At 41.0% G+C, this 64,476-nt stretch overlaps 1 protein-coding gene across 2 annotated transcripts; it reads right to left on the bottom strand.

Moving 5' to 3' along the window:
• Positions 1 to 3,872: 3,872 nt before the first annotated feature.
• Positions 3,873 to 46,533, bottom strand: LOC115468054 (short stature homeobox protein). Of its 2 annotated transcripts, XM_030199572.1 has the most exons (7): positions 46,248 to 46,533; positions 42,773 to 42,981; positions 36,401 to 36,458; positions 36,110 to 36,198; positions 29,393 to 29,412; positions 17,712 to 17,727; positions 3,873 to 4,118 (listed from the first exon to the last, which is right to left on the bottom strand). In XM_030199572.1, exons 1-7 carry the CDS (start codon positions 46,531 to 46,533, stop codon positions 3,873 to 3,875), a joined length of 924 nt encoding a protein of 307 aa, XP_030055432.1. The 2 variants fall into 2 exon arrangements, with proteins under 2 accessions (XP_030055432.1, XP_030055431.1); XM_030199571.1 differs by lacking the exons at positions 17,712 to 17,727; positions 29,393 to 29,412.
• Positions 46,534 to 64,476: the final 17,943 nt, after the last annotated feature.

Genomic DNA, 64,476 nt, shown 5'->3' with positions numbered 1-64,476 from the left:
GTGGGCCAGTGCATGTAAATCTATACTTAGGGATTTACACCAGCTTTTCATTGGCGTAAATGGTCTTGTGTAAATTTAGTTACATCAACTACACCTGTGTATTCTAAGTACCGTGTGTAGAGTTACATGCCGTATTTAGAATACGTTTAGGCATAATTGCCTAATGTGCATTACTTTAGGCGCCATATATATAGAATCAGGCCTATGTACTAACACATGCTTAACATGGAAAAGGATTAACACAAAATGCATTAAAGTGTTTGCAGTTTGCCTGTCAGAGCAAGCTAATTGCGTGCTACTGAATTTTTTTGTAATTGGGGAGAGGGATGTTTATGGGAGGGAAATGGGTGTGGAAGTGCTATCTAGCTAGTGTGTTCATATTGGTGCAAATTATTGGAAATGGTTTCTTAGGGGTCCTTTTACCAAGCCAGTCTAAAAAGAGGCCAGCACTGGTGTCAGCATGTGGGTTTTCCATGTTCTCAGGCCATTTTTAGTGCAGCAGTAAAAAAATGAGGCAGCCCAACCATTAGGCCACCTGAGGCTGGGGCCTCAGGTGGCACTCATCAGGAGCTGCACCTTGGAGGGGTGGCATCTCCCCCTTCATAGTGTTTTACCTCACGGTGATGTTCCAAACCCGGCAGCGGCAGCGATTCCTATATGCTGCCCTGCCGCCGCCAGCACCTGCCTCTTCCCTTTACTGCAGTGCCTCTCTGATGTAACTTCCTGTTTCATCAGAGGCTCAAGCAGCCACAGTAAAGGGAAGAGGTGGGTGCTGGCGGCAGCAGGGCAGCGTATGGGAATCTCTGCTGCTGCCAGATTTGGAACATCACAGTGAGGTAAAACGCCACGAAGGGGGGGGGGGCGGTATCTTGGCCCAGGAGGGGGGCAGCATATTATCTTCACCTCAGGTGGCATCTTGCCTTGGGCTGGCACTGAGTAAAATGGCTGCCTTGCCATATTTTTTTGTAATGGCCATGTGCTAATTTCCTCATTAGCACATGGCCATTACCATGGGAGCTCTTACCACCTCTTAAATAGGTGGCAGTAAGGGCTCCCATGCTACTCCCATACTAATCAGGAAGCACACAGTAATGTGCCCGCACTACCTGATTAGCACAGGCATGCCTACTCTTTGCCCATGGGCACACCTCCCACTCTGGAAAACTAAAAAATATATATTTTCCAGCATGAGATTAGTACGCACTGAGCAGGAAACTACGTGGGACATCTCAGTGCATCCTGTAGAGGTGTCTTTTAGTGTGCAGTAAACCAGTAGGCCTACCACACTTTGGTAAAAGGGCCCGTTAATGCAGAAGCATTTGGCACCTCTTACATAGGAAGTGGTAAGTGTTCCCATGTTAATTATTTTGCAAGTCCTGCAGGGTAATGGAAAATTAGCATGGGACTTGCAAAAAATATATTTTAAATGGCCTCAGTGCTGTCAGATTAAAAATGGGCTTAGCACACAAGAAAGTTCCATGTTAGCATGTCCAGATTTTGATGCGGCTTAGGAAAAAGGCCCCTTAGAGCCTCCAATTCAAGAGACAAAAGTGATGGTTAACATACGATAAGTACACAACTGTGTTCAGCAGTCCATGCCCATTTTGGACTAGATTCTATATATCACGCCTAAAAAATTAGCGCCAAAACAAAACATGCTTGGGTGTATTCTATAAAGTATACTGAAATTTAGAAAGATAGAATAAGCCTAAATTTCTGTATGGTATATAGAATACGTCGAGCACCCATCTGTGTGACTAAATTTAGCTGCAGATAGGTACCTCAAGAAAACTTGATATAAATGCTGATGCGTAAAGTGCACATGGGTACAGATTCAGGTTGAATAAATTGAATGCAACTGTAAAATGTTGATGAAAGGGTTTTTGCCAATGATAGATTGAGGTCTAGTATGAACAGCCCCGATAGAGCCTCTATTGAGCACTGAAGGAGCGTTCTACAGACCGGGACACTAGGATGCTGTGTTACCACGGATCGCTGAGGCTTTTCTCCTTCTTTTCATATTAGTTTTTGAAAGTGGAGTTTGGTATCAATTTGATTATCCACTCAGGGTTGATGGTAAATTACACATGGACCAGGTATATTCTATAACAACGCCCATAGATTTTAGAAACACCCATGACCCGCTGGCCAAGTCCCCTTTTCAACTATGCAACTTAGAATTTACACGCAAGTTATAGAATATGCTTAGACAGTTCTGTGTAAATTCTAATTAATACCAATTAGTATCAATAATTGCTTGTGAAGTGGCAATTATTGGCGCTGATTGGATTGTTGTTAAGTAATTAAGTTGCGCACGCAAATTCAGAATATGACTGGATTTGTGCATGCAATTTAAGCCACGCTATATAGAATCCAGGGGTTTATGCCCATGTTCACCCTAGTTCCCACCCCTAACAAATATGGAGTTAATGTACAAATTGTTGCATGCTAACTGCCATGCCACCACAGTAACGGTTGGCACATTTGTGCGGAAGCAGTTAAAATGCGTTTATTTGAATGTTAACTACTTAGCACACTTTATTAAAAGGGACCCTCAGGCTGTCATTTGGCAATGAACTATGACACACCCGGTCAAGCACTAAAGACTTGGCACAGGGGCTCAAAAGGTTGGTTGTTAACAAAGAAGAATGTACACTTTCTTCTCATTTCTTTTTGTTTTTTTTTTTGTTAATCTCTAGTATTTACAATATTGCACTTTGCTGCACTTTAGTTGCATCTCACTAAATTAATGCTGCATTAGTATTATATCTCAATACCATATGACCTTCTTCTTCACATTCTTTCAGACAATGAGGTTTCTGAGATTTAACATCTAGACATTTTTGAGGCTGCTGAAGTCAAGTTGTTTCTATGGCACGGTGCATCTCCATTTTTATATGCTTGCAAATATCAGCTAGTCCCTGGCATTGTATATATAATCCTGTTGTTCTCACACTTCCTTTTATTTCGAGCCACTATTATCAGTCACACTATCTCGAGCTATTCCAATTATTATTGTTCTTCCTTATTTCCTTTCCAAAATTACAGATGTATATTATTGCTGCATATTCTTTTTTTTTTGGCGGGGTGTAATAGTGCAGGACTGACACATTCCTCAGATCTTTCACATCTGAATCCAAGCTAGTTTTGCAGCAATACTTTAGTGATGGAAGATTTTTATGGCAGTGAAATAATACTGTTGGCAACATAGAAATATCATTTTTAATGGAGACCAGCCCCAAGATCAAGCTTCTTTATATATAATATATATATATATATATATAATATATATATATATATATATATAAAGAGTTCGATATAGAGTTAGATATTTATATATTTACGATCATCAAAATGTGTTCAGTTAGACACATGCACAGAGTAGCAAAACCGACAACAGCAGATGCTGACGTCTGAAGTGCTTCATCAAGGACCAACAAAATCCATTAAATTCTCAGGTCACAGTTAGGTATCAGAAGAATGTTTTCCATCTACTCCCAGCATCAATACTCTCCTCTGAATTTCTCAGGCAGATTTTTGTTTTGCTTTGTTTTGTTTTGTTTTTTGCATCAGCTCAGGCCACTATCCTTATTCACTGCATGTCATTAGTCAATGTTTGCGGAATGGCATAGAGTACCTGAAGTGAGGAGCAGTGTGCCAGTTTTCACCATAGGTGTAACCCAATTTTATAAGTGCCATTGACCAGGCAAGCTGTAGACATTGTCTTTTCCTAACCATCTTGCAGGTCTTAAGCTTTTTGTCCTTTTGCCAACTCATATTCTCAGTGAGTCTGGTGCAACAAGAGTCAAGTGGGAGTGGTAAAGAGGAGAAGAACTGGCTTCAGTTTCTCTTGTCACCAGCAGCTGAAAGTGTCAGAGGCCCAAAGCTTCAGCATGTTTCCTGGCCTTCAGTCGTAAATCTGCAATGCTGGAATTTTTACTGTTGCTCTTAGCGGCAGCAGCCACAACCGCAGCAGCGGATGCAGATTCGGCCAGAGATGCAATAGGAAGTCCAAAAGGTGGAGGCGGAAACATAAGATAGGGAGCATGAGCAGCCAAGTGAGGGTGTAAATGGGGATGTGCATGGGCCACTCCTTCAAGCTGCAACTGAGCTTGTACCTAGAAACAAAGGGAAAAGGTTAACAAAGTCTGTGTGTAACGGAACATATCTTCAACATCATGTACAAGTGATCAAGATTTATGTTACTTAATAAGAGAAATCAGAAAGAAAAAAAACAGGTAAGAAAATGATAGGATCATGCTGTTTATCAATGTTATGCAAGGTGTAATGAGACGTCAACAGTAATCCTGTCTCCAGCACTGACAATCAGCAGATGCTCAGAGGAAGTTTATAAAAAATAGGGTATGATCTGGTCCAATGATCTTGCCTTATTTCTCCTACACTTTCTCTGCTGAGCACCTAAGCTTGACTCCCAAGTCAAGTCTTCTGCACCCTGGACTGAACAGGGCATGACAGTGTTCCCAACTTCTGGAAGAGGGGGAGTATCAGTTGTCTCAAAACAGTGACATCTAGTAGCCAGATTTAGGGACCCAAAATTGTAGCATTCTAGAATCCTGATGTATGGTCCTTCAATGAGGGGTCCTTTTTTTTCGAAGCTGTGGTAAAAAGTGGTCTGCGATAGTGTGGGTGCTTCTTATAGGCGTGCGCTGTTCCATTTTTTACTGCAGCTGGGAAAAGGACAAGTTTTAAATGGACCTGCAATAATATTAAAACTAGCATGCCCTTACTGCCACCCTTTGACCTAGCACCAATGTGCACCAATGTGGGCGTGCTGCCAGTTACCGCCAGGAACACCTCCATGGTAGAAAATAGAAAATTATTTTCTACCAGGGGATTTGATGTGCACCAAAATTGGAATTACCACCAGGCGCACACGCTACCCCTGAATTATTGCTGTAATGTCTGGGCTAAGTAAGCTGAGTTGGGATATAAAATTTGTAAGTACTTGCAAATGAAGGCTTATGTACCGTAGCCCAATAGAGGTTACTTCCAACATGACAGAGTGGGAAACCCAACAACCCAGGAAGAGTTCCATTAAAAAAAAAAAAGGAAACAAGAAAGAAAGAAATAGGGCCTATGAGAGCTGTCCATTATGGAACATTTGGTTTTTGCCTTTAGGGGTTCTTTTACTAAGCTGCATAAGCGTCTACGTACACCCAAAGTGCACCAGAATGGAGTTACCGCATGGCTCCCACATGGCTCTTGTGGTAATTTCATCTTTGTCGCAAGGCCTATATGAGTGGTCAAAAAATAATTTTTATTTTCTGCCGCGTGTATCGGCCATGCACCGAGTGGCATTTGACGCAAGTAGGTCATTAATGCCCAGTTACCGTGTGAGACTTTACTGCTAGGTCAATGGCTGGCGGTAAGGTCTCAGACCCAAAATGGACGTGCAGCAATTTCATTTTGCCGTATGTCCATTTTTGGCCAAAATTTTAAACAGGCCTTTTTTTACATGTTTGCTGAAAAATGATTCTGCACGTGCCCAAAATCTGCAGGTACACTACCACAGGCCATTTTTCAATGCACCTTAATAAAAGGACCCCTTAGTTTTTATGTCACAAAACATTTTGAATTATCTCCTACCTCCTTTCATATTCTGGCCATTATTTTAGATCTATATCCCTGAATAAATACCAGCATTTATACTGTAAATACCAATTCAGAAAGCCACCATATAGTTTTGGGAAAGGCTTAAGCTAGACTAAACCCTACACGTGCATTTCCTCATGTTATAATGGGATTACATGGGACATGGGGACAAATGTTCATGCTGTGTTTTACACCTGTTGAAAGGAATGCGTATGTTTTTTTTTAAAGTAAGAGCTCATTTGTCCAGGGGTTTACATGAAAGATTAAGGAATCATTCTCCTTAATTCAATGTAGTTTCAAACCAAACTGAAATGCAGCCTCACTATTACTTGACACAACTTCCATGTGGAAATTGCTGATTTCACGCTGTTAATTTTTTTTTAATGTAATTTGTAAAATGTCTGCTCCCCACTGCATTTGCAGGCAAAGACATGTGTACATCTGTAGGTATTCTAGAAAAGACTCTGCTTCAGTAGATCCTTTTCTAAAATACTACTGTAGTTGAGCATATCCTGACCTGGATGTCTCAATTCCAATCTCTATCTACTATATATAATGAGATTCCATGCCCACATAACCCCAAAATTCTTGCTAAGCAAGATGTAGAAGAATAGTTTCCTTAAATACTGAGCCCATCCCTCTTCTCCACTGTACCATCTGCATCATTTCCCCAATACTGAACCATCACCTCATGACCTTGAAATCCTAATAGTCGAAAGGTCATTTGCAACCAATTAGGCATCAGTCTCTACAGAGTAGTGCTTGACCAATGCTTATCGATGTAAAAAACTTATTGTAAACCAAAAAAAGGGTAAAATGAACCAAAACGTTATCCGGAAATCAGAAAAATAAAGTCTAAAAGGACACAAAAATGAATTGAACATTTTTTTGCACATTAACAGTGGAAAGGTTGTTTTCAGACTGAGGTTGGTAAAGTGTTTTTACTTGCATAAATCACTTTTAAAACTGAAATTTTAATTAGCTTGATTGTCAAGGGCATTGGATATTCTGCAGTTTATATAAGATCTGATATTTTGGGGCCCTTTTACAAAGCTGCAATAAGGCTACCACGGCAATGATACACAGTAAATCAGCCCTACAGCCAGGCTACTGCAGTAGTTCCAGTGTGGGCCGTGTGCCATTTCTGGCACTCGGGAATTTTTTTATTTGTGCCATGGGCTTACCCAGCAGTAATCAGGCAGCGCCGTGTGCTGCCCAGTTATTGCCAGGTTAGCATGGGAGCCCTTACTGTCTCCTAAATAGGAGGCAGTAAGGGGTCCCCTAGGAAATGCGTAACTTACCACATGGCCATTTTCTTTTCCCACTGTGGGTAAACGGGGGCCTAAGCGTGTGGCAAACCCGCATGCCAATTCCACTACGAGGATCCTTTTACCACAGCTTGGTAAACGGACACCTTGGTGACATTTCATTCATTTTTCTCAGAACTTTGTTTAATCAATTATTACAATCAATAAGGGGGTCTTCTTACTAGCCACAGCAAAAAGTTGTGGTAGTGTGGCACGTGTTTTTGGCGCAATGCTGGACCAGCTTTACCGCCTCTGGGGAAAAGGGCTTTTTTTTCAATGGGCCAGGAAAAGGGCCTGAGGTAAAAACTGAAACCAACATGTGCCTATTTACAGCCTGAGCCCTTAACGCCACCCATTAATCTTGCAGTAAGGGATCATGTGCTATACGTGCGGTGACAGATTGGTGCACGCCAACTGCTGATTAATGTCATAAATGCCGTGCACAGTAGGAAATTAAAAAAATTATTTGCCCCGGTGGTATGGGTGTATGCCAAATCTGAAATTACCACTGGGGGGAGGGGTGCGCTAGCCTGCTGGTAGTCTCTTTTTGGAACACGCTGCACGCATATAGAGCCTACTGCACCTTTGTAAAAGGGCCCCTAAAATCATTAAGACATGGATTTTGATCATGTCAAAAGATTGTGCTATTTGTTCCAGTCACAATCCATCAATTATTAAAAAAAAAAAATTAAAGGGCCTATTTACCAATCTGCTTTAGGAGATCTTTTGCTAAAGGTTAATGCAAGTTATCTGTCACATGATCTATTTTATTCTTATGGGCCCTGCTGAAGATATCTCTAGTAAAAGACCCCCTTAGTTTTTTTTTAAAGTAGGAATAACCACACGCTAAGGGGCCCTTTTACTAGCTGCAGTAAAAAGTGACCATCTGCATCATTGCATGAGTGTTTCCCGCACACTAAAGCCACTTCTTGCATTAATGGCCACACGCTAATTTTAACTACACCGATAAACAAGGGAGAGATCCCTAAAAAATAGTCCAGATAAACACAAATATAAATAGTAAGGATACTCATTTGAGGTCTGGCTAAAAGATACTATAGAGTATTGTGAGAATACAAGGAGGAAAAAGCCTCAAGAAGCTCCCGGCTATATTAGGCAACAGAACAGGACTGCTTCATCATCGGCATAAAAAAACCTCCTGCTGTACTTCAACAACTCCTAACAACGTAGCTACAGAATTTTTTCTTTCTTCTTGATACTATTGTTTCCTTCTCTGTGAAGAAACGGACAGAGTTGCCTTGCTATTCTTTGACCGACAGACCCTGAAGCAGTCGGACGAAACGCTGGCCATCGTAGATTTGGATGGTCTGGATTTTTGGAAAGGAAGAACCACACAAGCTAAGTACAAGCTAAGCATAATTCCTTGTATTTGGCCAATATTGCAGTAGTATAGCAATAAGCAATAGTATCAAGAAGAAAGAAAAATTTCTGTGGCTATGTTATTAAGGAGTTGTTGAAATACAGCAGGTTTTTTATGCCGATGATGAAGCAGTCCTGTTCAGGGGCGTAGCCGTACTTTGGCAGGAGGGGGGGTCCAGAGCACGAAGTGAGGGAGCACATTTTAGCCCCCCCCCCCCGCCATTGCTGACCCCCCCGCTGCCACCACCACCAACAACAACAACTTTGACCCCCCCCCTGCTGACGACCCTCTCGACCCCCCCTTCCATTGTCAACCCTCCCCAGCTGCCACTGTCGCCTACCTTTGCTGGCAGGGGACCCCAAACCTCGCCAGCCAAGGTCCTCTTCTTCCTTCATTCTGTTTCTGAGTCTGACATCCTGCACGTTGTATGTGCAGGACGTCAGACTCACAGAAACAGAATGAAGCCTTTCAGATCAGCCAGTGGCCGCGTTGCTGGCTGTGTAAAGTAACACAAAATGCACTTACTGCGTGAATTAGCATGCACTAATCATTAAAATGATGCAAAACCAGTTACCATACTTGGGCGCTCAATTTATAGACTAAGGTCAGTTGTCACCAATTGGCAGTTGTGTGTAATTAATCTTTGTCTATATGCTCGAAGCTGTCCGTGCAATTTCTGTCACATGCAACTTTTAGGGGGGCGTAGCCATGGGAGGGGCATGGCTATGAATTACATGTGCAGCTTCTAGAATATTAGAAGTTGTGTGACTGCCAACTGCTAGGTGAAAGCACTAATACAAGCCTTTGATATGGCGCAAGTGCTTACGCCTAAAATGAGGTGCAAACCTGTGAACTTACGCTAATATTCTATAATGGCAATTCTGTATGGAACTGCTGTTATAGAATTTGTGCTCAGTGTGCATCATCCAGGTATCTAAACTTGAGTGTCATTTGTGGAATTTACCCCTTAAGAGCTAGATGCTAGAAATGACAGTGAAAAAACACCTAAGTGCTATTCTAGAAGCCGCACTTAAAGTACAGCATGGTTTATAGAATAACACTTAGGTGCAGGGGTCGCAAATTCCAGCACCTAAATTTACACACGTTGCCACCTTATTCTATAATTCCACATGTAACTAGAATCCACGCCTATGCTCTTTTTTGGGCCACACGCAAAATTTAGGTGTGGATCCTGCACCTAAATTTATATGTGTATATGCCAATTAAATCTTATGAGTGCCAATAATTACTTGTTAAAACAACAATTATCGGCATTAATTAGCTTGATATTCAATTACATTATGTGCACAATTTGGGTACATGCCCAAACTTACACACATAATTTTTAGCGCCTTTCATAGAATCAGGGGGTAAGTGCCTAATGTACTTTAGTAAAAAGTCTCCAAAGAAACTTCTTCATGGAAAGGGATATATTTTAATAGTAGCCATAAAAGTCTAGGCTTTTAGAATAGATTTGAATAATATCAGAGAAGGATCATGTCACACAAACTCAGAAAATCTTTTCCAAGCATAAGGCACAGTAAGGCAGAAAGCAAGGAATCTGCAGCTCAGGGCCAGTGTTAAATATGCTGGGGCCATTGTAGAAATGTGGTAGGAGGCCGCAAAGTTAACCCTAGTAGGCTGTATGTTGCACACTTGTAGGTTGGTTTGGAGCCCCTTGTACCATGGAGGTCCAGGGTGACTGCCTTGTTAGCACCCCTCTAACTCCAACCCTGCCATAGCTGGCAGTGAAAGAGATGGGTATAAATAAGAGTGACTTTCCTAATGAGTGAATTTCATAAGGAAGAAAGTAGGGAGAGATAAGAAAGCAAAGATAATGAAGAACTGCAGAATGAAAGGACTTGTAGCTAAGTAAAAGTAGCTTGGGCAGTATGTAAAAATGACTTGGGAAAAAATGTGATTAAAAGAAAGGATTAATGGGTTTTAATGACACAGTAAATTTTCGATAGATTATAGTGGAGAAAGATGTTTCAGTGAGAGAACTGTTGAGAAGCTGGTTGCAGTGGTTTAAGTGGGAGATGGTGGAGTGAATTAAGGATCTACTACTGTTCAGAAAGGAAATAATATATTTTGGTGGTTATAGAAAAAGAAACAACACATTTTAGGAGTGTTTGGATGAGAAATTTTGTCTTACCAAGTTGAGTTTGAGGTGGTGATGGGACATCTCAGACAAATATGCTGAAATTTGGAAGTGGATATCTGATAACATTTCTGGTGTAGAGAGGTAAATCTAGGAGACAGTGCCAGGAAAAAAAGATGGTACTGAAAACCATGGGAGGAGATCAGAGCACCAAGAGAACAAGTATAAGGGAGTCACAAAGTGCCTCTTAGAACTATAAATTTGGTTTAAGGAACCTTCGTCCTTAGGTGCAGGACCATACCCAAACATTGAGTGGACATGTTTTTTGCAAATAGACCTGCTGTGACTATGAGCTCTGCCCATGCCACACTGCCTGGGCAGAACTGGATACACCCCAGGGAATTATACAATTTATGCATGTACATAATTGTATAAAATCATATGTTGAGTGCAGCAGCTTGAGCTCTGGAAGTTCCATGGTGCAGGATAGAAAGCAAGCAGAATGTGCATCTGGGAAGCAAGAACAGACAAAAGTGACTGGATCTTAGACTGAACCAATCAGCTTGCTGCATGTTTCTACCTGTATTAAGACCAGTAGGAGAAAAGATTGGGAAAAACCAAAAAGCGCATGAACAGTTGATGATGAGCATGGCTGCCTAAGAAGGCCCACAGAGTACTCTGAGAAAGGGTAAAAAAAAAGCTGGACAACACTGAGGCATGTGCTACAAGTCCATCTTCTCCCCTTCAGAACTGAGCAGCTCCCTAGGCTCTCCCTAGCTTGATTATATCAGTAGTGACATGGAATACGGAGGCTGATGGCTTACATTAGTGAGTGAGGGGGAAGTGTGAATTTTTGGAGGGCTGAAAGGCTAAGAGGAAGAAGGGGACCAGAAAGGGAGGAGAGGTAGGAGAGGACAGTCAGTATAGGGAGAATGACAAGAAGGGCAGATGGGAAGAAGAGATCTAGGACTCTGTTTACTAAGGTGTGTTAGCGTTTTTAGCATGCACTAAAATTTAACGTGCGCTAATGCTAGAGTCACTCATATATTCCTATGGGTATCTCTAGCATTAGCATGAGCACTGCTTAATAAACAGGGCCTCTAGTGGGAGAATAGGAGTATTGGGTTTGAAGAGGAGAGGAAGGTGTGAAAGGGGTGCCTGATGGAAAAGTGGGGGCATGATGGAAGGAGGGCATAGGGAGCCTGGAGAGAAAGAGGTGCCTGATGGTGGTGGGGAATTATTTCTAATAGTACAGGGGGAGAATGGCGCCCAGATGAGCAAGAGGAATGCCTAAGGGGAAGCTAGGAAGGTGAAGTAGGGGGAGGGAGGCTTGATATAAGACAGTATGGTGGAGGAAGAAAAGGGAAAGCTGCATCCTCACACTTCTTGTACCGATTATAACTCCAGCAACACTAATGCACATTGGGTGTCCCTCATTCCTGCAGCAAACACACACACGCATACACAGATCTCTCTCTCTCTCTCTCTCTCTCTCTCTCTACTGCAGTATGCAGTATCAAAGACCCACTGCATCCATCATTTTTGCAACAGTACACACTCTGTGCACTTAGAGTTCCCAACTGGATCACCCAACAGGATTGATCTAATCTTGCATTTACCCCTTTGCACGTAGGGTATTGTAGCCTTGCTTTTCTTATGGGATATAATGGGGACATCAGAGTTAAAAGTCACTGCATGCAATGGGTTAAATCTAGAGCTAGATCCACCCTTTCAGGTAAAGATAGTAAACTGACAACCCTTTCTGCACTTCTCGCCCATAAAGCAACCAATACATAGGTTATGTGCTGGTCATCCTGAGACCAGCATACATATATACATACCCACAGATTCTACATAGATCACCAGAAGTTAAGCACCCAAATTTGGGCACACAGGGAAGATGTGCATGCAGATTAATGAGTGAGGGGTCCTTTTACCAAGCTGAGGTAAAAGGGGGGCCTGCACTGGTGTCAGTGCATTTTTCTGATACTCGCTGAGGCCCCCTTTTACCGCAGCGGGTAAAAGGTAGTCTTTCCCCCCCAAAAGAAATGGCCATGTGGCAAGTGAACCACTTGCTGTGTGGCCATTTTGGGGGGGAGCACTTGCCGCCACTCTAACACAGTGATAACTGATTACTGCCAGGGAAACAACGGCACTATAAAAATTAAAATATTTTGTAGCGCCGGAAGTGGCACGCACTGGGGGTGGGAACTAATGTTGGACTTCTGCTGTAGCTCGGCAGTAGTTCTAGATTAGCGATCTTACTGCCTCTTCTTAAAAGACTCCCTTAATAAGGTGTCAACAATCAATTATTGACATTAATTGGCAATAATTTGAATTTGCGTGCAGATCTGTGTGCTATTCTATAACACTGCCTGTCTAAATTATCTCGTGTGCAACCAAAAAGAGGGCATGACCATGGGAGGGGCATGGGTGAGCCGGGACGTTCCAAAATTTAGACACAGTGGGGCCAATATTCAGACAGGGAGAGTTAGCAGGGCTGCCCCCCATGGTCAGCGCTGAGCCTGGATATTCAATGCTGGGCCATTTCTGGTGACCAGTATTGAATATACGGTTTAAATTTGGTTGGTTTCAACTCAACCAGCCAAGCCAATATTCGACACTGGCCAGTTAAGTTGGAACTGGAGAAAGATATTCCACCTATTGGCATGATCAAAGATGGCCGCCAAACTTAGCCGGCTTTGCACTGAAAATCAGCGGATACCTGGTTATATTGTGTGATATAATTGGCTATCTGTTAAGTGCTAACCGGCAATATTCAGCAGGGGATAGCAGCTATCTCCTGCTGAATATTGCTGGATAGCTGGCTAAGTGTCATTTAGCTTGCCAAATGGTGCTGAATATCAGGGGGAGTGTTATAGAATACCAGGCTTACATGCTCAACTTGCATGCCAGGATTTAACCAGGTTTCAGTAGGCATAAGTCCTCACACCCGAAGCTGGGAATGGGAATCCACGCTAAGTGCTAATCTGTAAAGGGCGCTCAGCCCAGGGCGCCCTTTATGCAATAGTGCTTAGTGCACATTTTACTAGCGCTCAATTTGAACACTATTTACGGAATCTGCCCATACTGCATACACGCACATATACCTCGTCCTGCAACTACAAATACACAAACATCCACACACACACAATATTCTTGTTTGCATGTTTAGTTGTAAAGGAAACATCTAGCAGTGTACTATGTATAAGAGCATAAGGTGTGTTATGCAGGGTCAGACCAATGGCCCATAGGGGTAAAAAGTAAAAGGGGTTGTGATTGATTTGCCGCCTTTCTACGATTCAACCATAATGTTTTACATTTTATTATATTCAGGTACTTTCTCTGTCCTAGTAGGTTCACACTAGGGACAGAGTTTTTATACCTGGAACAATGAGGTTTTAAGTTACTTGGCCTGGGTCACAAGGAGCAGCAGTAGGAATCGAACCTAGTTCCTCAGATTCTCAGCCCACTGCATTAACCATTCTTGCATTCTGTGTGTCTGTGCGTATGTGGTGGTGGGGGTGGGAGTACTTTCCACCCCTCATAAACATGGGAGCAGCTTTCTAAACTCACTGCACTCTCAGAAAGAATGCTAATCCTAACATCTGCACCACCCCATAGGTAGCCTCTATCCCAATCCAAATTCTCCCTCAACAGCAAACCCAACATCACCCAACCTCATGATATCATTTGACCCCTCAAACCACCAGACCCCCCCCTAACATTAAGGTACCTCTTTCCCAGAGACCTTCATGTGTGGACATAAGCCCAACATGTGGCAGCTTCCTCCATACTACCTCTTGGGCCTAAGACCTCACAAAATTGGCCTGAGGTCACAAAGCCTCCTATCCCCATCCACTTCACCCCAGTCCCCAGAATTACCAGGAGTTCTTGGTGTATAGTAGGGCAGAATAACTTGTGGTCACCAGGATCCACTAGGGGTCAGACTTCCATAAATGGGCAAACTGCATCTTCTGGCACAGACTCCATACTGTTTTTGTTGCTTTCCTTCAAACTGTTTCAAGCCTTTTTATAGTCTTGATATAGTCTTGATATAGTCTTTAATACTGAACTCGGAGCTCCAAGTGGGACCTCACCAATGACTTGTACAAGGACATTATCATCTCTATATTTTACTGGTTGTACTTCTCTACATGCAGTCTAGTATTTTTTTCTGACTCTGTCTAACACCCCATCACATTGTTTTGACTTCATGAGATCCTCAGAACTATCACTCCAAGGTCTCTCTCTTGGTTTGTGAACTGTGCATCAGTCCTCTCCCCTCTTATTGCATACAGTTCCTTTGTATTTCTACATCAAAAAATGCATCACTCGCACTTCTTCACCTTAAAGTACAACTGCTAAGCATTAGCCCACACTTCCAATTTTTGTATATCATTTCTCATGTTGCCCACTCCCTCTGAGTTGTCCATCGTATTGCAAACTTTCATGCCATCTGCAAAAAATCAAACTTTTCCTTTTAAACCTTTGGCAATATTGCTAAAAAAAAAACATTGAAAAGAATCAGTCCCTGGACTGATCCCTGAGGCGCTCTGCTACTCACCTTTCTTTCTTCCAAATGAATTCTATTTATCAGCAAGCTCTGTCATCTGCCAGTCAATTGATTTCTAACCTGGTTTACCACCCTAGGATCCATCCAGAGGCTGCTCATTTTATTTATGAGCCTCCTATGAGGAAATGCATCAAAAGCTTTGCTGAAATTTATGTAGACTACATCCAGTGCATGTCCTTGATCTACTTGTCTGGTCACTCAGTCAAATAAATTCATCATACTTGTTGGCACCATGTTCCTTTGTTAAAACCATGTTGCTTTAGATCTTGCAACTCCTTGGATTCCAGAAAGTTCACTACTCTTTCTTTCAGCACTGTCTCCATTATTTTTCCAACCATCGAAATAAGACTTAAAGGCTTGTAGTTTTACACCTCTTCTCTGTTACCACTTTTGTGAAGATGAATCACATCTGCCTATGCAGCCTCTCCAAACTCCAAGGATCTATTAAATAAATCTTTAAGATGACACATCAGAACCTCTCTGATCTCTCTCAATATCCTGGGAAGTATTTCATCACATTTCATGGCTTTATCTACTTTCATTTTTTCAAGTTGTTCATAAACACTTTCTCCAGTAAATGGTATCTACTCTAATCCCATATATACCTTTGTCAACAATTGTGATCCTTAATTTCTTCCATGAATACAGAAGATTTGTTTAATATGCCTGCTTTTTCTTGTCATTCACCACAGCCTTAAAATTCATTTCTAAACTTCCTTCCCAACAAACTGAAAAATGTTTTGTCATCTCCTTTACTTTTTTTTTTTTGTTATTATCATTTAACATTACAATATCTAGGCAAACTACAGTACCAGCATACAAGAAAATCAGAAACAAAGTGTCACAAGAAAACCATAACTTCACAAGTATACAAAGCAATTTTGGCCACATACTAAGGAATAAGATCCAAGATAATAAAGAAATATACTATTAAGAGAACAACAACAACAAAAAGAATAAATATGAGATCTGCCCCTTCCTCTCTCTACTTCAGTCAATTGGGTACTACATGCATTTTGTCCAAGTGACAGATTCTCCTATGCTCTATCATCAATCGATAATAAGCTGAACACTCATCGATTGTGACAGATACTCCTATGCTCCATCATCAATCGATAATAAGCTGAGCACTCATCGATTGACCCCTGAGGAAGGCTCTTGTAGCCGAAATACGGACCATGTAGGTGCTTGGAGCATCTTACCCTGTTGTATTGGACTGATCTCTTGGACTTGGTTCTTTTCCACCTTATTTTTGTTGTGTTTCGTTTTTGTGGAGAGCGTGAACCCCATTTGTTTCTTGTGATCCTATAACAGTGAACATGTAGAACTACACTACAACATTAACATCTTCTCTTGAACTCAGAAAGCCTTCAAGCAGCTTAGGTTCAAAACATTGAAATTGCTTACCCTCAAATACAACAAAGCAAATACAAGGAAATCATAACATAAAATTACCCCCAAAGCCTGAACCATAGGTCTAATGGCCAGGAAGGCTTTGCAACTTGCCCGTGCTCCTTTTGCCAAATCAGGCATTTTTTAAACCCATAAACAGTGACTCCAAGTGTTAAAAAGAAAGTTTTAAAACAGTATTATGATCATGCTCAAGAGTAAATGTCAACACCAAAGTAGTCTTTTGAGTAATAACCTCCAGGGAAGATTTCAAAAAGGAAGTTAAATTCATATCCCCTTCACCTGTAGGCTGAGAAACCAGACCGCCCGGGCTCCTAATGCCCAGAATATGCTGAGCCCTGGTGATAGGATGCAAAGTATCTGTAAGCATTTTCGGTATCTCCACAATATACTTCTTAAACATCTCAATCGCAGGCAAAAGTGGAGACCTGGGAAAGTTCAATAATCTCAAATGAAATATTCTAAACTGGTTCTCCAAATATTCCAAATGTCATTGAGTAAAGTTTTTCTCCTTAATTGAGACTACCTCCAAACTTTCCACAGGATGCACTTTACATTTCAGGGAATCCAATTTCTGGGCTAATTGGCCAATTGCTCATGTCTGAACCGTATGAGAAATTATAACTATGTCCTTACAATTCTGCCTAGTGATATCCAACAAAGAAAAATGCATGCTGCTTATGGCACCCCACAGTGACTTAAGGGTTACTACAGCAGGTTTAACCAGAATCTGACTTCCATTGGAAGGAGCCTTGCTTACAACTTGAGTTCCCTCTCCAAGGATTCTGTTCTCAATAAGTTGAGTCTCCTTTGAAGTAAGAGCCGGTGCCGCACTTGCAGCAGGTTGCCCCCCTTGAGTGACAAGTTCTTCCCCCATCTGATGTGTCTCGGCAATTCGCATGCCTGTTGTATAGCTACTTCCTGGTTATGGAGGTGTTGTATATTCGACAGGGCTCGGGGAGACCCCACTCACACTGTCACCCGAAGTTTCTGTGTCAGGCAGGGGCAAAGATGCAGCAAGCGCAGAGCCAGCTGATACTCGGAAACACTCCAATGTTGCCTGTCTCATTGGGAGTATTGAGGAGGAAGGGACTGGGAGAAGCCCTCAAACCTTTGCCTTCCTCTTCCCCTTTAACACTCACCTGAAGAAACCCATGGGACACGGAGAGACAGAGCGCCTGCAAGTACATCTCTTCTTTACACTGGCATCTTGGATCTCAAAGTCATCGTCTTCATTTTGAGTTTTGCATATCAGCATTCCACTTTGGCTCTTATATCAAACTACATTGTGTAATCATTACTACTTCCCAGGTGGGCATTTACCTGGAAATTAGATACACTTTTTCCATTTGTGAATACTAAATCACCCCTCCGCTCATGGATGCCATCAACATTTGTCTGAGGCAGAACATCTTGAAAACCATTCACGATCTTTCTAAATATTTTTAAGATTCTGCAGATGGGACATTCTAATCCACATCTTGTAGGTTGAAATTTTCTAGAAACAGCACCTCTCCATTTATTCCCAACTTTTAGATCCCCAGGACCAGATCTCTGTCCAGGTGGCCTGTAGATGAGACCTGTGTGAATGGAAGTTCAATTTTTTTTCCAAGGTGATACATATTGCTTTCCTCCTTTCCCCAAGTCCCCTGCATTACAGCTGCTTTTACATACAGGGTTCTCCTACACCTTTTCAGCTGTCTCTATCCTTCCTACAGAGATTATAGTCAGGTATGTCTGTATCACATTCATGTGACTCATTGAATCATGCCTCTGTAATAGCAACAATATCTAACATTAGGGTATGCAGATCCATAACTTTGGTACTTTGTGTGTGCTCATTGCTTTCCAATTATATTCTTTGATGTTCTACTTCATTGCTGATAATTGAGTTGCTAATATATTTGCTATTTCTCTACTGCTGTCATGCTTTTGCTGGGGGTGACATCGGGAACTCACCTGCTTCCATATGCCACCCCCACCCTTTAGTTTAAATGGCTAGCAATGTGGTGGGTAATTCTATAATGGGGCACCAATAATTCACTTTTTTGGAGATTATTCTATTAAGAAAAGTAGGCGCCTACTTGTCTTTGTAGAATACTAGTGTAATAGTTCAAACGCGCCCATATTTTAGGCATGATCACTTATATCAGCCATAGAGCTTAGATTGTTAAAGAATGTGTATAGATTATAAAATGTTATATTCAGCATGTGGGAAGCAGGCCAGCTAAGTGCCTGATGGGCACTGAGCCTGAATATTCAATGCCAGGGCCATTTCCAGTGACCAGTATTGAATATATGGGATGTTTTGGCCTGCTTAAGAACTTAATTGACCAAGTTAATATTCAGCGCTGGCAAATTAAGTCTATAGCAAACAAAGATAGGACTGCTATTTAAGCAGTTTGATTTGGCTGCTAAGCTTAACCAGCAAAGTGATGAATATTTGCGGCTAGCTAGTTATATTGCTCAACATAGCCAGTTAGCCACTATGGAGGAGATTCTATATATGGCGCCTAACAAATCAGCACTGAAATCAGTGCCAACTAATAAGTGTATTAGGTGCCGATTATAGAATATGCTTAGTTGATATTTAAGCATCATTATCTACATACATCCATTTACACCAATGAAAATCTGGTGTAAATCTCAGCATGTAAATTTAGGTGCACTGGGCCGTATTCTATAACTAGGCACCTAAATTTTAGAATGTCCATGAAATGTCCATTTCCCCACCCACAGCCACGTACATTTTTGCCTTTGCGCATTAAAAGTTTGGCACACATCGTTACAGAATACGCTTAGCAAGTTGTATGCCTAAATTCTAATCAGTGCCAATTGGTGCTCATTATTGCTTGTTAAGTGCTGTTATCAGCGCTCATTAGCTTGTTAAACTAAATAAGTTACGCACAGTGTTAAAGAATCTGCATCACTTTTGGCACCTAAATCTAAGCGCACTGTATAGAATCTGGGAGTATGGGGGAAATTCTATATATGGCGCCTAAAAAATTGGTGTTGAAATCAGTGCCGACTAAGCGTATTCTTTAATCGGTGTCTATATTTAGGCGCCAATTATAGAATATGCTTAGTTGATATTTCAGCACCTAAATCTACGTGCATCCACTTACTCCAATGAAAACATGGTATAAATCCCAGCACGTAGTTTTAGACTCACTGGTCCATATTTTATAACTAGGCACATAAATTTCAGAACACCCGTGAAATGCCCATTTCCCTTTTCATAATCTGGCGCACATCATTACAGAATACGCTTAGCAAGTTGTGCAGCTAAATTCTAATCAGTGCCAATTAGTGCTCATTATTGCTTGTTAATGGCGCCAATCTTTAGGCGTGCTATATAGAATCCGGAGGTATGTGCCAAGCACGAATATTCAGAGATATCCTGGCTATCCTGCACTGAATATTAGCACTTAGCTGGCTATTTAACCATCCAGAAGCCATTTCTGGCTAGTTGAATAGCGCTGAGTATTGGCCGGCATGCTCTTAAGTATGTGCTGTGCCCATGATCCACCAAACTCCACCCATGTAAATGCCCAGTCGCAAAGTATGCAACATTGTATGTAGGTACGAATTTATAGAATAGTGCTTAGCAGATAGTGTGAGCAAATACAAAAAAAATACCATTTATGCTTGTATATGTTCACATATGTGCATAGATGATTAGAATACTGACATTTGTGTGTCTTCTTGATGACTTATTCTAGATGGTTTCTTACAGAACTGCCCCATGTTGGTTGAATGGCGGGGGGAAAAGGGGTTGGTGGTTGAGAGGCTAGGATAGGGGAGGGCAGACTTATACGGGGTCTGTGCCAGAGCCGGTGATGGGAGGCGGGACTGGTGGTTGGGAGGCGGGAAATACTGCTGGACAGACTTATACGGTCTGTGCCCTGAAAAAGACAGGTACAAATCAAGGTAAGGTATACACATATGAGTTTATCGTGGGCAGACTAGATGGACCGTGCAGGTCTTTTTCTGCCGTCATCTACTATGTTACTATGTTACTATGAATGTCTCTCTTAAGATCCCCTTTTCTGCAGCCCATCATTACAGTATAGCCTCCTATTTTTCCACGTAATGATATTCTCAGTATGATGTAGCCTTCATCTCCCTTCCCATAGGCAGGTGGTGGTAGTACTGAAAAAGCTGAGCCCTTACCAACAACCCCCTTAGGAGACTTTTAGAAACCTCTCTGTTCCACAAGGATGCTGTTTTTGGCCAAGTCATTTGTTCCCAGGAGGATTAGAACATCAATTTTAGAATCCTTACATTCTTCTCTGATTGCACTCAGTTATTTGGTTTGTATTACTGCTGCTGAGGATCCTAGAAGTCATTTTGCCCTGTTTTGACATCTTGAACTGCAGTGTATCCTAGCAGCAATTATTTTATGTTTTGAGGTGTTTTGACATTGCTTTGGGGATGTCTTTTGCATTGAGTATCTCACTACATCTCTGGCTCCGTATCAGTATTTATTTAATGAGTATGATAATATTCCAGTGCAGTAAAGTATTTTGTAGGGGCAACAATTGGGAGGGTGGGTGCCTCTGTCATAATCTACCTGAACCCACTGTAACTCATCTGTTCTTGGGTTGTTTTATTCTCTGTGGCAATGGGGAGAAAATGTCTGGATGCTATATAGTCCTGGAGGTTCATTTAATTACAGCCAGTTCCTGTTTGAGTTAAGTGAGCTCCTTTTTCATAGCAGAGAGCTGGAGACAGATGGGGCAAGCTCTAAGCCTTCAGATGTTGTGCCTTAGGACAAAGGACAAGAGTTATTGCACTAAATGGAAGTCATGATGATTGGTTGTGAGTGTAAAATAGGGAAATCCACACATATATACACAAATACCCTAAGTGCTATTCTATAAAGGTATGCATAAGTGTTATAGGGGTCTTTTTACAAAGCTGCAGTAAAAGTGGCATTTAGCATGCCCTTACATGGGTTTTTCCTGCTCACTGAGGCCATTTTTACCGCAGCCGGAAAATGGCTGATTTTCCATTTTCCCAATTAATAGCCATGCACTAATGTTACCATTAGCATGCAGCCATTAACAAAAATTAGCACATGAGCCCTTACTGTCACCTATTATGTAGGCAGTAAGGGCTCAAGCACTAAACCTGAGCTAATTAGTTTGGGCATAGTAAAGTGGCTGTGCTAATTGATTCGTGCTGTCATGCCCACTCTCTACTCCCTCGGAGAAAAATAAACCTTTTTTTAGCATGTGGTTTACATGCACACGTTGGGCTTTTAGCACATGATGCCTCACAGTGTCCTATGGTAAGCCCTTATAAGCTGTGGTAAGTGCATGCTAGTGTTTACTGCAACATAGTAAAAGGATCCCGATAGTGTATTAACTGCAAGGGGAAGCTACACATGGGAGGAACATGGGCAGTCCTCCCATTCAGGGCTGGCTCAAGGCAAGATACTGCCTGAGGTGGAGCTAAGATGCCGCCCCCCCCCCCCCCCAGGCTGAGATGCTGTCTCCCCGGGCCGAGGTGCCACTCCGTCCCCACTCCATGCCGAGATGTCTCCCCCTCCCAGGCCGAGATGCCACTCCATCCCCCAGCAGCAGGGCAGCATATGGGAATTGCTGTCGCTGCTGGATTTGCAACGTGATGAGTGAAACGCCTCGAAGAGTGGGGAGATGCCACTCCTGAGGAGTGCCGCCTGAGGCTCCTGCCTCAGGTGGCCTAATGGTTGGGCCACCCCTGCTCCTGATTAGCTTGCATAATGCTGTAGGTTATGTACACTCTTGCCACCTTTACAAGCTCTCATGTGCCATCTCTATGGCTAGTGTAACTGCGGGCACATAAACGTAAGATGTGCCAGTGTCAGGATATGCTAGTATTTTAAAGTAGAATCTGGGCACCCAAGTGCCCCTATAGAATAGATGCTTGCTTCCTGTGCTGCATTGGGACATCTTAATGGTGATGCCTAGTTATAGAATTGCCCCCTGATCCCCTTATTCTATAAACCTGTGCACACATTTTTGCACTAAGCAGTGAATTCTATATATGGCGGCGAAACAAATCAGCGCTGAAAAAAAACCATTATTCTATAAGCCGTGCTTAAAGTTAGGTGCAGTTTATAGAATAGTGCTTATGCCCAGGAATTGCACCTAAGTTTAGGCAAAGCAGTTTGCACCAACTATCCTTCTTATTCTATAACAACACACACAAATTCTAGGAACACCCCTACAATTTCCACACCCCTTATTTTTTCACTCACGCATAAAATTTAGGAATGGATACCTTGCCTAAATTTACGCATGTATATTCCAATTAAATCTAATTAGTGCTAATAATTGCTTGTTAAAGAAAACAATTATTGGTACTAATTAGCTTGAAATGCAATTAAATTGCATGTGCAAATTGGGCACACACTCAAATTTGTGTGCACAATTTTTGATGACTTTTGGAAAATGATGGGGTTAGTGCACAACTTGTGCACCCAGGTTGCATATTAGTGCAAGTTATGCATGTAATTTCATTGATAAATTAAGCACTTTAGGAGTGATTTATAGAATACTGCTTAAGCCGGGGGGGGGGGGGGGGGGGAGGATGGTGCTGATTTTTTAGGCACCCATTATTGAATCTATTCCATACTGCGTAATTATTTTACCTAATTATTTTACCCCCCCCCCCCTTTTACAAAGCCTCGCTAGCAACTGCCATGCAGCAATGCCAACACAGCCTATTCACTTTGAATGGGATTTGTCAGTATTACCGCATCGGCAGCTGCTAGTGCAGCTTTCTAAAAGGGGTGGGGGTTAGTGCGTAACTGCAAGATGGATGTAGATGTGGGAGGGGCATGGGTGGGTCAGGGGTATTAACACCAGCTTTTGACATGGTGTAAGTAGTTGCGCCTAAAGTTAAACGTATAAATGTGTATTGTGCTAGTATTCTATAACAGCAAGGGAGCATTTTGGGGCATGCCCAGAATTTGGACATTTTCCTTGGATAATGGAAAAAGATCAAAATGTCTAGGGCAAACGTTGGGACATTTTTATGTGGACCTCTTTCAATCACAACTAAGTCACAAAAAAAGTGCCTTAACTGACCAGCTGACCACTGGAGGGATTAAGGCATGACACCCCCCCTTAATCCCACTGCAGTCACTGACCCCCTCCCACCCCTCCAAATGCATGACAGTGACAATACATACCAGGCTATTTGACAGCTTCAGATATTATGGCCATTCCTATCAGAGCAGCAAGCTGGTTCCAGAGGTAGGCTAGTGATCAGTGCAGTGGACTGTAGAGAAAGAGGCCCAAGTCCATATCCCACTCGAACTAGTACACTTGTGGTGGAAATTGTGAGCCCTCAAAAAAAACCCAAAATACCTACTGTACCTATAGATAGGAGATCCCTGCAGACCTGACGGCTTTTGTAGTGGTGTACAGTTAGGTATAGAAGATTTTTAGGTGCTCTTGGAGGGCTCACAATACAAAATAAGGTTGTTAAGGTGGCATTTGTTTCTGAATCCCTTTATGTGAAGTCTACTACACTAACTACTAGGCTGCCCTTCTGCTCTGCTGGGATATCTGTATGACCAGTTTACTAGGAATGGTGCCACGCAGCCAGCCATCCATGTGGTTTCTTTTTGGATCCTCAGAAGCTTAGCAGAGATTGGGTAGCAGCACCGATGGTTGGAAGGTGGGACTAGTGGATGGGAGGCAGGGCTAATGCTGGGCAGACTTCTACAATCTGTGCCCTGAAAATGGCAGATACAAATCAAGGTCAGGTATACATATAAAGTAGAACATATGAATTTATCTTGTTGGGCAGACTAGATGGACCATACAGGTCTTTCTCTGCTGTCATCTACTATGTTACTATCAGGCTCATTTTCAAAAGAGATAGATGTCCAAAAAGTGACATAAGTCAGCATTTGGATGTTTATCTCTCAGAAACGTCCAAATCAGTATTATCAAAAACCTCTTTTTGGACGTCTTTCTCTGAAGTCTGTCAGAAGGACATCCAAATCACAAGGGGGCGTGCCAGGGACCTGTTCAAAGTGGGACTTGGGCGTTTCTAAGACATGGACGTTTTTCGGCAATAATGGAACAAAACAAAGATGTCCAAGACTAAAACTTAGATGTTTTGAGCTAGACCTGTTTCTATAAAAAATAGTTACCATGGGAACTAAACCCACTTCCCTAGGATCAAAGTCTGCTGCACTAACCACTAGACTACTCCTCTACTTCATACAAGAGGTGCCCCAAATGACCAGATGACCACTGGATCACCACCCCTTACTCCCCCAAATCACAAAACATTTTTCCAAACAGCACTTTCAAAATGAAAATATTGACTTTTTCTTTGTAGAAAATGACCTTTCCTGTTCTGATTTTGGACGTTTTACAAAAAATGTCCACATTCAGACTTAGATATCATATCCAAAAATGCTCCTTCTGCATTTGACTTGCCCAAAGTCACAAGGAGCAGCAGTGGGAATTGAACCACATGTTCCCCATGTTGCCAGGATCAAGGCCTGCTGCACTAACCATTAAGCCACTCCTCCTCTGTTTTGGATGTTTTGCATTTGGACATTTTTTGTTTGAAAATGGACAAAAAAAGGCTGACCAAATCACAGAATTTTCGAACACAAAAGATAGACGTCCATCTTTTTCAAAAATGACCTTCTTTCCTGTTCGGAATTTGGACATCTTTGTAAAACATCCAAATTCTGATTTAGACATTTCTTTCGAAAATGTCCTTCTATGTATGTTACTATCGGGCTTATTTTCGAAAAAGAAGTTCGCTCATCTTTCAACACAAATCGGGAAGTGGGTGTCCTTCTCTCAGGGTCGCCCAAATCGGCATAGTTGAAAGCCGATTTTAGGCATCCTCAACCGCTTCCCGTCGCAGGGACGACCAAAGTTCCCCGGGGCGTGTTGGAGGCATAGCAAAGGCGGGACTGGGACGTGCCTAACAGATGGGCGTCCTCAAGCGATATTGGAAAAAAAAAGGGCGTCCCTGATGAGCACTTAGGCAACTTTACTTGGTCCATTTTTTCTTACGACCAAGCCTCAAAAAGGTGCGTGAACTGACCAGATGACCACCGGAGGGAATCGTGGATGACCTCCCCTGACTCCCCCAGTGGTGACTAACCCCCCCAACCCCCCACCCTGAAAAAAACAACTTTAAAAACTTTTTTGCCCGCCTGAAATGTCATACTCAGGTCCATAGCAGCAGTATGCAGGTCCCTGGGAGTGGAGGTATGTGTGTGTCAGCAGAGGCATGGTAAAGGCATGGACGTCCTTCTTTCAAACATTTTGGACGTCCTTCTTTCAAACATTTTGGACATCCTGAACTACAGGGATGGCCAAATTTCAAGACAGTGGGGTGGCGGAGTGGTCTAGTGGTTAGAACACTGGTCTTGCAATCCAGAGGTGGATGGTTCAAATCCCACTACTGCCACTTGTGATCCAAAATCCAAATAAATAAATAAAGGGGGTGTCAAAGGCATAGCAGGCATGGACATCCTTCTCACAGAAACATCCACATTTTGGAAGTCCTCAGCTGCCATCGCGGAGGCATAGAGAAGGACATCCTTCACCATACTCTAAAAAAAAAGACATCCCTGAAGAGTACTTGGACATTTTCACCTCTACATGTTATTAGGAAGGCTCACAGGTTTGGTCATGGGCCTGATATCATTGGTCTTGCAGCTGGAGTAGTCAGTAATTTGGAGATGGGGGGAAGGGTGGTTGGATAGAAACACAGAAAAACGTAAACAGATAAAGACCATATGGCCTATCCGGTCTGCCCATCTATGCCATCTACTCTCCCTATCACTCCCATGGAAGGGTATAATCAAAAGGGGTGCCCAAGTTTTCATGAGGATGTCTTCACAGGATGCCCCCGCAAAGGGTCAGGGAAACCCATATTATCAAAACAAGATGGGCGTCCAACTTTTGTTTCGATAATACGGTCGGGGACGCCCAAATTGCGAAATGTAGGTCGACCTTAGAGATGGTAGTCCCCGATTTTCAGCGATAATGGAAACCGAGGACGTCCATCTCAGAAACGACCAAATGCAAGTCATTTGGTCATGAGAGGAGCCAGCATTCCTAGTGCACTGGTCCCCCTGATGTGCCAGGACACCATCCGGGCACCCTAGGGGGCACTGCAGTGGACTTCACAAATTGCTCCCAGGTGCATAGCCCCCTTACCTTGTGTGCTGAGCCCCCCAACCCCCCCCCCCCAAAAAAAAAACACTCCTCACAACTGTACACCACTACCATAGCCCTAAGGGGTGAAGGGGGGCATCTACATGTGGGTTTCTGGTGCTCTTTGAGCAGCGACTGTCTTTCTTCTATGTTTGTGCAGTGCTGCGTACGCCTTGTAGCGCTATAGAAATGCTAAATAGTAGTAGTAGTAGTAGTTTTGAAGGGCTCACATTTACCACCACAAGTGTAACAGGTAGGGGGGATGGGCCTGGGTCCACCTGCCTGAAGTGCCCTGCACCCACTAAAACTGCTCCAGGGACCTGCATACTGCTGTCATGGAGCTGGGTATGATATTTGTGGCTGGCATAGAGGCTGGCAAAAAAATTTTAAAAGTTATTTTTTTTAGGGTGGGAGGGGGTTGGTGACCACTGGAGGAGTAAGTGGAGGTCATCCCCAATTCCCTACGGTGGTCATCTGGTCAGTTTGGGCACATTTTTGATGCTTGGTCGTAACAAAAAATGGACCAAGTAAAGTTGCCCAAGTGCTTGTCAGGAACGCCCCAGTCCCACCTTCGCTACACTTCCAACATGCCCCCGTGAACTTTGGTCATCCCTGCGACGGAAAGCAGTTGAGGACGCCCAAAATCGGCTGTCGATTATGCCGATTTGGGCGACCCTGGGAGAAGGACGCCCATCTCCCGATTTGTGTCGAAAGATGGGCGCCCTTCTCTTTCGAAAATAAGCCTCATAGAGATCCTATGTACTTGTCCCAAACTCTCTTGATTTCAGATACAATTTTCATCTTCACCACTTCCACTGGTAGCCCATTCCACAAATTTAGCACCCTTTCTTTAAGCAGCTACAAACAAGAAACATCTCACTGTTTTTCATTTTGGAAGGAAGCCTTAAAGGCAGGATTGTTCAAAACTTTTGGCTCACCTCCATTCTTTTTATATGGATGCATTTTTATTTCTTGTTTTAAAATTTCTGATCTTTTTTAGGGTTTTGAAGCAAAAGGGGATCTGTCTGAGGTTGTTCTTCCGTGGGGGGGATTTTTCTTGAAAGCTAAGAGAATGTTTTGGAGGGGGGCGTTGGAGGGGGGCGTCGGAGGGGGTCATCATCGATCTAAGCTAAAAAAAAAAGTAGCAAAATCAAAATCACAGGAAACAAAATGGGATGGATGTTTTGCGACTGAAAAGTTTCAAGCAAGAATTTACACGAAGAGCACAAAACTACATGGGAAGCAAAAAGGGGAGATTTGGAGCAAGAATTCAGGAAAGGTTAGTGGGTGGGGGTTGTAGTTTGGGGGATTATTTGGTGACTGTAATTAAGGCTTGTTTTCAGATAGGAATGTGACTGGGGGGAAAGGGTGTCCTGGTTGGGGGAGGAGGCAAGTGGATAGGGAAGTAACGGGAAACTTATAGGTGGAATAGGAAGGCTGTGGAAGATCTGGAAATAGATGGGTTAAGCCAAGTTAGTGGGAGGTATGTGGTGCATGTAAGATGATTGGGCAGGTAATATAGGCAGGAAGGAGAGAGAGAGAGAGAGTCAGTTCTGAGAGGATTTTGTTGGTTGGTTTTATTCTGAGGTGTTTAGCGGGTGAAGGGTAGAGGAATTAGGCAGGCTGAAGGAGTGTGGGGTCGGGTAACTGGCATGGTCTCTTAATTATTTACCTTTGAGCTAGTCATACTGGGTCATTGGGGGAGTCCAGTTGCAGTGCTCGTGGGGTTGCTTCTGTTGTGTGCTATTTCTTCAGTACGGTGCAAGAACTATTAGGTTTTATTTGTGATGGGGCTGGTTTGTTGTTCATGTCGGGGTGGGGGAAGAGAAGGTGATGCAGTGGTAGTGGGCTTGTTTGCTGCCTGGGACTTTGAAGTGGGAAGACTCTAAAAAAGTTGAGGATAATAAGGAGGAGGGGAAAAAAGGAAAGAGGTGGGTGTTCTGGATGATCTTTAATTGGCTGTTAGTGTACAATATCTATGCTAGCATTTTGGGGGATGCTAAGCCAGCTTTATATCCTGGCTTATTACATTATTCGAATCTGATTCTGTGTGTTTCAGTTATGACAAGCATTTTCAACATAGTTTAGCGAAAGATAAGTCTGAGGCATGGGGTTGGCGAGATGTTCACTAGTGATTGTCAGAGATGATTGTTTCCTGCTCACCATTTTTTTGGCCAGGCACCTCCTCAGAGGTTACTATGCCCATGGGTGGGTGGGGGGGGGGGTCATCTTTTGGGTACCAGAGACTTGACAGATCTGGATATCCCTTTGCCAGCTGTGGAGGAAGTGTTGAGGTCCCTGCTGGGGCTAGGAGTGGCCAATCTCCTAACGCCTGTTTCCAATTCAATACTGGACCATGCAAGCTACCTGGGTGTAAATTCTGCCATAGGTGCAGCCAATGCAATGAGGTTCACCCAGCAACCCATTGTAGAGGTAGAGGCCAGTTACTTATGCCAGCATGGCCATGTACTCTCAGTGTGTCTAGTCAAGGCTTCTTAGTCCATTAAAGTGGATGCTCAATGTCCCTGGTTGCCTTGTTATCCACATTTAGAGGATGCATGCCTGTTATTGCATGGTTTTTCTGAGGGCTTCATTATTCCTTTTGAAGGACCCCATTTGGGACATAAGTACAAAATGCTAAATCTGCATATATTCATGCAGATGTTGTCCACAAAAGAAGTAAAGAATTACAGCTTGGTTGGATTGCTGGACCTTTCTAGGGTTCTTCTTTTAATAATATTGTGGTCTCTCCCTTGGTGGTGGTCCAAAGAAAAAGTCTGAGAAATTCTGTTTGATCCATAATGTTTCATACACTGAAGGATGCAGTGTGAATTCTTTTATTGACCCACATTTTCGTTCTGTGCAGTACACTTCCTTTGATCAGGCGAATGAGAGGTTACACTGGCTTGGACCAGGAGCACTTCCGTTTGTTTCCGGTGCATCCTGAGTCTTTTCATTTATTGGGTTTTTATTTTGATTATCAATTATTTTTTGGCAGATGTATGCCATGGGATGATCTCTTACGTGTTTATATTTTGAAGCATTTTCCTCCTTTGTCCACTGGATGACAGAGCAAAAATCTGGATCTTCCTTCATTGTGCATTACTTGGATGACTTTTTGTTTGGGGGTGTGGCACATTCTGATCAGTGTGCACCGGTTATGGTGTGGGTTTTTTTTTTTTTTTTTTAGTGTGGCTGTGGAATTTGGGACTCCATTAGTGAATGAAAAATCAGAGAACCCTTGGTTTATGTTAGTCTGTGGAGTTAGAATGAGTGTGTTTGAAGTCCGAATTACTTATTGATCAGTGTTGTTCAAAGTACTAAGTCAATGTACTTAATAAAATATACATTATTTTAACTTTTACTTAAGTAAAACTACAATGAAAAACACATTGAAATGTTTAATTAAGTGAAATTTAAAAAGTTATTGCCTATTATAATACTTTTTGAGTAAAAAGTAAAAGTACAACTACTATTGATGCAACTGTTAACGTTTTTAATCCCAGCAACCTTATTCCTCTATAATTAAATCCACTTTGCTTTTTGAAAATGACTGCCACTTATGCATGCTTATGAGTTATTAATCCAGGGCAGCTAAAAGGATGCTCAACAGCTACATAACAGGAAATAGATTGTTCCTTCCAATTAGGCCAGGTTGAAATATTACTGATCTCTTCTGGATTGGGTCTGCAGCTTTTGATTGAGGGAATCTATGAAACACTTGATTTCCATATAGCAAAGAATATTTTATCATCATTATTGTCATTATCGTCTGCATTAAAAGTAGTGCTAATTCAAGTGAATGGGCGTGTCAGGACTAACTGGAAGAAGTAACTAACGCATTAGTCTCACACACACACAAGGAGTACTCAGGCTGCATATACTGCAGCAGGACATGTTTATCCACGCCTACCCTAGCTGAGATAACATTTAACCATTTCTCTGACCTCATGTGCAACTTTCTTTAACTCAATCACCTTACTTTCTAACTCTTCATACTTTCTTACCCTTCTATATGTTACATCTTTGCTTTACCCTTCGCTATCATTTATAATGTTATATTACGTATTGTGTTGACATTGCTGGTATACCATGCCATACTTTGTATTGTTTTTGAATATTTTTACTGCTGTAATTGTCTATTGCTCATGTTTGATCAATTCTTACTGTACACCACCTTGAGTGAATTCCTACAAAAAGGCAGTAAATAAATCCTAATAAATAAATAGCACACAGCCAGCCACACTAGTGGCTTAGTAAACCCCAGCAAAAATGTTTTGCCTAAGAGAAGTATGTTCTAGCAAAAGGTTCTTTTTACTAAGCCACGGTAGCCCTACCGAGTGCCTACTGTGTGCTAAAAGGGCACAACTGCAGGACATGTTGAGGCACCCTGTGGTAATTTGTGCGCTACTCCCATGGTAAAAAAATATTTTTTATTTTTTGCTTCAGGAGGCATGTATGTTGGTGGAGAGTAGGAATGCCTATGCAAATCAGGTAACGTGGGCACATTGCCATGTGCTACCCAATTAGCACAGGAGTACCAACGGAGCCCTTACCGCCTCCTTAATAGGTGGCAGTAAGGGCTCCCAGTGGTAATGGCTACATGCTAATGGGGAAATTAACACGTGAACATTTTTTTTAAAGCCGACTGTGTCTATTTTTCTGCCACACTAGAAAGTGACCAGAGCATGTGACCAACCCATACGCTAACCACATCACTGGCCACTTTCAAGTGTGCCTTAGTAAAAGGACCCCAAAGTGTCTGAATTCATAAATTTTTATGAGACTCCCAAGTACTTTTGTTCTGTATTCAAAAAACATTGGACCCGATATTCAGCCGGTGGTGATCAGCATTTTATTGACCACCACCGGCATTAAACCTGTAAATTTAATACTGGTCCATCTTTGGACTCCGGTATTGAACTTCAGGGTTTCCAGAGCCAGCTAATGCATAGCCAGTTAAATGTGATATTCAGCTATAGGGGGCAGGCACTGGCGTTCGCGTGTGTTTTACCTCAGCTGGTAAAAGAGAAGTCTTGCTTTCCTACAGGAAATGACCAGGCGGCAAGTAAAGCACTTGCCACACAGCAATTTCGGGGGGGGGGGGGGGGGGAGCCCTTAAGGGTTCCAGCATTAACCCGGCGGTAACCAGGCAGCAAGTTGCACTGCTCGATGACTGCTACAAAAATATATACATTTGTAGCACTGGAAATGACGGCATGTTAGGGGTGGAAAGTACCGCCGGGCTGCTGCGGTAACCTGACAGTACTTCCTGTATAGCGCGCAGTAAGCCCACGTTGGGCTTACCACCGCTTAGTAAAAGGAACCCAAAGATAGGACTGACTTTTATGCAGTCCTATTTATGTGGTTAACCTGGCATTAACCAGTTATTTTTTGGCAGCACTAACCAATTAAATACCACTGAAAATGAGTGGTTGGCCCTGAACAGGCAATTTATCCAGCCAGTAGCCATTTCTGGCTCGTTAAATTGCTTTGAATATTTTTATTTATTTATTTTAGCACATTTATATCCCACTTTTTCCCACAGTTTTGCAGGCACAAAGTGGCTTACAATGTACTGATGAGGTTATACAAATACAATCAAATTAAATAGGATAGAAGGAACAGGGTAAAAAAGAAAAAAAGGGAAAGGTTAAAGAGTCTAAAATGGTCCACGGATATTGACCCACATGTTTTTGTCACTCACCCCAATCATATATAAAACTCTTTTTCTGATAGCTCACTTTCAGAATGCAGTCTATTATTGCCTAATTTATGTCAACTCTGAATGATATAGTAATCTGTTGCTAAAATATTAAAAATGGTGCAATATACAATAAAATACCATTAGCACATGGTTACACTTCCTGTCTTAACACGAGTCCCATATTTACTGGTAGTTTAATGCTCTGAAAAAAATTGATTTGCAGTTACATAATAACAGAAGCACAAAGGGGCCCTTTTACAAATGCATGCTGAAAAATGGCCTGCGGTAGTGTAGATGTGTGTTTTGGGCACACGCAGAATCATTTTTCAGCACACCTGTAAAAAAATGTCTTTTTAAAATTTTTGCCGAAAATGGACATGCGTCAAAATGAAAATTGCCGAGCGTCCATTTTGGGTCTGAGACCTTACCGCCAGGCATTGACCTAGCGGTAAAGACTCAGATGGTAACCGGGCGGTAATGAACTACACGCACCATATGCTACTTGGCGTGCGTCCGATATGCATGGCAGGAAATAAAAAATTACTTTTTGGACGTGCGTATCGGACGCGCACCAAAAATGAAATTACCACAAGAGCCACGCAGTAGCTGGGCAGTAACTCCATTTTGGCGCGCGTAGACGCTTACGCAGCTTAGTAAAAGGGCCCCAAAGAGAGGGAACCAAAGCTCAGAAAGTTCACCAACAATTAAAAAAAAAAAAAAAGCACCAAGGGCCTCTAGGACTGAGGATAGCAAACAAATTTGTATTTTCAGACCAGACGGGCCATGTTTCGGCATCTATGCCTGTGTCAGAGCACCTTCTGTGAATTGCGTGGCATACTGCTGTCAGTATTGTATCTCTGAAGTATTTTGAAATATTTTCTGAACTGTGTATCTGGACCATCTTCTTCTTTTAGATAGGCTTTTGTTGTTTTTTTTTCTGAAAAGCTATTACATCAACCCCTGAAGCAGGCATTGATGCTGAAACACAGTTCGTGTCAGGTCTGAAGATAAATATGTGTTTGCTATCCTCAGTCCTGGAGGCCTTTGGTGCTTTTTTTTTGTTACAGTTATATTATTAGTTATATTATAACAAGGTACCACAGAAGTGCCAATAATGTATATGCGTATCTATTCAGGGAATCAGATGACCTCCATGTGCAAGAGCAATTTACTTCAAGAAATAAGGTGAAAGAAATAATTGATTTTCAAATACAGTTGTCTCTTTGTAGCAAAACTATTTGGTTGTTTTGAAATGAAATAGCTTAAGCATACTGCAAAATGGGGCTGCAGGAATTCTGAGATTTTCAAAAACTGAAATTTGGTTCACTGTCCCCCTTCCAAGCAGTTGCACTGTACACACAGACCTATAAATTATCTCCATTTACTAAATTAAGAAAAACAAATGCTCAAGCCTGACCATTTGAAATATGTTTTTTTTTTAATCTAAGGAGGTGCTTGCTCTAGGAAAGTTACATATTCAACAAAAACTAATTTAGCAACAATGAAAGGTATTTTGTGGTGCTAAATTTTTGAGGGTCAGGTGCTGATATTAACTTTGGGAGGGACTTTTGTTTCACAAGACAATAACTCTTTGGGACGTAGCAATAAAGTTTAGAGTACACTCTAAAACCATTTAGCAAGGGCTGAATGGAATAATGGTTTAGTGACCATGTTAAACCAGGGACAGAAGACATTCAGCATATACAGAACATGCTAATAATTAGTGTATATGCAAATGAGACTTAAGGAAGTGAATGGGAAATATAATGTTATATTCTTCACATGCCATTTCCTTAAGTAACCCCTCCCCCCCCCCATTTACTAAGCCAAGCTAGCGGCTGCAGCATGGCAATGCCAACACACCCCGTTCAAAATGCTGCATTAGAGCAAGGCAGCCGCTAGCACGCCTTAGTAAACAGAGGGGTACATTTTAAAACCATCTACCTGCCTCTAGAAATATGCCTCATTAAGGGACCAATGATCAAAGCTCTGGTGCTATTCTGATTAGCGCTATAAAAATACAACCAGAACAGCGCAGAACAACAATGCCCTAATGCTCAAAGCTAGTAAGATGTAATTATAGGCACGCTCACAGCTTGAGCATTAGGGAGTACAGGATTGTGCTTGGCGCATGCGCAGAAGAGTTTAGTGGCAAGCTCAGCTCCTGTGCGCATGTGCCTGATAAAACCTGAACGTGAAGCACACATTGGCATCTGTTTTCTGCGGCCTAAATATAAGCATTCAAAAATGTTTTGTTCCGGATGCTTATATTTAGATGCAAGTAACAGATGCTAATGCGTGCTTTGTTTTTGTTTTGTTTTTAAGCATGGCCGCTTTAAATTTAGATGCAGGACAAGAACGCCAATGTGTGCTTCACGTTCGGGTCTGCTGTTTCTCACAACAAGCACTCAAGGGCTTGCACGGGCTTCCTTCTGCTTCCCAAACAAATCAAAACCGGTATGCAGAAAGAATGAGAGAAACATGAGAATCAGGAGAAATTCTCTCTTCGAACACCCTAACGCCTGCTCGGACCTGACATTATTCTTTTGCAGTGGTGCGGCACCCTTGTTTCAGGTTCTCATTTCTGATCATTGGAGAAGAATACAAAATGTCTTCATTTAAATGAGCTTGACTACATTCGTATGCTATCTGCGCTAAGGCTTGGTGCACGTGTTGTTTGCTGAGGTAGACCCATCTGATCATTCTGCACTGGTAAATGCAGGCATTAGTACAGCACTAAGGGCCTCTAGGGCCCGCATTTATTTTTGATCATCAGGGCCTAAGGGCCTTTTTTATCAAGTCACACTAGTGGTTCCCACGCAGCAATGCCAACGGAGCCCATTCAAAGTGAATTGGCTTTGTCGGCATTACTGCACCAGGAGCTGCTAGCACGGCTTGATAAAAGAGGCCCTAACTGCCTGAAATAACATAGCTGGCTAGCATAAGAGATTTACTCTCTGCCACATCTCGATTTCTGATGACAGAATGTCAACTCATTGCATATGGAGTGTGCAGCTCAAAGAATTTCATGTTGTGTCTTTTCCTATGTCATTTACAGGAATGCTCATTTTGTTTGAAAATAATGTGGGGCATTCTTTTTTTTTTAAATTACGAGAGCAATGCCGTTAAGAGTGCACAGCCTCTTTTGAAAGAGTGCAAACTTGTCTCAAAGAGTGTGTACTATTCATAAACCATATGCACTATTAGCAGAGATGGTACACTTTTCTGCACATGCACAATGTTTTACGCATGCATGAGCTATTGTGAAACAGTGTGCACTCTTAAAGCAATCACCTCCTTTGCAAAGATTGTGCACTCTTCATGCATAGTGTGCACTCATTGAAAATGACATTCAATAACTCTCACTGAGGGGTCCTTTTTACAAAGGTATGCCAAAAATGGTCTGCGCTAGTGTAGGCGCGTGTTTTGAATGCACACAGGTCCATTTTTCAGCGCACCTGTAAAAAAGGCCTTTTTTGGCCGAAAATGGATGTGCGGCAAAACTAAAATTGGCGTGCATCCATTTTGGGCCTGAGACCTTACCGCCACCCATTGACTTAGCAGTAAGGTCTCACCCGTTAACTGGACGGTAATCGTCAGTGCGTGTACAATGCCGATTACCGCCCAGTTAGCGCCACGCACCAGAAAATAAAAAGTATTTTCCGACACGTGTAAAAAATGGAATTACTGTCCGGGCCACACAGTAGCCAGGTAGTAGTTCCAAATTGATGCACGTTGGACGCACGTAGGCACCTACATATGTTTCAAACTCATGCTAATCCAACCATAATGAAAAAGAATAAGTTGGAAAACAAAGTAACTACCTGTTGGAAAGGCATTCGCAGTGCCCCCATGTTCACATATGGAGCCACTCTGCAGGCATCTAGATGGCTGGCAGTTCCCAAGATCACACCTGCAAGGCAAAACAAGGCCTGTCAATTTCAGACAAGAGACATCTCAGGGGTACCTGACTCTTCATGTTAGAGATAGCCCAAGGTGTAGATTAGTGTGTACCTCTAGGCCCTTGTATTCTGGAGCACCTCCTCCGTACCCTGTATCTCACAAACTGAGACAGAAGAAAAATTAAAATTATTTCAGGAATCTGCTGTACTTACCTTTATGCATCTGATTTTCTTGTTTTCTGCACTTTGCTCTTCTGTTCTGGAACCAGACCTGAAAAGAAAAAAAAAAAGAGAGAAGTGATGAGAGGGATAGCGGGAAATATGGAAAGCATTCAAACATCTTTAATGAACGTCCTTTGACAAATGACAGTAGTATACAGTACTTTGTGCTGTAACTGACAATGAACCAACTTAATAATACATCTGAACATGATTTTTTTAATGTTGTTAATGAATTTAATTTTTAAGTCTTTTATTTTTCCTCTATACAGATGATATGATACTTCTAAGACAGTCTCTAGAATATGTTTTCTTTGTCTGTAGCTCAGAACACATACGTCTTCAAGGACAGAAAGACAAGACTGGAGTAACAGGATAGCGTTTTTGTTCAAAAGAATCCGCTGTTCAGCGGAGAACTCGAATGTCCCACGGAAGAACACAGGTATGGAAGAGAGTGGGATGTTTGACCACGGAAATACAAGACCTGGAAAGATGGATCTTAAAAAAACTTGTTTTTTTGATGAAAAAAGTCTTTTTTCATCAATAAACAAGTTTTTTTAAGATCCATCTTTCCAGGTCTTGCATTTCCGTGGTCAAACATCCCATCCTCTTCCATAACTAGCGTTTTTGCACAGACATTTTTCCTTCACAAAAAAAAGTTCACATTTTGTATTATTTAACCAGTAATTTTGTCGTTGCTGTTTTTGCTTTCAAGTCATATATTTCATGTGCGGTATGAAATAATGAAAATATATTCATAAAAATGTATACAACTAAGCTAACAAATTCTTTGATCAAGTTTTATGGGCTATGGCAAGAGTTCTAAATAAATACATTTTCCACTTAAGGGGAGAAATTATTAACTTTGATTACACTAAAATGGGTTATTTTATTGTTAAACCTGGGTTACTAGTAAGTAAGGGGTCCTTTTACAAAGCTGTGGTGAAAGGAGTCCTGCGCTGGTGTCGGTGCGTGTTTTTGACATGCGCTAAGGACCCTTTTTACCACAGCGGTAAAAAACATGTTTCCCTTTTCTTAAAGTAGAAGTGTGGTAGCTGTGTTAGTCCACTTTTAAAGGTAATCAATAGAAATAAAACAAAATAAAACATGGAAAAGAAAATATGATACCTTTTTTATTGGACATAACAATATATTTCTTGATTAGCTTTCGAAGGTTGCCCTTCTTCCTCAGATCGGAAATAAGCAACTGTGGTAGATGACAGTATATATAAGTGAAACATCAAAGCATTTCATTGACAGTCTAACAGGGTGGGGGTGGATCGGAGATATGCATGGGAACATCAAAGCATTTCAATGATAATTTGTTTTATTTCTATTGATTACCTTTTCTTAAAGAAATGACCATGTGGCAAGTGAACCACTTGTTGCATGGCTATTTTACTGGGGGGAGCACTTACCACCACCCATTGAGGTGGCAGTAAGGGCTCCCCATGCTAACCCAGCGGTAACTAGGAAGCACACAGCACTGCCCAATTACCACTGGGTACATATTGCGCTACAAAAATCAGCGCTAGAAATGGCATGCACAGGGGGAGGGAACTACTGCGGCTGCTGTAGTAGCTCAGTGATACTTCCCTTTTAATGAGCGGTAAGCCCACGTTGGGCTTACCACCACTTCATAAGGGACCTGTTTAGGCACGCTATCGTTTTTAGAGAGTGTGCTAAAAATTAGCACTCACTAATGCTAGAGACATCCATATATTCCTATGGGTGGTTCTAGTGTTAGCGTGTGCTAATTTTTAGCGCATGCTAAAAACGTTAGCATGTCTACAGTGCGGCTTAGTAAACAGGGCCCTAGGTCTCATTGCATAAAATAGGACCTATGCTAAAAGAGTACAAGTTAGGTTCTTAACGGTAGCTCACCTTAATAACTTTCCCCTTTAAGGAGGTCTTTTACTAAGGTGCGCTTAGCGTTTTTAGCTCGTGTTAAAAATCAGCAGGCACTGAAAGCCAAGTTGCCATTATTTTCCTATGGGCATCTCAGCATTTGCCCCCAGATTCTATATGTCGCGCCTAGCATTCTGCACCGAAATCTACGCATATTCTATAACTATGTCTGCAACTCAATTGGCTTAACAAGCTGATCAGCATTGATAACAGTTCTTCATGAGAACCAATGAGCACTAATTTACACACACAACTCACTATACATATTCTGTTATGCACTGTGCCTAAATGTTAATGTGCACAGCCAAAAACGGGTGTAGTTATAGGCAGAGAAATGGGTGTTTCGTGGGCATTCCAAAATTTGCATTCACTGTTATAGAATATGCTCTTGTGCAAACTAAATTGCCTTAATTTACTTCTTGAAGTTAATGTAATTTGTGTTATATTCTGTACATTATAATATTTTATTCACTAATTGTTTGTAAGCCACATTGAACTTGAATCTATTTTGGGCTGTGGGGTAGGGGCATAGATTTGGCCCTGGACCCCCCTGCTGACAACCCTCTCGACCCCTCCTCCCACCGCCAACCTGCCGTCTCCTACCTTTGCTGGCGGGGGACCCTAACCCCCGCCAGCTGAGGTCCTCTTCTTCCTTCATTCTGTTTCTGAGTCTGACGTCCTGCAAGTACAACGTGCAGGACGTCAGACTCAGAAACAGAACGAAGGAAGAGGACCTTGGCTGGCGAGGGTTCGGGTCCCCCGCCAGCAAAGGTAGGCGACGGCGATGGCGATGGTGGGGGAGGGTTATCGGCAGGCGGGGGTCAAAGTTGTTGTTGGTGGTGGTGGCAGCGGGGGGGGGGGGGGGGGTCGGCGGTACCAGGGAGGGCTAAAATTGCCCCCTCACCTCAGGTTCTGGACCCCCCTCCTGCCGAAGTCTGGCTATGCCCCTGATGTGGGGTATAAATGTCATGAATGAATAAATAAATAAATCTACATGCCAGCATTCATTCCACATTTCCTTTGGTGTAAATGGATATGTATAGTTTTAAACACTGTGATATCAACTAAGTATATTCTAAATACCGAACCTAAATATAGGCGCTGCTTAAACAATACGCTTAGGTGGAAATTTATTCCGCATAAAGTTTTCAGGTGCCATGTATAGAATCTGGCCTTTAGTTTCAGCTGATTTGTAGCATGAGCTAAAAACGCTAGCACACTTTATTAAAAGACCCCCTAAATGTTCTTAAATTTCTGTTCCAATAGGCTAAAATGTATTCACTTTTGAAACTAGGAATTAGGATTACATCATTTCAGAAAACTTCCTAAAGAAGAAAAAAGTAAATCTTATCCTAGGAGTTATCAATACTGTTGTATCAATGCTTTCATTCCTTTCTTAACTACATAGTATCATCAGTTTGACAATTTTTAGTGCCTAAATAATTTGGGGGAAAAAACAACTGGTTTGCAATGATGTTCAAATCTAGAGTTCAATGAATACCTTCATCCTTTGATGTCCTTCGAGCGAGCTTGCCAAGTGATCATACGGTTAATTAATACTAAATGTACTTCCCACATCAAATTTGCCTCCAACCTTACTTGACTCGCCTTAATGATGGTCATTTACAATGGAGTAATTAGTGCAAAGAAAATCTTCTGAAGGCATTAATTACCTAGGGAAGCTGTGTACAGAACTGGCCTACTTTACTCGGTAGTGAAGGCCAGCGAGATCCTATTCTTCCTTGTGGTGTGTTACTCCATATACCAGACATGTTTTCTAAGATCTCTTAACCATTCTTTTAGTAGAGATCTCAATACTTCTTCCAGAAATAAAAAGGGTTATTTGTTCATCGTTCTTATAATGGAATTTATCTCCTTAAACCCAATCTGGCTTCCTCTTTCCAAAAATCTTATATACACACACAGATATCAAAACAAGATTGAAAACTTGTTTCTGCCTTGTTCCCAGCTCCTCCAAATTATGAAATGAATTAGAAAATTACACAGAGGGAAAAAAAATAAATAGCAATCAGATTTTCATAAAACCATGTTAGTGCCATTATCAGAATAAGGAGTCAATCGATGTCACTTCTTACACACATAAAACAGCTGAAGTTAAAAACCCATGTAAGCAGTCTTGATGTACAGCATAAAAATCACCTTTCAAAGAAAAAATATAGTTAGACCCAGGAAATAAGGCACATTTTGCCTTCAGCTAGCCAAAAATCAGGTTATGAGGAGTAAAAGTGATGGATTAGCCAGTCTGTTAAACGATAATAAATCAAGCTTGGCGTTATTCACAATCAATTCCAATTAACCATGAATATGCTAAGTAAAGCGCAGTACACTGTTTTAGACAGTTATTTCTTCATTAAGGATCACTCAGTGATTTCTTTCACAAATACTCTAATCTGATTTCCTTTTGATTTCCATTAGAGACAGTGAATAATGACATTTAATTTAGCCCTGCACCATAAACCCAAAGATATTTGTTGTAATTGAATTACTGCCTGCTCCTCGCTATAGTTTCATAACTTTCAATTATAACCCTGACAGCTGGGTGGTATGACTTTCAAGTCCTACACTAAAAATAAAAGGTTAATCAGGACCAGCTACCCACTGCAGCTTCAATTTATTTACAGCAAATTTCCCCCTAAATTGAAACTATATCCTTTAACAACAAGAAACACACTGTGCCATGAGAACTATTATAAAGTCAATTCTCACAGTATCGTAGTGTCCAGGCTTTCTGCCTTTTTTTATAATTTTTTTAAAAACATGTCTTACAACTGTGTATTTTTCATTGGGTTTTTTTTTTTAATAATTCTTCTCTCTCAAAAATAAAGATGATTGCTTTCTTTATTTCCTCTCTATGGCATGTTGCTTTTTCTTTTGTTCTCTTTTGGGGGCGCGGGGGGGGGGGGCTTTTTCACGCCCGGGTCAGTATCACCCCCCCCCCCCCTTGTTTGCTGGTATTTCACGGTCTGTGAGCGTTTAAAAGCCAACAGCCTGTTAAGGTGTTACTCAGTAATAAAGTACTGAAAGAAGGGAGTGCAGAATTAAATTACCAGTAATTTAATTTTATAGAAACAGTACATCAAGGTCCTGGAAGATATTACAGAGCCGAAGCAGCAGGGCAGAGGAGATGACATAAAAGTTGACGTCCCCTTCAGCAAAAGTTTAATCTTTTCATTAATTTTAGATGGTGCGGTTAGATCAATCTTCAGTGCGACCCTAACGTTTCTCCAACCTTGCAGTATTGTGCTGAAATACCGCGATTTTCTCCTGATATCTGGTTCTTTCACACCACATTTATAAAAGAAAGGAGGAGATCAAGAGAAGCATGACTTTAATTCCTTATATCAGGGATGCAAAATAAGGATATGCCAATCTATACGACTATGCTCGATTGTAAACGGCCGATTCAATCCCTTTACATTTCATCATACTGCAGGGGATGATTTTTCCCCAACAGTATCTTCTCCTTGTGATAAATTAGCAAATAAATGCATATTAACACAATAACATGACATCTCTGTTGGAACCACAACTATGTGAGTTGTATTATCCTGTATGGAATTGTCCTGTTGGTGATAAAAGTCAGGATCTTTCTATATAGGTAGTTGCATTTTTATTTGTTCATGCCCAATATAATCATTTTTCCTACAAAGGATGGACTTCTGTGTGAAAAGCTGTTTTCCTATCGTTTCTAACAAAAATGTGGTAATTATCGTCTTGTATTTGCACTCCATCATTCAACAATCTACAGGCTGATATTGTCCTTTCTGTGTTATCCCTTATCTTTCAATGTCCTTCCTATTTATAACTGTGTCGCCATCCTTCCCATTCTGGGGCTATCCCGTTCCATTCCCTGACAGACAAAGCTATGATGCAGTTTTACTTCACCTCTTGTGAAGGGCGAACACTTCCAAATCAATAAATACTGATTTTGTGATTACATTTTAAAGATTATTAAAACTCTGAACAGTCTATGCAGACAAACCAGGTGGTACAGACTTCAGCATCATAAATCTATAGCCCTGGCAGGCAGATCAGCTGGAGACGTTTTGCCCCGGTTTAGGGTAATCCAGCCCCCAAGCACTCATCAACCTGCCTCTACTGAGACCGACTGTTTTAGGAGACAGATAGCATCGCCACAGGGAGAGAAGACACACCGAAAATCTCAGAGAGAGAGAGACAGACAGACAGACAGACAGACCTGTTGTAGCATAGTGATATTTTTTATTTATACAACAATACTTTTCAAAAACTAATTTGTGATCCTTTATAATTCATTGAATCCATAATAAAATGTAATGATATGTTTACTAAAGAGAGTGTGTGGGGTTTGTAGAACCTGTTCATTCATTGTAAGGAGGATACACCAATCCAAAATTAACAAACATAGAATGTTTTGCAACAATATGGTAAAATAACGACCAAAAAAATACAATCTACCTGCACCCGAGCTTCAGACAGACCGAGTCTCTGGCTTAACTCCTCTCTCATGAAGGCATCAGGATAGTGAGTCTCATCAAAAAGTCTTTCCAGTTCGTTCAACTGCTCTAAAGTAAAATTGGTTCTGCTTCTTCTCTGTTTGAGCTTTGTCTGACCATCTTCATCTTCTGATTTCACGTCATCCCGCTTTTCCTTACAGTCATAAATTCCTGTGGGAAGGGGGAGAAGGAGGTAAAAAGGAAAGCAGTTAAAAGCCCTCAAAAATTTCCCTCTACTTGAAGACAGTCAGTATTGTTTAACTAGAGAGAGAGAGCGAGAGAGCGATTGGGTCTTTTAAGAATTAGAGGGCAAAATAGTATTTAGACAGTGTCCCAAACGGCTCAGAGCATATTTTTTTGTTGCTCTTCTAATTGTTGTTAATGTAAGATGCGTCCTATGATGTGGCCTATATAAAGTGCTCTCAATCGATCCCGCAGTAGTAGTGTGATATTAATGCACAGCTCTAACTGAAAGGCAGAGACAAAAACAGATACGTTCAGGTTGAGACATGTAATCTGGCAAATAGTGCCACACTGCATACTTAATGCTTATAATTAAAGGAAACCAAAACATTTATATGTGTGTGTTATGCAATATTATTATTATTTTACATCAACGTATTGACCTGCGTATATAACGACCAATGTTTTCTTTGACAACGAAACATGTATTAATCCTGATTAATTCTGTATTTCAAAAGGTCGTCAGAAATGTTCCATTTACTAGAAAATAATCAAAACTATTTTTAGACAAATGGTTTGCTAAATTCTTCATATATATTTCCCCAGCCAAATCATTTTTAAATCAATCGAACATAAATCTATATCGAGAAGAACGCTATATTGAGTTAAAATATAAAAGTTACTAGAAATTGTAGACGAATGAAAAACTGCAACGTGTCGATTCACATGTTGAGAAAGTTTATCAGAAAATTTTTTTTTGTTTGCTTTAAAGCGGAAACTTTTCACTTGTTAATTGCATTGGTTAGCAATACCGGAAAAGTAGAACTAAAATTCTTGCAGACACATTAGAAAAGTGTGAACGTTTTATAAATGTATCTCTTTATATATTTATGTTATTGTGATATTTCAGTCCGAAGAACGAAGTTTCTCTGAACGTAGTAACTAGAAGTCTAATTAGGAATAAACCTATTCGACCTCTGCCCCGATCCACTTCCCCCGCCTTTTATCACTCCACGTCCAAGGGCAGCACCGCCTTAGAAAGTGCAGAGGTCTGAGATAGGAATGAGCCAGAACTGGGCATGAGTGAAAACATTTAAAACATCTAAACTGTTAATCATACAGTGTGAAAAGGGAACAGACAAAACTAAAAATCCAGAACCAAGACAGCGTAATTAAAAAAAAAAAAAAAAAAGCAGCAGATGTTTTCTTCCTGGTTTCTCCTTTGCTGAAAAAACCGTGGGCTGTATAAGAGCTACTGTTTCACACCATATTGAAAACGTTTACACCAAGAATAATGAAAACCTTTAAACTGGGCGAATACTTTTTCAAGTTGATGCTGGGGTTTTTTTTTTGGGGGGGGGGGGCGGGAATTGTTACCACTCTTGAAGTATACAGCGGAAATAAGAAAACTCAGGAAACCTTGTTTGTTAAAAAAAACCCTCCTCATCTGTAATTGCATCCACGTGTTCAAAGAAGTCATATAAAGCTCTAATCGGTTAATCATCCTTTAGTTTTTATCTTCACTATAAAGTTTAATATCCTAGTACCTTGACTATAAAAACCTATCACAGTCGCTTCCGACACAAGCTAGCCGCAAACACAGAGAAAAAATCGAAATCCCAAGGACTGCATATCGCAAAACACTAAAATACAACAGCTGAGTTATTGCTTTTGTACAACAGTCTGAGTTTTCACAGAAGTATAATTTATGGGCCATAACCCATTAGTATTAATTCTGCCGGAATCAATTTCGCCATCACTGTTGCCAAAATCTGCTGTGTAAAACAGTCTGTTTTCACGCTTAACCAGGACATGTCTTACCCATTTATTAGGCCAGATTCAAATACACGCCAAACGTTTTTAAAGGCATATCTAGATAATCTGATTGCCCCCGTTTATTTTATAAAATGATTAAATATATCTAAACTGTTTACACATTGATTAAATAATTATATAAATAATTAGCACACGCAAATTCCGCATTTATTTTCACTAGGATTTTAAATGGGCATACGGATGCATAAATATATTAATGCAAAATTAATTAATATCTACATAAATACCCCATTTACACATTTGAATCAATATTTGAAATATTGGGCATGTGGACCAGTAACCTATACTTTGCTAACTGTTGCAAAGAAAGGTTTCAAATTCTTACTTAGTTTCTCTTATCCCTTTTCCTTTTCTACTTTTAAAGCGAACACACACACACACACACACACACACAATTTAACTTGCTTTCTTAACATTCGAACACACCAGTGTAATCAAAACTAATGAATTACAGCTTTAACGTGTAGGCTCACTCATTTTCAGTTTGAGGATCATCACAAGTGCAGAAACACTGAGAGGGACAGGAGAACGAGAAAGGACACCTGTTTAATCTATTGGAAATAAAGTCCTCTTGAAATCTGCAGGTATTCCTAACCTCAAGATTTGAAGCAGAATGGTGCGCCAATGAAAGAATAAGGGTAGGAATGGACTGGAGATGACACTGACAAGGCTGAATGACTTGCAGCCACAGAAACACCTGTAAAATACAAAAGGATTTCAGGGATGATTGTCTCAGGGGTGGCCTGCCTCTCTGAGGCCTTTATACTGTACTGCATAAGCTGCACATATAAACAGAGCAATAACAATAAAATAACCCTGAGTTTCTCGTCTTAAATACTCTCTCTCTCTCACACACACACTTTTGATCAAACAAGGCTAGGTTTTTGCATTTCCTATGTATTTTATCAATTCCTTTATGTAGCCCTTCTTTTCTGCTTCCCCTTTCAAGTGAAAGAACAAACGGCAAACGTTTGAAGAAATAATCTTTGTTGAAAGTTTTGCATTACAAGGAACAGCAGTCTATTTACTAGTGTATGGAAGGGATACTCTTCCATAGAGTATCAGCCCTCGCTTTTTAATATCACAGCACTAGAAAGTTCCCAATTAGAAAGAAATATTTATGACATACAAAATATGTTCCCTTTGAAATGGAAATGACCCGTCGGAATACACTAAAGGCAGTATTCTTCTGCAGTCAAATTAACAAAACAAAACAAAAACAGTTACCTGGTCTGTGTTTGAGCAAAGACAGTCGATTGGCAATCGAAAACCTACAGTACATTTTTTTGTTTTGAGAGACGTCGGTAAGGAAAGAAAATGAATAATTTCGTAGGTGAAAATGGGCATTTATTACTTAGTGAATTCAATGGGTGGGGGATATTCTAACTTGGCAACAGGAGCATTTCGTGCCCGCTTACCTTCCGACACCCTGCCTGCGCTGAAGTCTTTAAGTTTCTCTTTGTCATCCTCTCCGTGGTCTTTGAAAAGATGGACTGAACAATGGCTGTTGCTCTCACTTATGTCCTGGGGGTTTGAATCAGAGTTTCCCAGCTCCCTAGCTCGAGCCAACCCACTCTCCAAAACTTCCCTGTATGTGATAGTCTCCTTTTTGCTGCTGTTGCTGGTGCTGCTGCTGCTGCCGCCGCTGCCCTCTTTGCTTTTCTGGTCAAATGATTTGGATACAAAAGCTGTAAGTTCTTCCATGGCTGCCCGGTGGTTTTGACAGTATCTATCCACAGACAATCCACTTTGGTTTTGTTTTCGCTAAGAGATCTATGCTCCCTCTGCAAGCTTCTTTTTTTTTTTTTTTCTAATTGTTGCACGTCGAAGATAGGCTGCATAAGGTTAGATCACTCCTGCTGTTATTTATGCCTTTCAATTTGAGATCACACTATTTATACATGGTTACCACAGCCCAACCCCCAGCTCTCCCTGTCTCCAGCAATTACTGAGTGCTCCGCAGTGGCAGGCGGACTCCTAGCAGCTATCTTCCCCACCTCAGTCCAGCAATTGGCTTTCTTTTCATTTCATCACTGTTTGGCATCCTCGTGTCTTCATTTAGGAATGTAAAGGGCCTGAATAAAGTCAAATCTAAAAGGAGAGAAAAAAAATAGCAACATTCTGTGAAGATGGCGTTCACTTAAAAGGCGTTCTTAGCAACCAGTGAGTAATTATTACTCGATAATAATTTGCCCTCCATAAGCTTGTTTTTTTTTTTTTTTGCAATGCAGCTGATATTAAGGTGAAACGCAATTCATCATCAACAACAGCAGCAGAAACACCAATAATAATAATAGTTATAATGTTAGAAGGTGGAAGGTAGATAATGCTTTATTACACGTGTCTTTTATGCAACTTTCAAAAAAATATTTAGAGTTAAAATATTTTCTGTACAGACGTCTAAGGCATATACCAGATAGTGATGCACATTTCATTTATTTGGTAGTGGGTAGGTGTTTCAATCAAACGGTTACGGGTTAATCATAATCTCTCGAACAAGGAATAAATATCAAATGAAAGCAACGCAGTGAATCACCTGAATCTCTACAGTACTTCGGTCTTGAAATAAAGTTGGCATTTTAGTCGCCACTTCGCCAGCCCCTCCCCCAACTATCATGCCCATCTTCTAAAAAAGTTTTTATCGAAATACGGTGCCACTTTTTTTTTTGTCTTCGTAGTTCGAAAGGCATCATTTATTTAACTAATCTGGATGGTCCTCTAGCTGCAGAGAACACAATGGGAAAGAAAACAGCAAAACATTCCTCTTCAAAATCACTGTTCCCACACAAATGGGGGAGGGGGCACCACTTGGTCACTTGAAAGCAAGCTAATCAATATGTCTTACATATATTACAATGTTTCCTCTTGTATCATAAGTGACTGGTAAGCCTTCCAAATTAAGAAACTCATCACGTGTGTGTGTGTGTGTGTGTGTGTGTGTGTGTGTGTGTGTGTGTGTGTGTGTGAGAGAGAGAGAGAGAGAGAGAGAGCTTTATACAATAAATTCCATACAATATTTTTACACTATTACATGCACAAAATAGCCATATTGTAATTACTGGTTTACATATCTGCCACAGATTTAGACAAACAAGAGGTCCATATAGCCTATGGCTTTCTTTCTCTGAACAACATATTTAGATCTAAAACAGAGTGCCAAGAGGAGTCGCGGGCTTCCAAGAATGAAGACTGCCTGGGTTCTGGTCATCACTTTTCATCTTGAGATATGTAATTATATTTAAACATTCATATTGCTCTCCCAGTACATTAGGTGTAACTTTCTTTTCTTCCAATATAGCTCTGCCTGCTTTCATTGAGCTACAACTGATCTGGAACACAGGGAAAGATTCTATATATAGCACCTGAAAATCCATGAGGGGAAAAATATGCCTAGGCATATTCTTTAAAGTATACTTATATTTTATAGAATAGGCTTAAATTTCCTTGTGGTATACAGAATACACTGAGTGTCTCTCCACATGACCAAATTTATTTACGGCCATTTACATGGTGAAAATCTCGATACTTAAATTAGGTGCAGAGCAGGTATATTCTATAACAACTGCATAGATTTCAGAAACACCCATGCCACACCCATGGTCATGCCCCTTTTCAACCTAGAATTTAAGTGCACCTCATTTCAGAATAGCTTAGTGAGCTGTGCAGGTAAATCTTAATTAATGCCAATTAGTACTGATAATTGCTTATTAACAATCCAGTTGACAGTGCTGATTAGATAGTTAACCAATTAAGATATGTGCTTTGTTGTAGAATATGCTTTGATATCTGTGCAGAAATTAAGGCACAATATATAGAATCCAGGACATAATGTTTAACTTTGCTTTAGGCTGTTTTGAAATGATATTGATTTTTTTTTTTTTTTTGTAACAAGAACAGGACTTTTATATATAGGATTCATCTCCAGAGCAGAATACAGGGTTTTTGGTCATTAGACTAATTTTTTTTTAATGGTCCGAATGATTTTCTTTCTCTAACTTTGAGTAGTTGGTGCATATGAAAGCAAGGAATTGCGAAAAAAAAAAGTGATATTTTTTAACCACTGCATGAAGTATGTCCTCTGCTCAAACGAGCCTTCTATCGTGTTTACTTTCCATTCCCATACACCTGAGGCCTAGGGTTCCTCTGCCTCTGCTCTGTACCAAGGAACATTGGACACTAGACCCCCCCCCCCCCCCCCTCTTCAACAGAAAGATCATAGGAACTCTTTATCATATCGAGCTAAATATCATGTTCCAAGTCGTGTTATTTTGGTGAGAAAAAAAACATGGCAATAGGTGAGGGACCAAAGAGCTCACTACCATTTTGACATATTCATTGACATATGTCACTCATATTTTGAAACCACTTATCAAAGCTAATTAAAAAAAAAAAGTCGGGAAAGTAGAATAATCTTAACTTTATTTTTTTAATGGAACACTTTTACTATCATTTTTTTAATGACAGACTTTTCCCCACGGAAATTCGATTTTAAGTTCAGTGCTCGCTACATTCTGCATGAAACGAGTGAAAACCGAGACGTCAGAAAGAGATGCAGAAATCTTGTTTAAAAAGTATTAGCTGCTTTTGTCTTGAAAACTTTTCTACACGTGTACTTGAAAGACGTTTGGAGCTCCTGCCTGGCATTAGGGGCCCTGTTGTGCCTCTGATATTAAATTAGAGTGGTTTTTCTGAACAAGTTCAGACTTATCACCTTATCACAGCAAAATGACTATCGTATCACAGGACCCAGGGGAAACTGAAAGTGGAGCAGATATGATCCTAAGCAGGATCTGGTTGCTTTTTCAGTTACGCAAATTAATCAAGTTAGTTTCTCAGTGAAAACAAAAATGATTTTTTTTTTTCTTTACTTGAACCGACTAAAAGAGAGTCAGTCTTCCACTGCGATTATACTAAAATCAGACACTTGGGCTTCAGTCGAATTTCGGTTCAGAATGAAACCTAGCTATAAAAGGTTGGGTGCTCTTAGTTTCCTCTATCGACTACTTCCTCCTCCCCTCCCCCAACCCCTTCCCATTGAAATGTTCAAACTTAACGTTCCCCGTTAACTTTTACTACTTTGCAGTAGATGAAATAACTATTTTGGTCGTTCTAGAGCATTGGGTTTTGTTCTATTTTGATTTTTCACTAATTATCTAGTCTTTTCCATAAAACACAAGGATATGTGCATTGGGTGTCTTTGAGCGTTATCAGCCTTACGCCTTGTCCTGCACCCAACCACCATAGCTCTTCCTGCTCTCTATACTTTGCAGTATGCAAAACATCTGCTTGCGTCCTGAATTTTCGGCGTATTTTGTATATAAATGTGCATGTGTTTGTCTGTCTATTAGTGTATTCTGTATTCTCACCTCAGATTTGCCCATCCCCGTTGTTCCGGAAAAGCACAAAAGTGTCCTAAAATGAAATGTCAAGGGATTTTCAACTATACACAGACTTCCTCCCCCCCCCCCCCCCAGTATATTGTTCCATAAAGCTATTCTTTGCTACCTATTCAAAAGCCTTAGAGAAGTAAGTCTGCTTAAACTTTACTGCATTTCGTCCGATTCTTAGACATTCAATCTTCCGATGTTTTCGTATCACGAGCATATTACTACAATTAAAAAATATTTAGTTTGCCTATTCTCATAGTGTCCATAACACCCCGTCCACTGTTTTAACAAATAGCCATAGAGTAATATAACTTAGGCAGAAAATGCTACAGAGCAAGGGGAACAGACCAAATACTTATCCCTGGGGAGACTATCAAGATGCTACTTTTTTTCTTCCGAATCAATTACCCGAATTTAGCAGTATTTGAGAATATCTATCCATGGGTTGTTTTAAGAAGTTTAGAGGATAATATATATTTATTAACTGGAGTTTTAGGATTTGTGCAGGGAAGGCCATTTTGAGAGCTCCAGTCTGAAACGCTTTTCTACCCGAAAATCAAGATAAAAGGGTCACTACGCTAATTTTAAACTCTTTTTAGAGTCATTAATTCAACATTTAATATATTAATGATGTGCCATAAATATGATCCTTTCTCTAGTGATTAATTCAGAGCTATAATAAACATTCATATGATACACTGACTGATGTTATTTCTCTGATAGTGTCCTCTCAGACATTTTCTGTGGGACCGGGTTCTCTCTGGAGCTGTAATGTCAGTCTGTGTCCATTTTTTTTCAAGCTCTTTAATCCAAAGGATATTTGTGTTAATCACAAGATTACTTGCAGTGATAATGGTTTTCAATTTGTGTGCCCCTCCCCCACTCCCTCCCCTAAATATTAAATATTTATACGTATCGATCGAGGGTTTCAGTATTTTACACTAGTTTTAACACATGCAGAGATGTAAGGGCTTTTTTTTTCTTATTCTAATTTAGAAACGTGTCTGGAGTCTTTTTTAAATGCTGTTTATTGATTATTAGGCAACATTCGTGTCCGAAAGAAGAGTCTAATAGATTTTTCATTAAATAGAGTCTTTTAATCCTGATTATGGATGATTGATCCATCCCACACTGGCCTGTAATATAATAAAAGACATGTAACACAGAATTGAGGTTTCTTCCTTTATCAATGCACTTTTTTTTCCCCCATAACCTTATGGTTTATATTTTATTTCGAAGGGAGGGGCCGCAAAATGGAAATAAGTTCAAAACAGTTCACAATTTTGCTGGAGGATATTATATATTTTGTAAATATATTTTAGCTTTATTCAGTTTAAAGCATACTGTGAGCAGAAAATAACAATCACATTTCGTACATATCAACTGGAGCGCAGTTAAGCGCTGAACTGAAGACAATTTTAAAAAAATCATACACGTGATACTATCTAGTTCATCCAGATTCTTAAATGAAGAAGATGTCATGCCTTGACTAATTAGCTACGAAGTACGGTTGTTGCTAGATAGAATTTAAAGTGTATAATGACTGCACCGCTTACAACATATACAAGCAACTTTCCAGACGTCTGAAAATACCGAAAAGAGCAATACCTGAAGTATTCCGATTCTTTAATGTGGTCCTGAATAATCAGTTTATTGTTGTTTGCGAGTATATGCTTACGGAAGTCTTAGAGCACTCCCAAATTATAGTATCCCCCTCTCGAAATAACTGTCAGTAGAAAGGAATTTTAGTGGAACTGTCTTTCGGAATGTAATCAATACAAAAAAAGAGAAAAAAAAAAGAAGCATGGCTTTATACTATGTGTCTATTGCTATATAACATATATAGCATAGTTTATATGTTTAGAGTGTGTTTGTGCCTACTTGAAACACATGCATTAATGTGTAATGTTTTCCTTGCTGCAATATTAAGGGTTGTTATGCTTTTAAAGTGCAAAACTGCTTTGCAAGTCAAAAAGTTGTTAAGTTTTTTGTATGTCCCTGCTCTGGGAATAAACTACGTGTTAGAATTTAACCCCATGAATGGAGTTTGCAACTGAAAAACAAAACAAATATTGCAATGAGCCGTAAAAAAAAGTTCTTCAAATGATTATTTCAATGAGCTATTTACCTTTCCCCAAATCTCAGAGAAGACTTACAGGACGGTTACGATTTCTGGTTGGAATTTAATCCAACGCAAGTTTCTCGTCGCTCATGGCTCGCACATCATTTGACATCAATTTCTAGATATTGTAACCTAGTTTAGGAAAGTAAGCGAGTTGCTTTTTATTTCTTTAAATTGGGAATGCATTTATTTTCCTCCCTCAATAAGAAGCCTATCTTGTTCTTATCAAGGGAATTCTTAGTGGAACTGTTGAAACCTTAGAGAAAATTCATATCAGATAGTGGAGTAAGACCCAGGGGAATAAATAATTCATTTTTTGTTTTATTACTAGTAGAACGCAAGTACTTTAGCAGTATCCCTTTTACAGGGATATCTAGCATAGACACAGTTTTAGTGGGGGTTATGTGATAATACTTAACTTCATGCACAAAACTTTGGATTTGATGACCTGATTTGCAGAAAGCAAGGCTTTCAGACAAGTCTATCTGGAGTTTTACTTCGTTCTCATATAATTATGAATGTAATGCAACAATTTGAATTCAGATCTTCAATTTTCCATCTCAGGCTACTAAAAGGATAGAAACTGTAGGAAAATATGAAACAAGCACCTAGTACTGTAGTATTGTTAACTCTACAACAATATAAACATCTGACCTGAATATAAATTCTAAAATGCCTACTGAGGCTTAAAGTGGGAAGGAAAGGGTTTATACCTAGGGGCATCTTATTTCTATTTACTCTTGCCCTGAATCTAATTGGCAGATTGGGTTTATGCTGTATTTTGTGGGCGCCTGGATCGCCCTTGCTCAGTTGGTATGGGGAGTGATGGACAGGGAAGGGGAAAACTGACTGCTGTCCTTGCCTATTTCAACCATCTCCAGAGCTTCCTGGCCCCAGGCGAGGCTCAGGGCTAAAGCAGGTCGAGTTGGCAGCACATCCACCAGCCACCCACCTTGCAACTCAGGACTGCCCTTCAAGCATAATTTCCTTTTTTTTTCTTTCTGTATTCAAATTTGATTACCCACCATTCCTGTATACAGCAAGGTGGAGGTACAAGTAATAGCAACTTAATTTGAAAATGAGGTACTCTTTATGTACAGAAATCACAGCAACCCATCCAAACCAGAAGAAGGAGACAGCTGTGGCTGTAATTAAATAGTGCTATATGTGCATTGGGATTCTGTTGACTGGATTCTCCCATTCTTTAATGCAGTATTTCAAATTCTTATCTGCACATTCAAAGTACAGACCTCAAAATAATTTTTTTGGAAGAATGTAGTGTCCAGTTTTTTTTTTAAAGAAAAGAATATATACAAGTATCAAAGCCTGCTGTGTTATAACAGTGCTCGTTCCTTCCTTACCATGTATTTTAGGACCTATTTACTAAGCTGTGTTAGTTATTTAGCAAGGAAATTAACATGTACTAAAGTAATCAGTAGTGCATACTAACAGTTTAAGTAGCATGTTGACTATTAATGCATGCCAAATTCTGCATTAAGGGGGTCTTTTACTAAAAGGTTAGTTTGAGTTATTTGCCACAGGATCCATTTCATTCCTATGGGACCTATTGCAGATAACATGCGCTAATCTTTAGTAAAAGGCCCCTTAAAGTAGTGGGAAAAGGAGTTGGGGATGGATGGGGAATGGGTGGGGATTGCACCTTACAGTTAGTGCAGAGGTTAGTACAGCACATTAACTACTATCATACAGATAAGGCAGAGCAGCTAATGCCCACTTCAAGAGGTGTAGATAGCTACATTGTGCATTATCTGTTGTACAATCAGCATATGATAGCAATTTCTTTCAGTGCATTAACTGAATGGCAGCCTTCCCAAAAATGCTGGGAGTGGGAATGCCCCCCACAGTTTTGCAGTACCCAGATGCAAATTTTGGCAATTACTGTCTGGTAGCTGCAAAACATACCTCATGTTAGTAAACAGGACATATATCTCTAAGAAACTGGCATATTTAACTAGCCGTCATCCATGGAAACATTCTCCATTGTGAGGCCCATTGATTTTAGACCACATGGAGACTCCTTTAAGCTGTCTGAAGTTAGCAGGCAGTCATGTGGACAATGTTAACCCCTTGTCAGTGAGATAGTTCAGTGATCAGGTACTAATGCTTCTCTGTAGGGTATGAAAATCAATTTCCGTATCTATCTATCTATCTATCTATCTATCTATCTATCTATCTATCTATCTATCTATCTAGATACAGGCTGCAAAAATATATGGCCATGCAGTAAGATTGCTCTTACTGCATGGCCATGCATGGAGGGGGAGCACTTACCCCCACCCATTGAGGTGGTGGAAAGGGCTCCTACACTAAGCTGGTGGTAACTGGGTAGCATGCGGCATTGCCTGATTACTGCCAGTTAATCATGCCAAAAAATTGAGCCCTATTTTCCCCAGTGCAGGAAATGGTGCATGCTGGGGCTGGAACTACCGCCTGTGCCCACGTTGGGCTGGCAGTAGCTCGAAATTGGCCCGTGTTGGGCTTACTGCCAATTTGTAAAAGGGCCCTTCATTCCTTAATGAAAAGTCTCCATTCCTAAGTTCATCACACCTGTAGCCCACCAGCTTTAAATTCTCCCAATCTTGGCTTTGCAATCCAGGGCTAACACAAGACTATTAGAGTCATTGGTGAACCTTCATTCAAAAAAACAGAAAGGAAACCATAGCAGGGTCCTCAAATCCATGCACTCCTGGATCCTCATCTGCTCCCAGGACAAAGACTTCCTGACTGCATTAAAGGTGGAACATGGCTGTTCTTTTTGAGTGCAGCTCATAGAGGTTCAGAGGTCCTATGCTGCACTTCTCTTTGTTTAAATTACAATTTTCAATAGTGCAGATCTTGGTGAGATCAGGCAGCGGAAAGGTGGCAGCAACTGTGATCTTTCCATTTCAGTTGTTTTTAATGTTTTTTTTTTTTTTTAACCAGTGTGAAACATTCTTTAAGCAGTTTTCTGTTTCAGTTTGGTTTGCCTGTCCATACTTTACATTGACTTCTAATCTGCTTCAGATTTATCCCAGGACCATGGAACATACTTTTTCTTAAGAATTTATCTCTAGGAATGAGTTGTTATTTGCACACAGCAAAATGCCAAACAACATATCTCATGCCATTGTATGTTGTTAACAAACAAAAACAAGCAGATAAAAAAGCACATTTTGTGTTTTTTTCATTTGCTGATAATAGTGTGTGCTATTTGCAAACAGAGTTCTCACTAATAATTCTTGTTGCAAAAGTGGAACCCTATGGTGCACAGAATCTGCCCACTCCACTGTTGTAGAGCCTTACTGCATCCATTTTTAGCTTCTAGGTTTGTTTATGGTGAGTTTCAAAGGCTTGTAAATTAAATAGCAGTTACTGAGAACAATAATATGCTTTAGTTCTTAAAAATCAGTTAAAGCAGAAGGGAACTGTCTAGTCTTATACAGAGATACTTTAACCTGGAAATAGTTGTGTGGGGGACTAGAACGAAGGTGATTTATTCAGTAGTGGTATTCATTTCATTAGAAATATAAGAAGAGGGTAAAACACTTCAAACTTCCAAAAATGTCTTTGTTATTTACATCGCACTTACAAGCTCATCAGTGCCTCACCCAGCAACTTTCAAAAAGTTAAAAGTTGCTCTATCCCTTTCTTTGTATTTTCTTGCTTGACATATACAGTCAGCAGAAGTTAATGAGAGCTAATGGCCTAATAATTAGTTCAATAATTTTGGAATCTGAGAAAACAGAATAAAACAGACAAGGTTTCATTGTGCAAAATCTCTGAGGATTATACATGGTGAAAAATCTGGCATCTGAAGTAAGACAGTTTTACTAGTGTTTTCAATGAGATAGACCAGGTGAGTGAATATGCAACTCTGTTTCTTGTGGATTTATGAAATCTTATATGTCATTAGGAATTAGAGGCTACATATATGATAAACTGTATTTCAAGAGCTGATACAATAAATGAGAGTAAGAATCTTTTCACTGTTAAGTGCATTACTATATATGATATTACTTTAAGTTAACATATTCATGAGACACAACAGAGAGCAGACACTGAAAGTCCAAACAAGTCCTTTATTTAAACAGAACCGACGTGGCCACGTTTCGCAAATTAGACTGCATCAGGGTAGAGACACAAAACAGCTAACCAGAGGCAGCTGCTCATACCATACCTCTGATGCTCAACTTCCTGTGAGGAAACTGATACTGAAGTCATCGTGGATGGTCAGTTGAGCTACCTGAGCTAAGCCTTCTCTGCCCCTGGTTAGCTGTTTTGTGTCTCTACACCTGATGCAGCCTAATTGGCAAAACATGGCCACGTTGGGTCTGTTTGACTAAAGGACTTGTTTGGACTTTCGGTATCTGCTCTCTGTTGTGTCTTTCTGCTGCTGCAAGACACCCAGCACCTCTTTGTTTACCTAGTTAACATATTCATGTTCATTTCCATTTATATTTATAAAATGCAGTATGTGTTTGCTGCTCAGAGATAAATGGATGCAGTAGGAAATTGGATAATTAAAGCATCAGGGTAAGGTGAGAAAGAATGTAAAAGATGCAACTTATGATTCATATTTGAAAAGTATTTATAACAGTAGAAAAATTGTGATTTTAGATGATAAGAAAATAATACTAATTGGATTTTTTAATATTTTATGTATTGAAATAAGTACATTTACTTTACTAAAACACTTGTATTCTGCATTCGGACTCTTGACTTCAACGTGGCTTACAATTATTCTCCAAAATGTGAGAAGAAAAATGGTTAATACTTCTTCAGTGTGTCGACCTATAGATAATGTGAAAGACATAAAAAGGTAGGTAATACATCCAAGAAACTGCAAGAAATTCATCTTCTAATAAGTTAACAAAGAGAGAAACGTACTTGAAGAGGATTAACCTACTTTCCTGCTTATAATCGAAAGAGAAAAACGCCTATATTGCAACCCAAATTGGGAGATGGGCGTCTTTCTCCCATGGGCACCCAAATCGGTATAATCGAAAGCCAATTTTGGGCGTTTCCAACTGCAATCCGTCGCGGAAACGGTTAAAGTTGATGGGGGCGTGTCGGAGGCATGGTGAAGGCGGAACTGGGGAGTGGTTATCAGCCGAGGAGAGATGGGCGTCTTTAGCTGATAATCGAAGAAAAAGGCGTTTTTACTGCGATTTTGGGTCACTTTTTGTGGACCCTTTTTTTTCATGAACAAGTCCCAAAAAAGTGCCCCACTGACCAGATGACCACTGGAGGGAATCGGGGATGACCTCCCTGGACTCCCCCAGTGGTCACTAACCCCCTCCCACCAAAAACCCCCACTTTACAAACTTTTTTCCAGCCTGTATGCCAGCCTCAAATGCCGTACCTACCTCCATGACAGCAGAATGTGTTCTATACTGTGACAGCCTTTCCCTGGTTCTGATGTGGTCTCGGGTGAGTGTGACACCTTTTCTGTTATGCGCACTGCAGAGTCACATCAGCAATGCATTGTGGTGGGTGTAGGGTATTGGGCTCCATGATTCCACTAGCTTGTGGCAAATACTCACGATGTTGGTAGTTGGTAGGCTCTACTCCCATGGTGCTTTCCCCCCTGCTTACTGGGTCAGAGCGTGCCCTGTTTTGTTTCCGGTAGTCCATGAGGTAGTGGCCATTTTTGTAAGCCAGTTTTAGATCCCTTTCACGTGTTAGCCACGTTACAGAACTTAGTTCTTCCCTTGAATGTGGCTGAAAGAGGGCATTGTACACCATTCTGCCAGCTCTGACCTACTGCTAATCTCAGTACCAGGGAGACTCGTTGCCAGTGGGGCACAACCTCTGATCTGCAGTTAACTATGAGTAAGCGTGCTTATTCCAATAAAGGACGTTTTCGGAGAGATTAGTCTTCAGGTGTCAACTGGTGTGCCAATGTTATATAGCAGCAACAAGTCCTAGAGGCCTGCGTGTATGCAGGTCCCTGAAGCACTTTTAGTGGGTACCGCAGTGCACTTCCACCAGGTGGACCCAAGCCCATCCCCCCCAACCTGTAACACTTGTGCTGGTAAATGGGAGGTCTCCAAAACCCACTGTACCCACATGTAGGTGCCCCCTTCACCCCTAAGAACTATGGTAGTGTTGTACATTTGTGGGTAGTAGGTTTTGGGGGAGGGGTTTGGGTGCTCAGCACCCATGGTAAGGGATCTATGCATGTGGGAGCATTGTCTGAAGTCCACCGCACTGACCTCTAGGGTGCCCAGTTGGTGTCCTGGCATGTCAGGGGGGCGAGTGTACTACGAATTGTGGCCCCTCCCATGACCAAATGGCTCGGATTAGGACGTTTTTGAGCCCAGCTGAAAAACGTCCATTTTTTCGAAAATACGGTCTGTCCCGCCTCTTCACGTACCCGTTTTTGGACATAGACGCCCATGGAGATAGGCGTTCGCGTTTGATTATGCCCCTCCACATCAACTATTCATTTAACACAGACCTTTCAAACCAAAAAGGTTTTAGTTGTGTACAAATAAAATACAGTTCTTGGATCCTGATTTCTATAGGTAACAAATTCTACCGTTTGGTGGATTGATAAGAAAATTAAGCAGAGTTTATTGACTTGTATACTATTTTCCTGCAGTTTGGATAGTGTAAAATCATGAATTCTCTTGAATATAACATTGAGTTTGTGGGGGGTAAATTGACTACTTTCTTCAGGTAGCTCGGGGCTATATCATGTAAAACAAGAAAAGTTAAAGAACAGAGTTTAAATATGGAACGTGCCTACACTGGCAGCCAGTGCAGCTTCAGATGCAATGGGGTCACCCTCTCATATCTAGATACTCTAAAAATTATTTGAGCTGCAGTATTTTGAGCCATCTGAAGTTTCCTTAATAGTGCATCTTTGCATCTCCCATTACAGTAGTCCATGTGGACTATCACCAGTGATTGAACTATAAGGTGAAATGTGTCTGCTTGAAAATAGATCATAGTCTGTCTGTTTCCATAACAATTTTAAAATGTCTTTACAGATATATATATTGTAATGAGTTGCTTGGGTGTGACATCATTCGGGAACCTTGTCAGGACACTCTAGTTTCCTCTGGTAGTTGGGAGTTTAGGAAACAGCAACAAAAAGAAAATAAAAACAAACAAACAAACAAAAAGATCCTGATTCTAATCCAGTCCGGGATTTCTTGGCTTTCAAGCTGAATTTGTCCATATCACAGTTCAGAAAACCTTCAAAAGAAAATTGGGAAGAGTGTGAATCACCCCTCCCCCTTGGCAAAGTTTTTCAAACTCACCAGTACCCGTCTCCAGCAGAAAAGAAAAACATGGGAAGGGTTTTAACTGCCCCCCCCCCCCCCACCCACCCAGAAGCACAGCTCTGCAGCACTGGGAAAAACAGGTGAATAAAACTGGTAGTTTAAAGTTCACTTGGACTCCCAAGATACTTGGTAAATCTTATACACTTTCTGAAAGACTCAACATGCTGCAGCTGGGTCCTGCCTCTCCTTCTTATTACCGGTAACTGGCAAACTCCTGGTACCTCCCATTGGGGTAGTGTGGGTTAATAGCAGTTCCCAGGTGTTTACACACTGTCATGCTTGACTAATTCATTCAGTAGCAATTTCCACTTTTTTCTCTCCTAAAAAGAGGGGTAACTCTGACACAGGCTGGAGCTCGCTCTGCTCTACAAACTCCATTGGAACTACTATTCCTCTCATCTCAGCATTCTCCTTGTAAGGCTGAGTTGGCCTCTCCTCTCTCCAGCCTCACTGTGAATCCATGGATTCTAGGCCCCTCTGTGATCTCTCTCTGTTATACCTTTAACCTCTAATCACGCCAGCAAAAGCCCACACTAGATACCCTTACCTTGTGCAGCTGCTGAAAATCGCTTTGTTGATTGTCTTGAGGTTCATCAGTCCACTGGGTTCATGACAGGGAAGTTTGATGGATCCCACTTCTAACACCAATTTGTAATGAACTGCTTGTGCGTGACACCATTTGTGAACCTCATCAGGACACTCTGGTTTCCGCCGGTAGCTAGGGACACAGAAAATGGTACAAAATGAGAAAAAATGCACAAAAAGAATCCTGTTTAAATATGAAATAAATCATCACAGTAGCTCTTGAATCTGTCTCTGTTATGGATTCCTCTACTATTGCTGAAAGATTATTAATATCAATTTGTTCTTCATGAACTCCCTGTAAAACACCTTGACCACCTTGACTTGCAACTTCTTTGAGGAATCTGATATATATATATCTTGTTAAAAGCAGGAAGAATTTCTGAGGAAAACTTCAAATTATCAACAAGATATTTCTTAAACAGATCCAAAGGTGAAGTTCAAGGAATTTTAGAGAAATTCAGTAGCCAAAGGTTTAATTGCCTAATCAAATTTTCTATTTGTTCAATTTTGCTTTGAAGCTGTAATTTATTGTTGACACCTGAATTTTTAAAGTCCTGAAGATTCTTAATATCCACCTGCATTTACTGGAACTGGCTAGCAGAGTCACATTTGATACCTTCCACAGCCTTAGACAGACCATCCACTTTTAACACCAAAGAAGCTACCTCCTCGGTAGATTTTTTTCACAGTGGAAGTTTGATCTTGCAAGACTTTCCAGATAGAATGCAATGTTACCACCACTGGAGCAAAGGGAACTCCTTCTGCACCAGAAGCTTCCAACTCACAGTGACTCTCAGCACATCACTCTCGCCTGAAACCTGCAACTTCACCAACTTCAATGTTTGAGGCTCAGCGGTGGGTTGGAATCCAGGGGAGAAAGGGTGACATCATGCCCCAAAGCGAAGAGTGTTCCTTCACCCTGTCACAATGCAGGGCTCTCAATCCCAGAAGATGCTGCTAAGGTCCCAGTAACATAGACATTACATGATGTGATACCAGCAAGCGAGCCTTCTCTGGAGTAGGCCCCACACTCTGGAATGCATTGCCTGAAAGGCTCCGCTTAACACAAGACTATCTCTACTTTAGGAAGCAGGTGAAAACTTGGCTCTTCAACTAAGCCTTTAATGGAAGAAGTAACTAACTTGTTAGTCTCACTCACACACACAAGGAGTGATTCGGGCTGCACATACTGCAGCGGGACATGTTTATCCACTCCTCCATGTGCAACTTTCTTCAAATCAGTCACCTACTTTCTTACCCATCTATATGTTACAACTTTGTGTTACCCTTCACTACCAATTATAATCTTCTATTACGTTTTGTGTTGACATTGCTAGTATACCATGCCATACTTTGTATCATTTTCAAATATTTTTACTGCTGTAATTGCCTATTGCTCATGTTTGATCTATTCTTACTGTACACCGCCTTGAGTGAACTCCTTCAAAAAGGCGGTAAATAAATCCTAATAATAAATAAAATATCGTTCTATCTTCTGCTGAACTGGTGAGAACGATTGAGCCAGCGAGGGAATGGCCTTAATCATTCCTTTCCTCTTTGTATGACACATCTTAGAGGTAAAAACTCTGTTGAAAATCGAGGCCACAAGCCAAGCAGGGAAACAGAGCTCAGCTCACCAGTGTTCTGCTGCCATCTTGGACATGCCTCTTCAACTGCTTGCGGTTCCTCTATAAACTTAACTGAAAAAGGCATCCAGGTAACTTTAGAACAGATCTCAGGAATGACCAAGGTTGGCAATGTCTCCAAATGGGTTACTTCTGCGCATACGATGATACTAATGAAATGCACTCCCAAGACGGGTACATGAAATATGATCTCAATCTCTCAAATATACTGTTAACACCCACTGTATGACTTGCATTGTTCCAAAGAAGGCATTCTGCTGGAGTTTAAAAGATGTAACACGTATAGGCAATTTAAGTAGGTAGGCTGGAAAATTAATTTTAATCAAGCCTCTGGCACCCAAAATGATGGGAAATATTTCTGTATCTTTCTGCAACATTTTCTTTGTCTTCAACTGCATTTCATGGTATTTGAGAATCTTCTCTCTCTCTCCCTCTCTCTCTTTCTCTCCCTCTCGCTCCTCATGATTCACAGAAAAATAACTTGGCTGTAACACCTCTATTATTAATGCAGTTCTTGTATTTTTCTCCAGCACAACTATGTCCCATTTTCATGCATCCAGCTTTTCCTGGTTGAAATGGGAATGTCCCAAGTGATCACAGCCTCTTCATTCTCCAGGATTCTCTTCAGGTCATGATCCCAGTGCTTATCCAGTACAGCAGTGTTGTAATATTTACTAATTTCCAATTATAATTGTACCTTTTTGTATAGAAATTTCTGCCATCAGAACTTTTCAGTACCCATTTTCAGTTTTCTTACAGAATCTACAGATGTCTTTTGTCCAGGGCTGCACCTGTTTCGGTTTCATTTCAGCACTCCTTAATCATTCAAATGTCTGGAGTAACACTTTATGTTTCCTACTGTATGTATGTATTTGCCACTTTTTTTCTTGTTTGCTGATTTAATTCTTTGAAAACTTGTTTCTTTTGTTTTACCAATTCTGTTGTTTCCTTCCACATATAAACTGGTAGATTCTCACTTACTCTTTTTACTCATCAGAATGCTTGTCTAACTTTAATGATGGAGAATAATTCTGGTTTGGATAATTTCCTAAAAGTCCATAAACCATTATTAAGATGAACTTGGGAAAATCAACAGCTTTTTATTTTTCTAGAATAAGCAGCATAAAATTCAGTTTACTCTTATGATCTTGCCAGGTACTTGTGACCTTGATTTGCCACTGTAGGAAACAGAATACAGGGCTTGATAGACCTTCGATCTGTCCCAGTATGGCAACTCTTATGTTCTTATATTCTTGTGCAAGATCAGCCACTAAATCAGTCAAGATTTTATAAAATTCTGGACCCAGACCATCTGGCCCTGGCATTCTTGTTAGCTTCAAATTTGTAATCACCTGCTGAATCACCTCAGCTGAATGTTTGTTTGTTTATTTATTTATTTGCTGCATTTGTACCCCACATTTTCCCACCTATTTGCAGGCTCAATGTTTGGCAAATTGCTCTCTTGTGAGTTCTGTGACCAGTAAGTTCGGAAAAAAATATCTGTGATCTTTTGATCAGCTGTCCCTGCACTATAAAGTTCCTCTAGAGTTCCAGAATATTTTCCCCTATCTCCTCTGTTTTCTAGGACTCTATTCCATTCCTACCTCTAATACAAGCAATTAGGTGCTATATCTGTGAGGCTTTATTAACCTGGCTTGAAGTTTTCCCATCTTGCTCCCCATTTTTGTAGGTGATATATCTGGTGTAATGAGTCAAAGGCTCTGCCCTGGCCCCTTAAGCCAAACAGCCAAAGATCAGGACCCTATTTTCCTCAGCCCAGGCACAGAACCCATAGAAAAAATGAAAACCCAGCATGGCCCCAGGAGGGAAGTGTCATGTATCCCATGCCTACATTCACCTCGCCTCCTGGTGACCAGGCCCTATGTCTGCTGTGGACTGTCTTCTCCCTGTTTCCCCAAACATGTTCCAGAATCCGGTTCCAGCCAAGCCCGTTCCAGCATCCAGTTCCAGCCAAGCCCATTCCAGTTCTATTCTGATGTGTCAGCATTCCAGACTTACTTGTGACCTCATCTGTAATTGCCTTTATTAAGCACCTGGGAACTTTCAGGCTTGCCTTTCCAACAGAGGTCTTCAGATGAGTTTTCGTCTATGTGTGTTTGCTGCGTTTCCAGCCCTGCAAGCCTTCAGCTTCAGTTCTAATCCTGCTTGTGTTTGCCCTGTTGTCTTCTGCTTCAGTTCCTCCACTGTTTGTTCCAGCCCTGTCTGCTTTCAGCTTCCATTCCAGCTCTGCCTGAATCCGGTTCCAGCCAAGCCTGTTTGAGAATCCTGAATCCTGTTTGAGAATCCTATCTACAGCTTCAGCTCCAGTCTGGTAGTTCCAGTCCGGCAGATCAATCAGTGATATGGTTCAAAACGTTATTTTCAGAGATTCGCCCGACACAGACTGTGTTTCGCCCACAAGGGCTGTGTCAGGGGCTAATAGTCCAAGCAGGACATGAGATTGAAACGTAAAAAACCAGCAGGGTGCTTTCCTCAATCAAGGCGAGGACATTCAGCAGTAGTTCCTTCACAGAAGTGGAGCAGCAGCTTCAATCCTCTGTATGGGTGGCCCATATCCAAGGCTCTCCACACCTAGAAGGAGCTGAAATCTATAG

The sequence above is a fragment of the Microcaecilia unicolor genome, chromosome 4, assembly GCF_901765095.1.
Source record: "Microcaecilia unicolor chromosome 4, aMicUni1.1, whole genome shotgun sequence".
Lineage (NCBI taxonomy): Eukaryota > Metazoa > Chordata > Amphibia > Gymnophiona > Siphonopidae > Microcaecilia > Microcaecilia unicolor.
This window is presented reverse-complemented; position numbering and strand designations above follow the sequence as displayed.

What these genes read in the sequence shown, in the direction of transcription:
- LOC115468054 (XM_030199572.1), bottom strand. Translation starts at nt 46,533, where the DNA reads ATGGAAGAACTTACAGCTTTTGTATCCAAATCATTTGACCAGAAAAGC. An exon ending in CGCAGGCAGGGTGTCGGAAG is followed by an intron (nt 42,982 to 46,247) that starts GTAAGCGGGCAC and finishes CCCTTCCCACAG; the next exon opens with GAATTTATGACTGTAAGGAA. An exon ending in TGTCTGAAGCTCGGGTGCAG is followed by an intron (nt 36,459 to 42,772) that starts GTAGATTGTATT and finishes TTTTCTTTTCAG; the next exon opens with GTCTGGTTCCAGAACAGAAG.